Here is a 72,089-nt window from a genome sequence, read left to right as displayed (position 1 = left end):
CGAATCTAGTTTTCGGTTATAAGCTAATAATTTCATTTAGCTTCTCATCTCTATTTAATCAAAATTTTGTTTTATAGGGCAGTTATCTTAGTAGAACATTTCTAACATTGTTTTGACATTCCAGAAAAGACAATCAAATTCAAAGAGCCGGAGTGAGAAGTTTAATCCTCATCCCGAAGAAGTTGCCTCAGGCTTTCCTATAGACCCGCCTAGACCATCACAAGCGATAGAATCAAATGCGGATTCACAGGGAAATCATCCCAAGAGAGCCTCACATTCGGGGCCACTGGCTCACCGTGCTGCTTGGGCGAAGTCTGGGAAAAACCTGGATGATGCTCCGAAAATTTCTACCGGGGCTGACTTGTCAATGATGTCTGGTTTAGTGGCACCAAGGACTAGTCTTGCATCTGATGATTGTACAGAAAAATCTGGTTTTCCACAATCAAAAGCTCCAAAAATGATTGCAAGATTTCCAGGGTCCTTTAAAGAGTCCTCAGAATCTGGCATCCAACAGGATCCGAAAAACAATGAGCAGGAGAAAGAAGATGGAAGAAATAACAACAAAGATCCAGCTCTGGTTAGTAGCTAACCCTTTTTTTTTTTTGCAACTATGTGCAAGCCTCATTTAATTTGTCATATAATTCATAGATTCTTTTTAGGTTTTTTGTCCATTTCAAGTGTCTGATACGTGCTTCTCAATGATGTTTGTTTCCAGCTTGGTTATGGTTCAAAGGGACACAAAATTCACTATTCTGGTCCTTTATTAGTCCCATCAGGCAACATGGATCAGATGCTCAAGGATCATGATCGCCAAATCCAAGAAGCTGTTCGGCGAGCACGTGTTGACAAGGCAAAGATGAGAAAAAATCTGTTAGAAGGGAACCAAATATCAACCAAATCATTATTTGTCTCCGGTCGTTGAGGTAAACTCTGTAAGCAGCAAATCAGTATGAACATTGTCAAGATGATCCCACAAGCAAATCAGTAGAGTGGATTTTCTTGTATAGGTTGATGCTTTTAGGAAAATGGCTAGTGGGGGCATATTTAGCTAAGCTTATGGTTTTATTGAGAAATCATTCTATGATTTAATCATTGTGTATTTCTTTCCACCCGGCAACTGTAATGTGCTTAAGCTAAGTCCCTATTCTTGTAGAGCTTTTTATTGTTATTATTAGCCATAAAATGCAAAGATATGAGATTAAATGTAATGAAAGAATCAAAATCCAGCTTGTTTATCATTGCCTCATGTCAAGTAAATTGCTACTCTTTGTTGGTAAACTGTAATTTTGGACATGATAATACTATGATGGGTAAATGAGGGTTAGAAGTACCATGGAAGTTCTTGTACTAGGAGTAAGAATGTATTTTGCCTTTTTTTATTAAAAATGGGTAAATTAATTTATGCATGTTAGATTGAAGAACAATTTGGTCCTTCTACTAAACATTTCATTTATTTTTATTTCATTTATTTTTATTGTTAAAAATTGGTCTACTTATGTCAACATAAGATATACATGCGCATCATGTGTAATTATTAAGTTATTTCGTTAACTACACTAGTTTTTAAGAGTAAAAATAGATGGAATTTTGAAAAAAAAATCAGTTTATTTTTCGATTTAAGGTATAAAATAATTTATTCAAATTTTAAATAAAAAAAGCAAAATATAATTTTACATAGTTTCATAAGATTTTCACCATAGGTTTATCTCTTCACTGCAAATCATCTATGGCTATGGTTCATTACTTCTATCTAAGCAACATTACAAAGAAGAATCACTAAACCCTAAGTTTTAACTCTTATCTATATGTATGTGATATTTAATACGACATATTTGGCAGCACCCTTCAATTATTATGGTATAAGAAGGATGCTTATCATTCAACAATTTATCCTTTTTTAGTAATAGAATTTAATGCTAAATTATCCATAAAAATGGTTATCAAATTTCAACCTTGTTTAATCTTTAATAGGGATTTACCACAAATATTTTTTTATACTTTTTAATATTTATTTCATGAAAAATAATTTGATCAAACAGAAAATAAGATTTTTTTAGAAAACAATTTCAGCTTTTGAAAAGCACAAAATTTTTTTTTTGGAAAAGAAGCATTTATTAACAATTTGATTTTTATATAAAAATTAACTTAAACAAATTCAAATATTAATATTTTATAGTATAAAATATGAATATTTTATACTATAAAATAAGTATTTGTTTATATCATGTTTAGTTTCATTTATCCCTTTCAACTTCAAAATCCTACTATCCATTTTCATTATGTAGCTTCAAATTAAATTGACATTGATTATTTTTAAGACTATAAGATATTATTTATCATAAAAATCATCTTATTATAAAATAAATTTCGATTGTAAAAATAACTTATAGTGTATTTATTTTACTAGAAATATTTTCATTTTTTTTCAAATAATGAAAAATATTTTATATAAAATTATTTAAAAAAATTACCAATATTTTAAAAAAATCAATTCATTTTTAAAATTCATTTCATTGAAAGAAGGAAAAACTAATTACCGCTTGACCACATCATTCATGCATGTAGTGAATAGAACTTTTGGGGTAAAATAATAGTTGGGATTGGAAATTAATTAATAATGAAGAAGATCAATTTGTTAGGGTTGGTCAAGAAATTTATTGAAAAATGGGTCAATCTTCAATTAACTCTTATTGTAACATTTAAAACCTATAGAATAGCTTTCTAGGGTAATAATTATTACAACTAAAAAAAGTCTAAAAAGTAAGTAAAATGCATTCACCTATGTTTAAAATATACTTTGATATCGACTTTAAATGAGATTTGTATGTTTTTGTATTTTATTTTAATTACAATAGTTAATTATTTCACAATATTCCAAGAATGTACAACAACCAAATTAAATGTACACTGCATGTAACCAATAAATCAAGAAAAATGTACATTTTCTTACTTAATGATTTTGTAAAGACAAAAGCTTTTCTCAATTTGGAGAAATTTTAGTGGTTGAAGTTTCATAATAGTTTACAAAATGAAACCCCAAAGGGAAAATTTTCATATAACCCCTCAAAATTTGTGGCCCAAGTTTTAAAATTTATAAATAAAATTAATCAAAATAAAATAAATGTGTGGTAGAGCCCTAACCTTGAAAAAAAAATTATACTTGTTTTGGTTAAAGGTTAGATCGATGCATTAAATGTTAGGACCATCTACATGACAAATTGACAATATGTTATCCACAAATGTTTTTTTCTGAAAATCAAAATTAGTGTACTATATTTTCCTTTTCATATAGGTGGATGGGGGAATCTCATTTATTGCAAAAGTGTATATTTCTTGTATTTATTGGGGGAGGTATTTATAATTGAAAAATCTCATGGGGTGTCACATGAACTTAACATAGTAATATTTTGTCTTAAAGTAGTAGTATAAGAAATTGAATTTAAATTTTATTTGAACAATTTGGGTTCAACTTGTAAACTGTGATGAATTATTATTTAGCCATTTTTTTATATGTTGTTGCTTGTTTGTGTAGGGACGTTAATGTTAAAATTTAAAATTGAAATGATTAAAATGATTAATCATGAAAAATGTAAGGGTTAAAAAGGTAATTTATGTTTACCTTTAGAATCAAACTGTTCTAAATTTGACTCAACACCAAGTCATATTTATAGTTGAGAAGGCAATCTTTTTTTGGGATTTGCTTTATCAAAACATGATTTTTGAATAAAATGGCCGAAAAGGTATCTTCAAGTTCATCCTTTTTTCAAAAACTAGCAAATTTCCCTTTTTTATTTTTTTAATCTTTTTGTCTAAGGTCTTCAGGTTTGTTTTCAAGCTTTCAACTCATTTTATTCTTTGTTTTTTTCCCCTTTTCTGTTATGGATTTTAATCAAATTGTTAGAATCAAAGCTTAATTCTTGAACATATAAAGCTACATCATTTAGGGTTCTTTTTAAGATTAAAAAAAAAAAATTGGAACTTTGGTTAATTTGTCTAGTTTCAATGATCTAAAAAGTTTTCCTCTTTGGGAAACTGAAGTAACCAAGATTCTCTTTTTCAACACCAAGATAGTGATTTTTTAATAATAAAAAGTAATTCAGACTCCCAAGTATTTTTCCTTTGTAAAATTTTTAATTGCAAAATGGACCCACAAGATATTCAAATTTTACTTTTTTGTCCTGTTGTCTTGGTGTTACAAAAAGGCTTTGAGGTCAAGGTGACGCCACGTAGTCCAATTGGAATAAAGCTAGAAGATAATGAAGTGCTCAAAAGAGTGGCCTATGTTTAAAAAAGAAGAAGAAAGAAACATTAAATAGAGTTACAAATTTTTTTTCTTTAATGTTGATATCCAAATACCCTGTGTTTTTTTTTGGGAAGATTGTATTTATTTCTGAAAAAACTTGTGGGAATTTTGTGAGGTTGAGAATGTTTAGTGTCAACTAAAAAAAGAACCTTTTTTCCGTGAGGTTCATTCTACAGGTTGGTCTAGCAAGAACAGTAGATCCTTTCATGGTGTTAGCTGGTACCTTCTCTCTCTCTCTTTCTCTATGAAATCAAATATACACTAAATATATATACATATCGGTTGTTTTTATTTGTTTTTTTGATGTGATATGTGTAGTTGATCATATGTTTAGTAGTGGGTATTGTTTGTTTTTGGCTATTGGCGGTGTTAGTGGTGGTGAGGGTTTCTAATAGTTTGTAAATGATAAATTTGGTGTATAAAGGTTATTAATTCTGATTCCTTTTGTTTACAGTGAATTGAGGTAAAAAAATGAGTTTATGATTCAATATGATAATGGTAGAAGTGAGAGATTGGGGAATTTTTTCGATTATTGGATGTTTATGTGGTGGTCTTCATGCAATTCTTGGAGGATAACAATGGAGGGTTCATCTGAATCTGCTTGGCAGCAGGAGTGTGATAGTTCTAGGGCATTGGATACTTCTGGTGTCTCAGATAGGGGTCCAAGTTCGTTTCGTGCAGAAAGGACCGGCATTTCAGGTGATTTTGGGTTTACGGAAGAGGATGGTAGGGACGTGTTGACTCATAATGATAACCTTAGAAGCCAAATTGGTGTTTCCGGGGTTTGCGAGACGGCAGTAAACCCTTTTGTTCGTTCTATTGAATGGGGTGATGTTAGCTTGAGGCAATGGTTGGATAAACCGGAAAGATCGGTTGATGTCTTTGAATGTTTGCACATTTTTAGACAAATAGTTGAGATTGTAAATATAGCACATTCACAAGGGATCGTTGTTCATAATGTTCGACCTTCGTGCTTTGTTATGTCCTCGTTTAATCACATTTCCTTCATTGAATCTGCATCTTCTTCGGATTCGGGATCGGATTCTGTCGAGGATGCATTAAATAGCCAAAATATGGAAGAAGTTAAGGGTTTGTCCTCTACTTTGCCCCTTGACATGCATCAACAACGTAGGCTGATAAAAGATTATGTACAAACTCCAACAAATGCTTTATCTGAAGCTAGTTGCATGCAGTCGGGCTCAGTTTGTCCAAGGAATGCTCAATTAGAGGAGAGTGAAGAAAATAAAATCATCGACTATCGAAATTCTGAGCAAGTAGAAGAGAAAAAGCAACCATTCCCCATGAAACAGATGTTGCTCATGGAGACCAGTTGGTACACCAGTCCTGAAGAGGTTGCTGGCTCTCCCAGTACGTGTGCTTCCGACATCTATAGGTTGGGAGTTCTCCTTTTCGAGGTTAGTTTCAAGAATGCTGGATACTATCTTCTTTTTTCAAACTTTTAACGAGTTTGGTATTGTTAGTTTACCCCTTTTGTTATTAGTTAATGCTGGATTAAACTCCAAGATGTCTATTTTTTATTAAATACTTTCCGTCACTTTATACAAGTATTTTTTCGTGTCCGCAGTTATTCTGCCCTTTCAGTTCAAGAGAAGAGAAGACTAGAACTATGTCTAGTTTAAGACATCGAGTTCTTCCTCCACAGTTGCTACTAAGGTGGCCGAAGGAAGCTTCGTTTTGTTTGTGGTTGTTGCTTCCTGAGCCAAATAGTCGTCCAAAAATGGGGTAATCTCTCAGTTTTTAATTCACCATTATTTACATAATTTCTGTTCTTGGTTCTCACTACCCTTGCTGTTTGAATATGTTTTTCTTTTCATTAACATTATGGAGCATTTTCTTTATTAATATGATTGAAGTACGTAATTGGATTAATGTTTTAATATGCTGGAAAGTAAAAAAAAAGGAAAGAATTGCCCTTTTTCGGATCTTATGGTCTGGCTTCACGGAATTAGGTTTTAAGTTTTGTGACTAAAGTGTAAGCCATGGTGTGCATATTAAAGCAGTCTTATCATAATATTGATAATAATTTTGTATTAATGTGTGAATTTATGCCTTCAACAATGTATTTATTAGGCAAGTTGAATCTAGGTAAGTTGAATCGAGGTATACTTATGAAAGAATAAGACACTTTGAAGATTTAGTCCATCACATGGAAAATTTTGCCTGGGCTTTTCTCGATGAATTTCATTTAATACTGGAATGAAGAATGTGGTGTAATCCCTTGATTAGAGACACGATATTCAAAACACACGTCTAATAGGTGTAACCGTGTAATCCCTTGATCACATGGAAAATGTTAGAACCCTATCGTATTTTCTTGTTGTGTTTCTTATGGATAATGGTGTGTCTCGTTTTTTGTCTCTCTGAAATAAATCTCATTCGCACTACCTTTAATTACTTTTGTCATCATTGCCGTTTTGGAAGTACTAATATTGTTTCATTGTGTAACAGTGAGTTGTTACAGAGTGAGTTTCTTAATGAACCAAGGGATAATCTGGAAGAACGTGAAGCTGCAATTGAGCTCCGGGAGAGAATAGAGGAGGAGGAGTTACTGGTGGAATTCCTTTTGCTTGTACAACGAAGGAAACAGGAAGTTGCTGATAGGTTGCAAGATACTATTTCTTTTCTATGTTCCGACATTGCAGAAGTTATGAAGCAGCAAGCAATCTTGAAGGAAAAGGGAAACTCATGCATGGAACCAGGGAGAGATGACAATTCTACATCGAATCTTCCCTCAATAAATATTGTCGATATTGATGATTCTTCTAGCTTGGGATCTAGAAAACGATTTAGACCAGGACTTAGGGTTCCAAATGTTGAAGAATGTGGTGATAATCTAGAAACTCGTCAAAAGTTTGATACACAGACTGAAAATCGAGAAAGTTTTCTCCAGAAAAGTTCTCGGTTGATGAAAAACTTTAAGAAACTCGAGTCAGCATATTTTTTAACAAGGTGCAGACCAGTGAAGCAATCCGGGAAGCCATCGGGTAGACAAACACCATTGAGTAGTGATGGCCGAGGATCGATTGTTATGACCGAAAGAAGTTCTGTCAATAATTTAACATCGAAAGAGAGCTGTAGCGAGAGCTCGGAAAGCGGATGGATAAACCCATTCCTTGAGGGCTTGTGCAAGTATCTATCTTACAGCAAGTTAAAAGTTAAGGCAAATTTGAAACAAGGAGATTTATTAAATTCTTCCAATCTGGTATGCTCTCTCGGGTTTGATCGCGACGCAGAATTTTTTGCTACAGCTGGTGTAAATAAGAAGATTAAAGTATTTGAATGTGATGCGGTCATAAATCAAAATCGTGACATCCACTATCCTGTGGTTGAAATGGCTAGTCGTTCAAAGCTAAGCAGTATATGTTGGAATAGTTATATAAAAAGTCAGATTGCATCGAGTAACTTTGAAGGAGTGGTGCAGGTACGTAAAGCATTCAATTACCATTCATTGTTCGGTTGTCTTTTTGCTGTATGTAAATCCGTATCTTGACCATTTTTCAGGTGTGGGATGTCACAAGAAGTCAAGTACTCACTGAAATGAGAGAACATGAGAAACGCGTATGGTCCATCGACTTTTCATCAGCAGATCCAACAGTTTTGGCTAGTGGGAGCGATGACGGCTCTGTAAAGCTATGGAGTATCAATCAGGCAATTCTACTTTTGCACTTGATGGATGTCAGCTTTGAAAATAAACGTACTACAGTCATCTAATTTCTTGTCGTGTATAGTTTATTCTCGATGTATGATAAGTTTTTCTCTTACCTGGGCTGCTACTGCAGGGAGCAAGTATTTGTACCATCAGGACAAGGGCCAATGTTTGCTGCGTCCAGTTTCCTTCCGAATCTGGTCGTTCTCTTGCATTCGGATCAGCTGATCATAAAATTTATTACTATGATCTTCGAAACTCTAGGATTCCTCTATGCACGCTAGTTGGACACAATAAAACCGTGAGTGACGTCAAGTTTGTTGATGCAAATACTCTCGTGTCTTCTTCCACGGATAATACTTTGAAGCTTTGGGATTTGTCAGTGAGCAATTCTCAGGTTATTGATACTCCCCTTCAGTCCTTTACTGGCCACATGAATGTAAAGGTATATTAACTCATGCAATGTCAAAATTTGTTTTGACTTGATTATTATGCTAAGTACATTTTGTTCTTGTTATAGTTTACTTGGTTTGCTTGAGTTTGTTTTTATTCTCATGATTGTTGCAGAACTTTGTGGGCTTGTCGGTATCCGATGGTTACATTGCTACTGGCTCTGAGACTAATGAGGTGATTCATATCTTCTCACATTTGTTTTAATAGTCTTAAAAGCTTTTTTTGAATCTTACATGGAATCTCTACCTTGTCCGACGAGGCATTCATTCCGTCGGATAGGGATTTATGTTTTAGCACTCACTGGCAACTCTATTTTATAGGTATTCATATACCATAAAGCTTTCCCGATGCCAGCGTTGACATTCAAGTTCAACAACATGGATCCACTTTCCGGACAAGAAATGGATGATGCCGCGCAGTTTATCTCGTCTGTTTGTTGGCGCGGCCGGTCTTCTACCCTAGTAGCTGCAAATTCAACCGGGAATATCAAAATTCTGGAGATGGTTTAGTTTGGCCTACTTCTCTTGGATTCATCATCCATGGTTGAAGCAAGAACACAAACAAAATCCATGCCGGCACAAAAACTTTGATCAAATAAATACAGGTATCAGACATTGGAGAGTATTAAAAAGAGTATAGCATTTGAGCAAAAAACAAAAACATTTTTGGCTGTAGATGATAACAGATGCAATTAACATGAAGATTGAGAATGACTTAATCAAATATGTGTAGATAAAACTCAAAAAGGAAAACAAAAAGACAGCAATTGAATCCTCTTGTATATTTGTAATGCTTATATAGTTCATAGTCATTTTTTAGCAATTATATTTAATTTATGAAGCTATTCATAAATATTTTGATGTTGATCAAGTTCATGGGGAAGCAGAGCAGGCAAAGATGATGACCCGGATTTGAGAATCCACCCAAAACTATCCAAACTGTAAATCTGAACCCGAACTTGAACAGGATCTAATGATAATCAAGATTAGGTCAAATAAGCAGTGTTATTATTGAAGTTTTTCTATTAGATACAATTTTTTTTACTGATGTTTGTATTCCTCGTTGATTCAATTTCTCCATATAATTAAATCTATCTACACTGATCTTGACCATTATTAGCTTTCATAGCTAACCTAGCTATGAGTTGGCAAAGCCTTTGAGCTCCTGGACCTGGCTTGATCTTGTTCGAGTCCCCAACTTCTGAACATGTTGGTTTGCCGGAACACCAAGCGCCAGGAGTGAAACTCCCCTTTGCCCTGCCAAGCAAATCTGCATCAATCTTGTCCAAGACGGGATCATCGTGTTTAAATTTCCGGGCAAATGCTGCGTTGCTCTGTATCATCTTATCTGTGTCATTAATGTTAAGGATGTGTGGGTGTTGTTTCGGGGGATTATCCCACGAAATATAGTGCAAATCATGGTTGACAACCGTCTTGGCAAATTCGGGAACGTTGCATACGACTGTCTGGAAGTAGCCTTCAGGGGAGGAGACGAAGTTTGTGTAATACATGAGAAGTGTTCTTGGTAGATTATCCCAACCCCAAACACAGAACTCTACAAACGGACGAGATAAAACTGTCCATGCCGAACCTGCAATCAAAGGTGTTCCGAAACAGTTAACAGCAAATCTTGTAAGCTGAAACAAATGTACCGTTTTTGTTCTGAACACGAGTATTAACCAGTAAATAGTTTAAATGCTGTAGGCAATGTTCTCCTTGGGGTGGCCAAATATATATCAGACTTGGTTGACTTGTAAAGTCCAGGATCTACAATCAAAGGCTTAGCTCTTTCATTCCTGCAGAAACAACAGGCAAAACATTTTGGCCTTTTAGGCATACGTAAAGATCTTCTGATTGAGAACGAACAAGGGAGACAACTTACGCTTTCCAACCAAGATTGCTTGTGTGCTCTATAAAGTTAAGGTTCCGATTTAAAGCCGAAAATGTATAAACAAGATCTGCAGATCACAAACTAATAGATCAACAGGTGCCAATGTAGAATCGAAAAACTCAAAACTTAAGCATATGATTAGAGACTAACCATCTTGAGTCACTAGAGGATAATCTGATGCACTGAGATTTATAAACCAATCCCAATCTTTATTTCTCTTAAGAAGAACAGCACAAGCATGGAGTGTATTAGCAACCATTGTAGGCCCTCTATAAGTAACCATATTAGCCTTACTGATCATATAAACATTCCCAACTTTGTTGAAAACTGTATGGTTATCGATCCGGGACGCAAGTGCCAATCTTTCCTCAGGTGGTGCCTCGAGGTCCAAATGAACTACGTATTCGTTCCGAGGATGGTACAACGCATGAAGCGTCCTCCAAAGCTTTTCCAAATCACCTTTTGATCCCGAAACCAAATAAGCAAAACGAGGTAACGTCGGACCAGCAGGTGGCGGTGTACCTAACTCAATCTTCGATTCAGCATATTCCGACGTCCTTTGATGAGCCGAAAAAATGGGGAAAATCGAGTTGAATTTGTGAACCGAAGATACAAGCCCCATATTTAAGGAAGTAACAAAAACAAACGCACATACAAGTGAACTAAGCACCACAGGGCACACACATTTCTTCTCCATTTCCGAGGGCGCCATTGTTAGTCCTTAAATCTTCAGCTTATCATCAACATAAAATATAGAATTCAATTGCAAATGGTACCCAAAAGTACCATAAATCTTCAAATCAAGACATTTCCTCTTATATACATATTCCAAAATATACCTCCGTATAGCTGTTTAAATGCACAAACAAGAATCATATTAGTTTATAATAAAATAGAACATAGCTTGTAATGCTAATTCCCTTATCATAAAGAAACTGAAAACTTTTCAAAGAATTATAAAAGAGTATGAAGTATAGAACAAACAAAGAAAAAGGTGGACGATATAATATGAACAATTAGTTAAACATGCAGTGTCATTAAGCTACTCTATGGTATCTGGTTTCTGAAGAAAAGTTATTATAAAGCAAATGATTTTATTCAACTTTTATATTGCAAAAAAAAATATGAATTAAAAATTGTATACATTAAGAAAAACCCAGAAAATCAACTCTTTGACAAAATAAACAAAACCCAAATCTTTAAAAAAAAAATATATATATATATATCAGAATCATAAAGCTATAAAGCTATCAGTGCAAGCAAAGTAAAAGTAAATATTTAATGGATAAAAAATCACAAAGTTAAATGAATATAGGACTGATTACATAGCATTTGTAGCAGAATCAGAATTATTTTTTTTAAAAGTTCAATGAATATAAACTGAAATCTAAAATCAAGAAAACTTTAAAAGAACATGAAAATTTAAGGAACAAACCTGATATTTTGTAGTGGTAAACAGAAAAAAAAGAGTACAAGTTGGAAGAAAAAGAAGTCCCAAAGTTCTATTTTTTATGAATTGATGTGATAAAGAACAGAGTTTTTAAGTTAGTAAAAAATTTCTTCTTTTTTTTATTTTTTCCTTTAATCTGTATCTAAGGCTTTGGAGTTTCCGGTAATCCACAAGAGTTCTTTGGATTGACCATGGACTGCAAAAATTTGCAAAAAAAAAAAAAAAAAAAATTGAAGCAGACTTTGAACACGACAAGTTGCACAGACTCTTTATTTTATTTGCCTAACGTAGGAGCCGTATATTCATATTTATTGGCAAGTCAGATTTGTTTGAACGTTTATTATTAGGTTAAAATATGGTTCAAGTCCATGTACTCTTTTATATTTGAAATTTAATCTTTTTATTTTTCAAGTTTTAAAATTTAAGTTCAATTGTTAAACCTATTAATTTTTTTTATAAAGTCATGGGTGAGACATTTTGAAATTAAAAAAGAAGAAGAAAATACTCCATTGATAGGCATATAATGAAAAATCAACGTTGTAATGAACATAAATTTAACAAGATTAACAATTAAACTTACATATTTAAATCTGAAATGTACATATTTTGTTATTTTGTTGAAGATAATGTAATGCTTGTAAATTATTTATATATATATATATGTTAATGTAAAAAGTCATGGGCCAAAATAATAAAAAAAAGAATTAAGATTAAAACGATAAAAAAATAAATATTCGAAATTAAATTTGTCATTATCTTAATTTTTTTTATCTAATTAAACTCGAGTTTGAGTGGTTTGGCAAGAAAAGAAATATAATTATAATGGATTATTGTCGTAGATTTAAAAATAAATTCCAAACTGAAAACATTATTTATTTTTGAGGTTGTTAATCTTTATTATGAGTTTAAAAAAAGTTTATTTTAGTCTTTCTATCGTTAAAAAGGAAAATTTTACTTTATGTACATTTGAAAAACTGACATTTTAGTCTTACATGTGAATTTTACCATTAATGGAATAATATCATTTAACGGTGATTAATGTGGCATTAAAATATTACATCAAATTAAAAGTTTATTTGTCTTGAAAATAAATGGAATTATGTGGCTTAACGGTAACTGAGGTAGACCAAACTACAATAATTTAAACATAACAATTATGTAAAAAAAAAAAAGAATTGAAAACAATTTGGGGTAAAAGAAAAATCAATTTCTTAACCTTTAATTTGATTTAATTTTATTTAATGCTAAGTTAGCCACTATTAAGTTATATCATTCCATTAACGATAATGTTAACATGTAAGAACTAAAATATTAACTTTTGAAATGTACAAAAATTAAAATGTTTTTTTTAATAATATAAGGACTAAAATAAACTTTATGATACAAATTAGACTAAAATCGAAAATAAAAAAAATTAAATCTACATATAATAGTTTAAAAGTCATGTATTAATATCCAACAAAAAACGCATTAATCAATTTATAAAAATGCTTTCATTAAATAATAAAAAGAAAACTCCCCTATTTTGCTATTAAATTTAATTAAATCATTATAATCAAAGCCAACAGATTATGATGGAAATTTATATGTTTTATTCATTCTTCTATCATTTTCATCGCCAAACAAATATAAAGAACAAAAATAATATAAATTTTAATCACTGAATTATGTCTAATTTTATCATTATAAATTTGCTATATTTAATTATTATATTAAATAAATTATTGTTTTTAATTTATTAGAAATCCATCAAATTAAGTTATTAATTACTATATTTAATTGCAAAAATCTTTTCCTTTTTTCTTTTTTCACGTAGCATAGTTTTATCTAAAAGTTAGTATCTTATTAAACTTTAAATTTTACTTGTTACTTGTAAAAGATGGTTTTTGGATTCTGATGAAATTTGGTATATATGAATTAAACATATTTAATATACATGTCATATTCAAATGTAAATATTTTTCCTTAAAATTTGTAAAATAATTAATAATTGATATTACATTTATATTAAAAAATTAGAATGTGAGATCAAAATTCTACTTAAGATATATGATTTATCCAACCATTAAATTAAACACTTTCAATCTAATACGCCACTTAGGTATAATGTGACACATGTTACCTCCAAACTATTGATAATTTATTAAAAAATCCCTGAATTTATGTACCTTAATGAGAAACTTAAACATGCTTAAATTAAGGCTTGTAATGCTGGTATATTTTTGCTTCTGAGTATTTCACACTACTCCCCACGTTTCAACTTTCTTTTTTCTGTTAAAGAAATACAATAAAGATGCGGAAATCCATGATGATGATGATGGGATCTGTTTCCCAATCATTACGCCACGTATCATCGTTGTTTGGCAGGCGTCTGATTCTGATTTGGAGTCGGAGAAAAGGGAATTTCATGTTGACTGGTAACCGGCTTCCACTGCCAGTCCACCCAGATTTAATGCGGATTGATCCAACATTTGTTGACTTCTTAACCTTTAAGTTCGTGGGCTTATCTTCATTCCTAATCATGTTTATCAACCTTTTCCTACATGATAATTTGAGTCCTGTGTAAAATTTGTCAAAGTCGTTAAAAAATATGGATTAAACTTAAATCTTTTTAAATTTAAACTTGAGTCCGATCTGTTTTTATATTTTTAATATATTATATAATTTATAATATATACACAAATTTAATTTATAGTAATATATAGTATTACAATATTATATAAAAATTTTAACTACTGCTCCATATAACTCAAGACTTATATATTATGATAATAATTTATATAATATGATAATTAAATATATTATATTATAATTAAAAGTTTGTTAAATTGTTTATATTTATAAGAGATAAATCTCAAAATTATATAAGAAATTTAATTTTATGTAATTTTATAAATGAAAATTTGATTTGATCAAATTCTCATAAATTATTAATATAACATTATTTTATGTTTATATATTGTATATACAAATAATTATATTTATATAATAAAAAAATAAATTGATGTATTTATTTCTTTAAATGTGTATGATTGAATAAAAATTAAATTTTCTTGTATATATTTAAACCACAATTAAAATTTAATGTATCTAAATGCACCAAATCAAAATTTATATATAATTTTGAGATTTATTCTTTACTATAAAAATAGATATACTCAGCTCCAAACAAATATATAAGATCGACATCACACATAAATCCAATCCGGTCGATAAACATGGCTTATTAGATATATTATATTAATATAATTATAACTATAGAAGAAAACATACAACCCACGAATAAACCTACTTTTTTTTTATTTCGTTTCTTATTGTCAAGGAAAAAACTTCATTTTCTATAAAATTTATAGGGTAATATGTGCATTAAATCTTAATTTAAAATTTTCTTATTATTTACAGTTATTTTTATGGAATATCGGTGTAGAAGAGAGATTAACTCTTTTTAGAAAAATCTTTGAAGTATTAATTGTTTGGAGTTTGAACAAATTTTCAATAAAAAAATTTTATCCTTAAATCAAGTTGAAATTTTGTGTGATACATAATTTAATCTAATGAGATATTCTCATTCTATTTTATAGAATAACTTTTTCAAACATTCAAAACTTTTTGTAAAATCAAAATACAAAGTCAACATACTTTTTCAAGTTATATCCCTTAAAATCAATTGCATCTCTCAATCTAATATTATTTTAAACTTCTCACACGTTTACCAAATATTATATGAAATCATAAATGCATCACCAAAAGTAAAATCAAACCTCTAACACACAAATATGAAAGATCAACTCACAAACTAACTCTAAGTTGAAATGTAAGATCAACCAACAATGTTAGAATAAGTGTAATCAACAAAGCGAAGTTTTTCAGTAGCGGAATCTTGAAAACCTCTAGAAGTGCAAAGCAAAGAACAACACAACCTCCTCCTCCTCCATCTTCTTCTTCCATTGTATGCATGTATCAATGAAAAATGAAATAAAAAGAAAGAAAAAGGAAAAAAACTAGCTAGATTTGCAATTGTATGATAAAAGACTTACCTACATTATTATGGTTTTAAACAGACACCTTATTCCGTATTCTGTCATTCCAGATCTTGACCAAGGGTCGAAGAACATTCTTAACATCGAAAATAGGGTGATCCCACTCCATTGATTTCCACCATTCTTTTGAATCCACACGGATTTCTTCGAGAGGATTAGACGGAGATGGTTTTCCTTCTTCATCAATCTCAAGCTGTGGAAGATATAGAGGAATCTGCTTTACTTTTGGACAATGTTCTATTTCAATTAATTCGAGGGAATCACAATCTATAACCCCATTTTTACTGCAATACCCCTCAATGTTTGGGAAAAGCAAATTTGATGGTACTTGTTCCTTGCCACCCGATGAATTTTCGACACCAGATCTAACTATGACATTCAGATTTATTAAAGGTCCGAGTCTCAAGGACTCGAGTGTTTGAAGCAGATGGCATTTGGATGAAAATATATTCATTCAAATCAGTTGCATCCCTCAATCCAATATCGTTTAAACTTCTCACACCCTTGCAATGCTTTGGAAGTACAACTGTATCTCCAGGATTAATTTCAATACTATCAAATTTTGTTGAAGTTGGCCTATATGCAGCATATGAAGCAGCCAAGGAGCAGACCATGCAGAGCAAGTCATGCGGATGAAGTGCATGCAACTCGTAAAAGGTCAAGCTGCTGTATGTTACCCAAATAAAATACAGAAGCTACAAATGTACGTATGTTGTCCGGATGAAGTATGCTTTTGTAACAAGCAACCTGTATATGATTTGACAAAAACTTTTTGACTGGATAAAGTTAGTCAAGTACTTACCAGTTCTAGACAGGTCTCAGGTTATCATTATAATGTTTTTAAAGTTTGTTTACTTGCACAAGTTAAATTTATTGCTCTTTTAATGTAATAGTATTATATATGTACATTTTTCTTTAACAAAAATGTAAGAGAGAAGTCAGTTTTTTGTTTCTCCTTCAACATCTGAGTTTTGCTTCTGTTTTCGTCTTTCAACACAAATTTTAGTTCTTTTGTTCTTGTTTTGTAATCTTAAAAACTCAACAAATGGTATCAAGAGCCTAAGTATTTGAGGACCTTGGTTGTGTGTTGTTTGTGAGTGACTTGTATTTGAGAGTAAAGAAGCAGAAGCTATTTTTGTTGGTTAGTTTTGTTGCTGGAAAGATGAGTTTTACACCACCACCACCACCTGTATTTGCTAGAGAGAACTACCACATTTGGGTAGTTAAGATGAAGACATACTCCAAGCGCATGATTTGTGGAATGTGGTCGAGAATGATGCTGAACCACCTCCATTGAGGGCCAGTCCAACAATTGCACAGATGAGGCAACACAGTAAAGAGTGTGCCAAAAAGCATAAAGTAATGAACTGCTTGCAAAATGGAGTATCTGATGTGATTTTCACTTCGATAATGGCATGTGACTCACCAAAGTAAGCATGGGAGAAGCTAAAGGAGGAGTTTATATATTGGGTCAGACAAAACAAGACAGCAGCAACTGATCAATCTTAGAAGAGACTTTGAGAAATTGAAGATGAAAGAGTCAGAGACCATCAAGCAGTACTATGATAGGATAATGACCATAATCAACAACATTAGGCTCCTTGGAGATGATTTCAGTGAGAGCAGAGTTATTGAAAAGGTCATTACAACTCCCCCTGAAAAATTTGAGTAAAAAATCTCATCACTTGAGGATTCAAGGGACTTATCGACCATCTCATTGTCTGAGTTGGTAAACTCCTTGTATGCACTTGAGCAAAGGAGGGCCAACAGGCAGGAAGAGCATAAAGAATGTGCCTTCCAAGCCAAAAGCAGACTAGCCTCGAGCTCCTCTGCATACAAAGGAAAGGAATCCTGGTCAAGCAAGCCTAGATCAGATGGTAAAAAAATATATCCACCCTGTCCATACTGCAGAAGGGTAAGTCATCTGTGTGAAGTATGTTGGCATAGGCCAGATGTCCAGTGCAGAAGCTGCAAATAGTTTGGTCATATTGAAAAGGTGTGTAAGAGCAAAGGAAAGGCACAAGCTCAGCAGCAAATGTAAGCTCAGGCTGCTGAGGACTTTTAAGCTCAAGAGGAGCATATCTTTACTGTCTCATGCTTTGCAGCCTCAAGCAAAGTAAAAAAGGACTGGCTAGTGGATAGTGGCTGCACACACCATATGGCAGCTGATGAAAAGCTGTTCAAGGACCTCGATAGAATCCTTGCCTCAAAGATCAGGATTGGTAATGGAAACCTGATTGAAGCCAAAGGCAGGGGAATTGTGGTGATCAACACACAGTCAGGTAACAAAGTAATTTCTGATGTACTTTTTGTGCTTGACATAGACCAAAACCTGCTTAGTGTTGGCCAGTTAATTGAAAAAGGGTTATTCACTTGTTTTTAAGAATAACTCTTGCATTATTAAAGATCCACTGGTCAAGAATTAGTCACAGTGGCTATGACTGAAAGATGCTTTGTGTTGAACATGAATCAGTTGGAAAAGAAAGCCGATACTAGTGCTACTGACACAATTAATTTATGGCACAAGGAGTTAGGATCCATTGTGGAAGGTCATGATGTAAAGAAACAAAAGATTAATGATGGAGTGGATGGTATAGCTGAAAAGCTTTCCACATCGACCACCGAGGGGATAAGTTCCAATTCCTGTCTGTTGAATAAAAGAAAAGATGTGTATGAAATCAATAAGTTTGTTGAGGCTGAAGCTAAGGGGTTCTTGGTATTTTTTTGAGAAGCTCTTCAAGATACGACTCTCATGATCCTTGTTGTGTGCGCTTTAGTGTCATTGATAGTTGGGATAATAATGGAAGGATGGCCAAAGGGAACACATGATGGACTTGGGATTGTCGCAAGTATCATGTTAGTCGTGATTGTCACAGCGATTAGTGATTATCGCCATTCATTACAGTTTAAGAATTTGGACAAGAATGAGCCAAAGGCTGCTATTGAAGATCTTGTAAAAGATCAAGTTGAAGCTAATCAAAATGGTCCTGAAATGGACATTGATGATGAACCAGTCAGAGGCACTAGACCATTGGTTGAGATTTATGAAAAAGCTCAAATGGTTGTAGTTGAACCAAGCTTCTTTGAAAAGGTTGAAGCTCAACAAGGCTGGAAACAGGCTACGGTTGATGAAATCAGTATGATTAAGAAGAATCAAACCTGGCAGCTAGTTGAGAGACCAACAAACATGTAGGTTATTGGAGTGAAGAGGGTGTTTCGAGCCAAGCAAAATGCTGATGGTAGCTCGAACAAACTCAAAGCAAGGCTGGTTGTAAAGGGTTCAGTCTAAACTATGCAGCATGCAAGCCAAGAAGGAGTGTTGAAGTTGGCCTATATGCAGCATATGAAGCAGCCAAGGAGCAGACCATGCAGCGCAAGTCATGTGGATGAAGTGCATGCAACTCGTAAAAGGTCAAGCTGCTGTATGTTACCCGGATAAAATACAGAAGCTACAAATGTACGTATGTTGTCCGGATGAAGTATGCTTTTGTAACAAGCAACCTGTATATGATTTGACAAAATTTTTTTAACTGGATAAAGTTAGTCAAGTACTTACCAGTTCTAGACAGGTCCTAGGTTATCATTATAATGTTTTTAAAGTTTGTTTACTTGCATAAGTTAAATTTATTGCTCTTTCAATGTAATAGTATTATATATGTACATTTTTCTTTAACAAAAATGTAAGAGAGAAGTCAGTTTTTTGTTTCTCCTTCAACATCTGAGTTTTGCTTCTGTTTTCATCTTTCAACTTCCTAAAATTTGAGCGGCCATACCATAGGACCGTTCTGGATTGAAGGAATTGAAACCTTTTAGCTTAACAATATGCAATAGTACTGTTCTTCGTCAACCTTTTTCTTTTTTGAGTCAATACTCAGCAGTCCAATAGTTGTAGAAGTGGTGGGGGAAGGGGGGATTGATGGGTCGATGTCAATTCTAATGTTATGTTGATTGACGTTATTTCCTTAAAATTTATTGGAAGACAAATAATATTGATGCATTTAAATATATTTTTATAAATAATACGTTTATGACTAATTTTTAAACTAAAATGCTTTTGTTTAATGTTTAGGGTAATTATTATCAAATAAAAAAATTTAACTCATAAATTGGTACTTAAACTATACTTTTTTCTTATTTTGATGCTTAATTTTTTTATCATAAATATTACCTAAATTAATTATCATTTTCCAAATTGGTACCACCGTTAATAAAATCATTAAGTTTATTTTAAAAAAAAGCCTTAACTCACAAATTGATATTTAAATTATTTAGAACTTTAATTTTTTTTTGTCATAAATGATATAAACTATATTTTTTCCCAATAGATATCCTTGATAGTTTCATCATTAGTCAAGTTATTAAATTTATTTAAAAAATAGATAATCAATTAAAAAAGTCATGTAGTGGAAAAAAATTACTATTTTCTTTATATATATGATAATTAATTAAAATTTTTATAAAAATTAAAAAATAGAGAAAACCGATTCAATTAGTTCAATCATATCGATTTATAAATCAATCAACTCAACATCTATTTTTGGACTGATACCACTTGTGATAAAAAAATTAAAAATTAAGATGAAAAAAAACATATAATTTAAATATTAATTTATGAGTTAAACCAATAAAAAGATACATATATAAATTGCTAAGTTTTTATAAAGAAAATTCAGTTTTAAACATTTAAATCGAATTTTAAATCTCATGCACGTAAACTTATTATTGAGTCACAGACATGTTTGGCTTATGAACGTCAACTTGCTGCTATGAAAACGGTTGGAAATATGGTCAAGACAAAATAGTTACTTGAAAATTTAAGCAGATTCTTGATATATATTGCAGAGGAGGCAACGATGGGTTTATTTGGTTTTTGGCGAGTGTTTGTAAAATATAAATTTTTTTTTTAGACTTTTGAGTTCAAGTGAGAGTAATATTAAAGTTTTATTTGTTAAAGTAAGTGTTAAATAATAAGTATTAAAGAATTTCATGTGATGATTTGATGGTTAAGAGTGTTCACTATTTTAGGTGTGGTTTGGGTTTAAGACGCATTAGTCGCATTTGTTGTTTGGGTTTTATCCTGTTATTATAATTTAAAAAAATATTAAAAAATTTAAATGTTAAATTTAAGTTATAAAAATAATTGAATGTGCCACCAGATGAATCTCCGACTCTAGCTCCAACTACGACATTCAGATTAGTATCGTCGTTCTGTGGGCACACGAAAATGGAATATTTATAAAGCATTTTTCTCTGAGCTGCATACGTGCTCAAGTCACCCACGTTACAGAACCGGCCTTCAAAAACCTCCAACTTGTTCAATTCTCTCATCTCTTCTGAGTTTTTTAATATTGAATGTATTACAAAATATTGAAGCCGACATAATTTTGACAACAATCCAGTAGGGATCTTTTTTAATAGCTGGTACCTCCAAGATTAAGATATCTAAGATTCACCAACATTTCCAAACCTTGAGGTCTTTCTTTGAGTCCAGTTCTTTCAAGATTCAGTTTCTTCAAAGCTTGAAGCTTCAATACAGGAGAAAAACTCTCTAATTCCCTACATGCATTAAGCAACAGTAGTACCTCGAATTTCTCCAAACTAGAAATAGAGTTAGGCAAACTCTTTAGAGGATAATCAGAAAGATCAAGAATCTTAAGTTAGGGAAGTGATCAAAGAAAGATTCTGTGATTTCTTTCAATGAATTATGTGAGAGCAACAATGTTGTGAGTTTTGGAAATTTCGGAAAATTCATAGTTTGAGGAATTATTGAGATGAAATTGTACATTAAAGAAACCTTCTCTAAATATTCACTCCATTCTTCCCCGTTTGGTAACTCTTTCAATTGCATACGAGCTGTATAAGCCCAATTTAGCTCGGGGCCCATAAATAGAAATAAACTAAACCAACAAGCCCAAAACCAAAGCTCAAATTTTAGACCCAACTAAACCTAATTACCTTAGCCCAATACTGCCCAAACCTTAATAAAAAAATAAACACTAGTCCCCCCAACACAAGTGGCACCGCAACCTACCCTAGCCACTGTCTCTGCCATGCCGCTGATGTCAGCACACCACCGCACTTGTCACCGTCCAACTTGCACCTGCAAAACATCAATGAGAAAAGACAGCAAACACAAGAAGTAAAAGAAAAATCATGTAAAAATGGCTATATAAAAGCCAAGCAAAAACAATGTAATCTCCCCGGACACTTTCGAATACAAAAAAACGGATTCAAATACATCAAATAACAAAAAACAGCAAGCAGTGGAAGAAAAAACGTGCTAAGGTCTTTATTTTCTTTTTATTTTCCTCCTTTGAATATACATAAGTACATATTTTCTTTATTTTTTTAAAAAAAACAGCATATATATATAGATATATATATAAAAATATAAAAGAAAATAAAAAATACCTTTTTTATTTTCCGGCCACCGCGGCCGAATTCTTCGCCGGATTCTGGGTTCGTCCAGAGAGAAAAATGAAGGAACCCCCCTTTTTTTTGTGAAAAAAGCACAGCAAATGGCCTTTTTTCCCAAAATTTTGCCTTGAATAGCCCCCCAAGACGACGTCGTTTTGGGCAGGCCCTTTAGGAACCAAAATGACGTCGTTTTACCCTCGGTCCGAACCGATCCGACCCGACCCACCTCAGGATCGGCGTGTTTTTTAGCGGAAGGGCTAATTGCACTTTTAACCCTTCCGCTTTTTCATTACTTTGCAATTAAGTTTTTTTTGGTTTTAAATTTGCCCCGAACTTGTGCTTGGGTTTCAATTGGGTCCTACCTGATGCTGCGTGTTTTAGAGGGAGGGGTTTATTGCCCAATTTGGTCCCTCCTTGTTGTTTGCGCATTCGATTCGGTCTTTTTCTTCTTTATTTATTTTCAAATTTTCCCCGAACTTCCATTTTAGGTTCAATTTAGTCCTTTTTCCGCTTATTTTTCCTTTTTTTTTCAAATTATTTTGTCTAACATTATTATTATTATTATTCTTTTTTTATATTATTGTTATTATTTCTATTTATTATTACCATTATTATTACTATTATTTTTATTTTTATTGCTATTACTATTACTATATTATTATTATTTATTTTCTATTACTATTATCATTATTATTACTATTATTATTTTTATTATTTACTACTATTATTTATTATCGTTATTACCATTATTATTGCTACTATTCTTATTATCTTTTTTACTATTATTATTATTTTATATATTATCATTATTATCCTACTTTTATTATTTGTTGTCGTTATCATTATTATGACTATCATTATTATTATTTTTTTACTGCTAATATTTATTATCATTATTATTACTACTGTCGAAACTATTTTTAAATCGAGTTTTGAAAAATGAGAATCGACTTTAAGAAAAATGAAAACGGGAGTCGCCACCAATTTTTTTAGGTGTGATTGGATCACCTTATAAAATGTTTTGTTTTAAAACATTAATTTTGGTCTACGAGAGTCGAGAAAACGGATTCGGGAGTCGGTTACGTACGAGAAAGGGTTAGCACCCTTGTAACGCCCAAAGATTTGTACCTAATTGATTATCAAGTGTCTTTAATGTCGGAAATTTGAAAGTTTTAAGATGCAAACATCTTTTAATTAGAATGTCTCAATTTTGAAAAATTAAGGCTCACTTATTTCAAACGAGTCAAAACATCACATCCAGTAAGTTAGGACGCAACATTTTAAAACCTTCGAAACTAAGCTCGTCTTTCGAAAATTTCTATCTCGAAACAACAAAATGCCATATCCAGTAAGTTAGGACACTATGTTTTGAAATCTCGAAATAATTGTTTAAGTTTTGAAAACTCAAAATCACTTAGAAGGGTGCTGGACTATTCGAATTCAACGAGAAAAGTCGCAACCAGTAAGTTTGGGCACTACCTTTCTCGAAGTTTCCAAACATCAAGCATTGCCTTTTATTTTTTTTTAAAAAACCTTGGAATATTATTTTAAATGACGTTTTAGGATGACATATTAATGCATCATGAAGCATATATGTACAAAATATTCTAACATTTCCATACAAACATAAATAATATCATTAAGACAAAACTAAATAACATGAACATACGTTTAATGAAAAAAAATCATACTAGGGTAAATATAAGATAATAAACAAATAAAAACATGGGTAAACTAAAAGAAAAACATAATACATGCAAAAATTATACAACAATATATATCATAAACTAGCACACAAAAGAAATAATTAAACATAGCATATAAAAAAATGAAACTATGCACAAATAAGATAAATGACGTACACTAAAAAAATGAATAAATAGAACATTTACAAATTATAAAAATATAATGCAATAGTTCAAAATACATGAAATGATAATATAATATATATATACATGCATAGAAAATATATATTTGAAAATAAACTATATAAAAAGGTTAAATATTATAATATATAAAATACATAATCAAATGTATAAAAGATAGGAATAAATATACATATTTGAAAAATGAAGAAATTAAAATAAAAACAAAGGTTGAAAAACTAAGATAGACGAAGAATAAAATAAGAACAAACCACAGAGAGTAAGAACGCAAGAGGAAGAGAAATTTGAGTGAATGCTCTCAAGAATTCTTATTGCTTCCCCAAAACTCAAGTTATTTACAATGAAGGGAGAGACCTCTACTTATAGTTGAGCCTCCCCAAATCCAACGGTACAGATCAATTACATCAACGGTTAAGATTAAAGGATATCTACAAATTAAATCTCCAAGATTACAAGATCATATCTTCAAGATTGCATATCATATCTAAGATTGTATCATATCTAAGATTGCATATCATATCTAAGATTGTATATCCTTAAAGATTATATTTCCATATGAGTCAAGCTTATAGATGGACCTTAAATCTTTTCAAGTAATGGGCCATTCCTATTGGGCCAAATTATATGTTTGTAATTTTGTACTGAACTTGGACTTTGTTTTATTTTTATTTTTTTGGAGGTTTATTATTTTAAATATTGAAATGGGCTGGGTAAAAATGGGCTATTACAGCTATTATATTTTTATTACTACTACTACTGTTATTATTATTATTATTATTATTGTCTTATTTTATTACTATTATCATTTTTGTAATTACTATTACTATTGTATTATGACTATTATTATATTTTCATCTATATTTATTTTCTTATTACTCATCTTTTTATACATTCATTATTATTATATTTTAGGTATTATATCTATATTTATATTTAGGTATTAATATCATTATTTTACTATTGTTATATTTTTCATACTATTATTATTATCACTACTATTACTATCATTTTTTAAATAGTTTTACATAATGTTTATTTATTTACAACTAGTTTTTTTATTTTCAAATACTTTTAGCTTATTTATTATTTCTATATTATTTTAGCTTATCCGTTTTATTTATTTATTTTATTTTTTGCTTTCATCGTTATCGTTCACATTCGCGTTTATGTTCATTCTGCTATGTCTGTTAATACCGAAATTTGTATTTGTTTATGCATTCTTTATTATCTCATTTTATTACGAACTTATGTTATACTAACTTTTACCCAACCCAAAATTAATTCTTTTATAAAAGTAATGTTCCGTATTTGGAAATTCGAGAAAATCATGCCCTAACTTATAGGATTTCGATTTTTCTCATTTAACCTAAATAACGAAATATTCTTTTAAATCTTAATACGGGTTTTGAATAAATGCTTACGCTCGGAGATACGAGGCGTTGTGTCCTAACTTACTGGATATGACATCTTGTTACCTTGAAATAGATTTTTTTGCAAATAAAGGCAATATTCGGTATTTGGAAGTTCGAGAGACCGTGCCCTAACTTACTGGGTTTCAATCTTCCTCGTTTACCCTAAATAATCGAATATCCTTTTGAAGAGGTTAAAATACACGAATTTTAAATAAAAGGCAAGCTCATTCTCAAAAGTTCGAGATGTCGTGTCCTAACTTACTGGATGTGACATTTTATTACTTCGAGACGAGAAGATTTTTAACATTCGAGTGTTTTTTACAAAAAGAGGGATCATATTTTAAAGTCTTTCAAGTTTTTAATTTTCGACACTAAGACACTAATTAATCAACTAGGTACCAATTTTTGGGCGTTACAAGGGTGCTAATCCTTCCTCGTATGTAACCGAATCCTTTTTTTGAATTTTACGGACCAAAATCATTGTTTAAATAAATCAAATCATTTATTATAAACAACCACTTTTACGAGGTGATCCGATCACACCTCAACAAAAAGGATTGGTGGCGACTCCCCTTTTTTCGTTTTCGTTTCCAAAATCGAGTCGACCCTGTTCTTCTAAAAAAATGGTTTCGACATTTACCATAAATCTTTTCCATTTTACATGCAATGCCATATCCCTAACAACATCATGCATATGCACACTATTCTTATCAATAAAAGGGGATCCATTATAATCCCTCTAAACCTTTTCTAGCAAACAATTTTCTTTAAGATTCTGCAAGATGGAATAACCACTACTCTCTATTGATTTTCTACTTCCCATTTCATCTATAAGCCCTTCTTCCATCCAGTGTTCAATTAACTCAACTTTAATGATTTCATAATCTTCAGGATATAATGCACAATACAAAAAACATTCTTGGTCCCTTTGTTTAAGACGAACATAGCTAAATTTCAAGCATCCGTACACCTTATCTTCTATATCGTGGATGTTTCTGACGTATCCTCTCAATTTATCTACAACATTTTCCCACACACGAGGATCGATGCCTCCCCTCATACAACCAGCTTGTGTGACAATTGCAAGAGGAAGTCCATCACATTCCCTTACAACAAGTTTCATAAGCGATTCTAAAGTTGAATTAGGCAACATGTCATGTCCAACTTTGCTAAAAATTAACTTTATGGCCTCTTCTATAGAAAGATAAGGCATTTGAACTTTCTTAAACCCCATTGATCGAACAATCATTTCCAAACATGTTGTCATCAATAATTTGCATCCATTAGCTGATGTTGGCTTAAGGATTCCAACTTCCTCAAGAGAAAAGCTTCTCCATACATCATCCAGTATTAGCACATGTCTCCCTTGTCCACTCAACATTTCTGATACCTTCCCTGCACGGATGATTGTATCTTCATCATCTGAGAAGTTTCTTTCCAATTAAGATGCAATGTTCTTCTGTAGCCTTCGAATATCCAAGTCTTGGGATACAGTTACCCAAACTAGATTTCTAATTTTTCTTTCTTTCAACAACCTGTTATGGACATCTTTCATAATGGTTGTTTTCCCGATTCCGCCTATGCCACACAGTACAATCAATCCAACATCATCTCCCATTAAATACTGATAAATTTCTTCTCTAACATTAGCTGCACCTACTAACTCTGTTGTTGGTAGGGTAGCCACTATGGTAGAAGGATCATTAACTATCAAGCTCTCAAGAAATGACCTTCAGCGTGCACTTCCTTCATTGCCTGAGTGGATTCATCAACAAGTTTCACCAAGCAAGAACAAAAGAGATATTTTCCTTTACCAACCTTGTCTTTGACATGTTGAGCATGAGCGAGCTTTTCCTCTACCTTCTTGATCCATCTTTCGACTTTTTGCTTTGACATTTTCCCAAAGTGATGCTCATCTTTCAATTACTGTTGAATATCCGCCTCCTCAGCATGCAAGTCAGCTTGTTCTTGTTTGAAATCCCTAACATATTGAGTGAATTTCATTTGGTATTTCAGATAATTACTAGCTTTACTGCCAACGAGCTTAAAAACATCAAGAGCTCGCCCAACAAGTTCAGCCATTAAAAAGCTCTAGTTTTCCCTACATCAAATTTAACATATTGATGATCAAGTTCAAGAATTTTAAAAAATAATAATCAAACTATAGTTATAATAATAAAAAGATAGCTAGTTAAGCTTGTTTGAGTGGTTAAATCCAGTAGCGATATCTAGTAGCTAGAATGATAGATTTTTATGTATTAATTATATGTTTATTTTGAGTATAATCCTACTAATTTGAGCTATTTATGTTTTTTATCTTATAGGGACTAAATTGAAGGTAAAAGGAAATTTGAGGGCTAAAAGCGTGAATTTAAAGTTAAATTGGGCCAGCATGCGAAGTAGGAGAGAAGTGGTGCCGAAAATGCTAAGTGTGGAAGATTTTGGGAGCAAAAATACAAAAGAAGAGATTTTATAGCACAAGACTCTATTTTAATTTCAATTATATTGGATAATTACTAAGGATTATTATTTAGATTTAATTTTAGCTTTTATCTTCATTTATTTTTAATTAGCTTTAATTATTTATATTTATCTTTTAGAATTTAATTAGGAATAGACTAGGTTTTCTAGTACTATAAATAGGGGATTGAGTGACGTAAATTTGACTTATTTTTCTGTAAACACTCTCTCCCAAAAAAATTTAGCCTTTTATTCTTTTCATAGGTTGTCAAAGTTTCCAAAAAGGGTTAATGAGGCTTAGAATCTGTACTTAGCCTTCTTAATGAATATTCATCGTTTCTCCGCATTACGGGGTTGACACTTCCGTCCATGTCTCTTAAAAGGTGATCTTTTCAATGTGTGCAAGGAACGGCCGCTTTGTATATTTTGGGAAGGTTGTACAGTTGGTTCGTTAGTTTACTGCATCAGAGGTTGGTGAGCCTACGAGACAAAATGGCGTGGCATTTGCCATTGAGAAATGATGATCTAGCATAAGATAGTCCCACAGAAGCGATTATTGGCTAAAGTCAGGTTTCTCTAAATTGTAAATCTAAATTCTTGGAGTTGGTGGTCTTTGGCGTCCTTTTTCACTATAACTGGCTTATTCTGTTTGATAAGGGTTACCTAAAAACCGAGGATTGAACTTAAGGCGGATTGAGGCAACTGGAGGTTGGAATCTCTTTATAAAAAACTTTTTCTCAACTCTATTTATTTCTATTATTTTAATTTTAATTTTCACACTTCCAATTAATTCAAAACTTTTAATCCTATTTTTTTTAAATTTTTCCAGGTTTGTAGTTTTTTTGGGCACGATTCTGTCCAGGATTTCGAGGAACAAACAATTGTGCAAATCCGGTCCCTAAGGATTTGACCCTACTTCCCTTATACTATTATTTTTTTTATTATTTTTATTATTTTATAGGGATAAGATATTTTTTGTGCTCTCAACGACCGCATCAATCTTAACATATTGATGATCAAGTTCAAGAATTAAAAAAAAAATAAAATCAAACTATAGTTGTAATAATACAAAGATAGCTAGTTAAGCTTGTTTGAGTGGTTAAATCCAGTAGCTATATCCAAAATTTGTAAATCCTCCAAATAAAATTCAACATGAGGGCAGGAACCCACCACAGTTCTGGTTATTGACACCATAGGCCCCAGGCATTAGATCTAGTCATCAACTGCTAGATCTTTCTTTACACACACATTAGCGCAGCACTTACTAACATAATATGAGATCCACATAAAATGATATATATAAAACATATTTCAAGATCACATAAGGTCTGGGTGTATATATGTGCATCAATTCAACTTGCTTTTAACATGTTTTGTAGATGTAAAGAACAAAGACAGCACAAGAAGCAGAGAGGGTGTGTGTTAGGGCAGTCTCTTGAAGCTTACCTGAAACTGACGGCTTGGAATAAAGCTGTAAATGGTAGAGCCTAGCTCTTTTTTTTTTCCCACTTCAAGAGATCCAACAAAACAAGGAATGAAAACCCTTTGCTCAACAATAGTTGAAAATCAGCAATGGCAACAACAATCTTCAGTGCTGTTATTCGTAAACTTTTTTTTTTTTTTGGTCAGTAGTCCAATAATGGGGTCCAATCTTAGGTAAAATAGTGCGCGTTGTAGCTGGATGAAGACCCAATTTTAGTGGTAGGTTTAGATGATAGTACGTTTACTGATAACGGTAGTGATGAGATTAAATATTATAACGTAAGATAAAAAATAAATTAAATGTACCATACCGCAACTAAATTATATGAGTGATACATAAAAATAGCATAGGAAAATGACATTCCAGTCACATTTAACCTTCTAGTTATGCAGCTGAATTATATGAAGGTTTACCCTAAAGAATAAAAACCATAAAGCAAAGACACAGGAGCGAAGTCAGAAAATTTTTTTAGGGGGGTCGGATGAAATTTTAATTTTTTTATAATTTATATTTTTATAATTTTTAAATTGATTAAATCAAATTTTTATAATTTTAATAGAGGCCAAAATACAATTTTACCTTTACTAATTTAAAATTTTTAAAAAATTTTAAAGGCTTAAGATATAATTTTATATTTTAGGAGGACCGGGGCCCATGCCAGCCCTCTGGCTTCGCCCTTGCTAAGACACTTCAAATTGAAGTTGAGAGAATCATTATTTGTACCCATTCCTCCTCCTTCGGGTTCCCAACCAGCTGCATTTCATTAAAATTTATTGGAAGATAAATGTATTTAAATATATATATTTATAAATACAACTTTTATGATTATTATTATTAGTTATAAGTGGTATTTAAATTATTATTTTTTTCAAATTATTACATTTGTTGGTAAAATTATTAAGCCTATTTAAAAAAAAAATCTTAACTCACAAGTTGTTACCAAAGTTATGTCTTTTTTTTTTAATACTTAAATATTCTTTTTTTCCTAAGTGGCACTTAAATTCTATTTTTTCTCAAGGAGATATCCCTACTAGTTCAATTGTTACTCAAGCTATTTAGTTTATTTAAAAAAATATATAATCAATTAAAAATAGTTATGTAGTGAAAATTTTTTTTCCTTATATTTATAGTAATTAAAAAATATAAAAAATAATAGAGAATAACTGATCAGTTGGTTCAACCGATTTTTTAAAATTGGTTTAATTAATTTGTATTAGTTTATGAATCAATCGGTTCAATTCCTATCTCTGAACTGGTACCTTGACCAATTCCTGGTTCAACTTTTTAAATCTCATCAGGTTGAGCAAGTACACGGTGAAGTTAAAAAACAAATTAATTGTTAACTTCTCGACCTTGGGAGAGCTAATTTCAAGCATTATTGGTATTGCCAGGCATTGTTAAGGAAGAAAAAAGAAAGAGAAAAGAGGGAAAAAAAGCAAAAAAAGGAAAAATAATGTTAAAATAAAATAATTAAAAATTATTTTTAAAATTTTATAGGCTTAAGGGTGCAAAAAGCTCTCAAACTTTTTCAAAAAAAAAAAACAATTAAGTCCTTTTTTTTGCACTCATTTGGGTATTTGAATTTTCAAAATGCATCAAAATGGCCCTCATATGTTAAAAAAAGAAGAAGCAATTAAGCACTTTTTTTTGGCACTCAATTGGGCACTTAAACTTTCAAAATGCATCAAAAAGATCCTCAAATTTTTTCAGAAAAATTCAAATATTAAAAATTAGAAAAACACAAAAATCATAAAAAAGATAAAAATTGTAAAATTTTATAAAAATCATAAAAAATATAAAACTTTATAAAGTCGTAACAAAATTATACAAAATGTAAAGAAATATAAATTCGTAAAAATTATTTATAAAAATTATCGTACCAAAATAAATATTTTATAATTTTTCTATAACTTTTTATTGATTTTTATTTTTTTATCATTTTTCGCCACATGTCACGTTGTGTTGCGATACATGGTGACTTTAATTGAAAAAAAAACTAGGGATCGTTAAATTTTTTATTATTTTTATAAAATTTTACAAATTTTTATTTTTTATTATTTTTATAAAAAATTTTAATAAATTTTATCTTTTATATTTTTATTAAAATTTAATAATTTTTTTCCTAATTTTTAATAAGAGCAGGGGCTTAATTGCTTTTTTCAAAAATTTTGAGAGTCTTTTTGATGCATTTTGAAAGTTCAAGTACCCAATTGAGTGAAAAAAAAGAGCAGGGGCTTAATTTTTTTTGAAGAAGTTTGAGGGCCTTTTTGATGCACTTTGAAAGTTCAAGTGCTCAATTGAGTGTAAAAAAAAAGAGCAGGGGCTTAATTTTTTTTGAAGAAGTTTGAGGGCCTTTTTGATGCACTTTGAAAGTTCAAGTGCTCAATTGAGTGTAAAAAAAAAGAGCAGGGGCTTAATTTTTTTTGAAGAAGTTTGAGAGCTTTTTATACCTTTTAAGCTAATTTTATATGATGTGACAATCTATTATTAGCTATTAGTTTTTTAACGGGTATGGTATTTCAATGTAAAATGATTAATGGAATAGTTTAGGTATAAACTTGAAAAAATTGGTGTAATTTAAGTATTAATTTATGGGTTAAAATTTTTTCTTCTAAAAAAAATACTTAACGAATTGATAGTGATGTTATCAATATGGTAAAAGAAAAGTAACTATCACTTGTAATAAAAGTAATTTAACTATACTCAACCAAAGAGAAGCAAATAGGGTGAAATGTTGATGGGGAAAATCAGCAATTATCTTGAAATTTCACATCTGTTAAAGCAACATTCAGGATTTGGAGAAAGAAAGGCTCAATTCCTTCTAGTTATCCAACTGAATTATATGAACGTTTTTCTATAAAGCAAAGACACTTCCCTAGACCGATTTCTTCTTCTTCCATTATATGTATGCATGTAGCAAAATAGATAAACCACAAGCAATACTAGTCTTAATTAAATTTATAATGTCAAATTACATAATTTCGCAACCTGCTTGATCTAACTGGTTTGCACTCCAATACTGGTTTCCACTCCAATACGTAGCTGTTTGAATTGAATTGAGTAATCCGAATTCTTGTTAACAGCTGGCCTCCACTCCAACTTGTAGCGATTGCAGAACTTGAGCAAAGGTTGAACAACATTCTTAACATTGAGATTAGGGTGCTCCCACTCCACTGATTCCCACCAATCTGTTGTCCGCACGTGGATTTCCTAGAGAATATTAAAAGGAGATAGTTGTCCCTCATCATCAACCTCAAGCTGTGGAAGATAGAGAGGAATCCGCTTTACCTTGGGACAATTACTTATTTCAATTACTTGGAGAGATTTACAAACCATCACTGCATTTTCACTACAAATACCCTTCAATTTTCGGAGATTGGACAAAATTAAAGTCTTCAGTTTGGGAAAATTGAACTTGATGGAATCATTACTTGTATCCATTCCTTCTCCTTCGGTTTCTGTTATTATTTCTTCCAATTGCAAACAATAGTTAACCTCGATCTTTTCCAAGTTATGTAGAGCCCAATCAGCTGCAAACAATTTCTTTATTTTAGGACAACTACATAGAATAATCTCTTTGAGGGAGGAAAATGTGTCCAATGATGATTCTCCAACTCCAACTAGAACTTTCAAATCTGCTAAATTTCGTAGTGTCAGAGACTTGAGTTTTTTGAGCTGATCATACTTGGATGAAAATATGGACTCCAAATCAAAACAATCCTCCACTGTACATTCCTTCAAATCAATTGCATCCCTCAATCTAATATCATTTAAACTTCTTGCACCATAACTGTAATCTGCCCAGGCCTTAAAACCAAAAAGTAATAATAATAAATGAATGTTTATTTTTAAAACAGTCCATTTACAACAGCCCGTAGTCCCAAAATTAACTTGTTTAAACCTTATAACCGATTACAACCCAATACTATAGCCCACTAACCCATTAACCCTTAACCCAGCTAAACTACTCAAAGACCCGATTACATCTTAGCCCAACTGAATACTTAAAACTACCCAAAACCCGTTTACACCCAAACCCAATAAGCAGTAGCCCAACAAAGCCCAAACTTGAAACATCAGGAGACTTAGGGTTTCCTGGGAAACCCTCGCGCCGCAACATTGCAATCAGCCCAAGAGTCACGCCTCTTCAGTTCCCATCGTTCCAGCAACCCTCCATCAGCGCTGGATGCCAGTGCGCAGTCAGTGCCTGGTTCGTTACCACAATCGTCAAGCCTCCATCACCGCCGGATTTTTCGACATTACCTGCAAAAGAAGGTGTTAGGATCGTCCCGAATAAGCAACGAACAAGTAAAAATAATAGAAGAAATTGAGAAGATGAACACACAAATTTAACGTGGAAAAACCCCTCAAAAGAGGATAAAAAACCACGGGCAAAGATAAATTTACTATAATGGCAAAAGAATGAAGAGTACAAAAGATGGAGATAAAAATTAAACCCCGAAAACCCGAAAACAAAGAACCCTCAAACGTAAACACAAAATTCTCTGAATGTGTTATGAGTTCTAATCTAATGGGTGTCTCTTGATTCTAAGATTGTAAAGGAGCCTATTTATAGGCTAAATTAGTAAGTCAAATAAATATACTAATAAATGCTAAATATATTATACTAATAAATACTAAATCTTCTAGAAAGAAAATATATTTTTGTTTAACTTGACTTGCAAGCAATCTCTTAGAATTTGGGTCACACAATTCTAACAATCTCCACCTTGACACGAATTTTTTCAATGCCATCTTTGCCAAAACTCGCCACGGGCCTATCTTGAACTATGCAGGGAATTAAATGAGTCGAATCTATGCTTAGAAGCTGGAAGACTTCTAGCCTTCGACTTGTGCACTGCCAAATCAAAACTAACCCGGGTCTGATTTTCACGAATACAGTGCCCTAACTTTTCAAAACCTGCATCCAAAAGAGAACCTCTCTTCAACGAAACGGTCATACCTTTTTCCCTCCTATGACCAAGTTGCCTCCGCTTCAAATGAGTTGACTTTGACTCCGTAACGGACGAGGGACGTCCGATTTCACCGGTCACTGTAGAACCTTCCAGAATATAAAGACTGCCGTTTCTTTTACCTTTTAACAAAACGAGAGCTCCACGAGATACTTTAATGTCGCTCGACTCGATGTTGATTCTGCATCCTTTCAAGTCTAAAATACTCAAGGAGATGAGATTCTTTCGTAAATCAGGTACATACCTGACATCTGAGAGTGTCCTAATCGTCCTATCATGTATCCTAATATTAACAGTACCAATACCGATTATTTTACGAGATGAATCGTTTCCCATGTGCACAACTCTACCTTCAACTGAACTGTATGTGGAGAACCATTCTCTATTGGGACACATGTGGAAAGAATATCCTGAATCTAGGATCCACTCAGACGTAAGCTTGGAGTTATCTCTCGTTGACACTAACAAGAAATCATCACCGCCTTCATCGACCAAATTAGCACCAGCTACATCTTCCTCGTTACTCTCAGCAGCTCTTTTATTTCGCAGTTTATAACAATCTGCTTTGACGTGACCTAACTTTTTGCAATAGCGACACCTTTTGTCTCGTTTCTTTGATGCTACCAAAACGGAAGCTTGTCTATCTGCTTTGCTATTCAAATCAAACTCATTGTCGAGTTTGTCTCTACTCAACAAATGACCCTTCACATCTTCGAACGAGAGTTTGTCTCTGCCATAAATCAGGGTCTCCCTGAAAGACTTGTATGAAGAGGGTAAAGAGCACAATAATAGCATAGCTTGATCTTCATCGTCAATATGAACCTCAACGTTCTTTAAATCATTTAAAAGAGTAATGAATTGACTGATGTGATCTTTAAGAAGCTCACCTTCGTTCATGCGAAACGTAAATAGACGTTGTTTCAACACTAAACGGTTAGCCAGAGACTTAGTCGCATAAAGAGTTTCTAACCTTTTCCACAAGGCGAATGAGGTCTTCTCCATCAATACCTCCTGCAATACTGTATTCGCGAGGCACAACTGGATTGCAGACAAGGCCTTTTCATCAAGCTCTTCCCATTCTATTTGATTTAGATTTTCAGGCTTTTTCCCTGTAACAACCTTTTTCAAGCCATTTTGAACTAGAATTGCCATCATCCGAACTTGCCACAGATTGAAATTTGTCTCACCATCGAACTTCTCAATTTCAAACCTTGTTGCTGCCATATCTGATCGGGCTGATCTATGAAAGTTAAACTAGCTCTGATACCACTTGTTAGGATCGTCCCGAATAAGCAACGAACAAGTAAAAATAGTAGAAGAAATTGAGAAGATGAACACACAAATTTAACGTGGAAAAACCCCTCAAAAGAGGATAAAAAACCACGGGCAAAGATAAATTTACTATAATGGCAAAAGAATGAAGAGTACAAAAGATGGAGATAAAAACTAAACCCCAAAAACCCGAAAACAAAGAACCCTCAAATGTAAACACAAAATTCTCTGAATGTGTTATGAGTTCTAATCTAATGGGTGTCTCTTGATTCTAAGATTGTAAAGGAGCCTATTTATAGGCTAAATTAGTAAGTCAAATAAACTATACTAATAAATGCTAAATATATTATACTAATAAATACTAAATCTTCTAGAAAGAAAATATATTTTTGTTTAACTTGACTTGCAAGCAATCTCTTAGAATTTGGGTCACACAATTCTAACAGAAGGAAAGAAACAGCAGCAAATAAACAAAACAAATATGGAAAGAAACAGGAGATTTCTTCCCAAAATATGTAATAGAAATAGTGGCTATAAAAGCCTCCTTTGTAACCTGTAAAAAAGGGGGGATTTTTTGGAGTGAGGAATACAAAAGCCAAATACATACAGTTTCTTTTAGGTGAATAATCAATCTTCTATTATTTCCATTTTTTTTTTGTATTCGAAGCATATACATACATATATAAATAGTTGGTAAACAGTTTTAAAAAAGAAAAAAGGAGTCTTACCTTTCAGTATAAACGAAAAACAAAACTTTTTAGTTCTCGGCCGCCGTAGATGGTAAAGCCGACGGTGGTGCGTGGGCGCGTACGGAGGTCCGACGATCGGAGCCATGATGGTCAATGGTCAGAGCTCTGAGGGCTTCAGAGCATTTCTGAATTTTTTTTAGAAACGTTTTGAAATGTTTTTTTTAGGGTTTAATTGGTATATATACTTTTTTTAAAACGGTGCCGTTTTGGCTTAAGTCAATAAGCCTAAAACGACATCGTTTTAAGGCCTGAGGATCCGCGCGTTGACCCGTAACCCAGGGAGGATCCGCGTGTTTTTGGAAAATGAGATAATTTCCCAATTAGTCCTTCCGAATTTTTTAATCTTTATAATTTCGTTTATTTTATTTTTAATTCAATCCAAATTTTTTATAATGGTTTCAATTTAGTCCTGAAGGTCATTAAAATCAGTTCTAGAGAACGACATCGTTTTGGGATTAGGATCGAATTACCCAATGAGTCCCTCGACTTTTAATACGCATTTCAATCAGGCCCAGAATTTTTATTATTTTGCAAATTAACCCCCAAATTTCTTAATTGAATCCAATTTTAGTCCTTTTTATATTATATTTAAAAAAAACGTTAGTTATATTTAATAATATATGGTTTTATTTGTAACATTATACATTCATAAATTTCATTATATGTTGTATTTTTTATTTTATTATTTATTTGTTACATTATTACTATTATTGTATGTATACCATATTATATTTCATTATAATTATTTATATTTTATTACATACTATATTATATTATATAATATTCCTTATAATATTTATTTTTCTTATATATTCTTTTACATATATTTTATTATGTATGTATCCTTTTTTAATTGTGCTACCATACTTTTATTTATTATATTATTATTATTATTTTATATTTCCTTATTTTATTCATATTATATTATTATACATAACTTATTTTAAGCATTTTTTATTTATATTTTAGGTATATTTTATCAATAATTACTTACCTTATATTGCATTTTAATACACATTAATTCTTTCACACATATATTGAACATATCATTTATATATTAAATACTGTTTTATGATTATTTAAGGTTGTATTTTAGAATTGATGTGTATGTTGATATGTTTATGTTAAATTGTATGCCATGTATCATCCTTTGTCTGTTAATTTATTAAAATGTATATAGAATTATACCTTATATTTATATGCTCACTTATTCATTTTTAATGTATGTTAAATATCTTTTGTATGTATGTTTTACATGTTTTAAATGTGTCATGTTTGTTGTTTTAAATATGTTTAAATTCATACTGTTACTAACCTATTATGATAATATGCAAACTTGTATGATTTCCATAATGTTAATATGATCCCTCATGCATTAATCAAAAACAAGATTCCAAAGCTTTCAAAAATAAAAGGCAATGTTTGGTGTTTGGAAGCTTCAAGAAAAGTAGTGCCCTAACTTACTGGGTTGCAACTTTTCTCGTTGAGTTCGAATAGTCAAGCCCCCTTCTAAGTTTTAAGGTTTTCAAAATACGAGTAATTTTCTTGGAATTTCAAAGCGTTGTGTCCTAAGTTACTGGATATGGCATTTTGTCGTTTTGAGATAGGGATTTTCAAAAAGGGCTAGTTTAGCTTCGAATGTCTTAAAAATATTGCTTCTTAACTTATTGGATGTAATATTTTATTCATTTGATACAAGTGAACGCTAATTTTCAAAATTAAAATATTCTAAAGAGGATTGCATCTTAAAAATTTTAAATTTCTGACATTAAAGACACTTGATATTCTCTCAATTCTAACATGCTTTCTCATCAAAGACAACATCGCTGCTCACAAACACTTTGTTTGCTAAAGGATCGAAGATCCTATAGCCTTTCTTGACTGTGCTGTAACCCACTAAAATAAGAGGTTGAGCCTTCTTGGCCAACTTGTCCCTCTTCATTGCTGGAACATGAGCATATCATATGTTATGAAAGACCCTCAGATAAGCCAGTAAAGTCTTTAACCCGAATCAAGTCTCAAATGGAGTCTTCTTTGCTAAAACCTTGGTTGGGAGCCTATTTTGAATGTACATAGCTGTGTTAACTGCTTTAGCCCACAAAGTTTTAGGCAAATTCTTCTTAAACAATAGGCATCTGACCATATCCATCAAGCTCCTGTTCTTTCTTTCACTTACACCATTTTGTTGAGGTGTGTAAGTGTTAGTAAGCTGATGTTTAATACCAGCTTCAGCACAAAAGGCTTGAAACTGAGCTGAGGTATACTCAGTTCCATTATCAGACCTTAGGGTCTTGAGCTTGCAGCCTGTTTTAGTTTCTGCAGCAGCTTTAAACTTCCAAAATACTGAGGCCACCTCTGATTTGTGTTTCAAGAAATAAATCCAGCAAAATCTTAAGTAATCATCAATAAACAGAATGAAGTACCTGCTTCCATTCAGTGACTCAGTCTTCATGGGGCCACACATATCAGTGTACACAAGCTGCAGTCTTTCTGAGGCTCTCCAAGCCTTGTTTGAAGAAAATGGTAGCCTGTTCTGTTTTCCTAGTTGACATACCTCACAAACATCCTCCTTCTCAACTGAGTTGATAAAGTTCTTAACCAGATCTTCCTTGGTTAGCTGATCCATTGATCTGTAATTGGCATGACCAAGCCTTTGGTGCCAAAGCTTGGACTCAGCTAGTGAGGCTATGTAGGCAGAGTGTAGATCCTTGTTACAGTTCACAACAAAGCTTTTGTCAGTCATTGCTACTGACATGAGCTTGGATCCACTTGGATCACTGATTTGGCACTCCTTACCCTTGAACACAACAGAATAGCCTTTCAATAGCCTTTCTCTAATAGTTGAGCTATGCTAAGAAGATTTCTGTCAATCTCATGCACTAGCAGCACATTTGAAATGACCTTGTTACCTGTAAGAGTGCATATCAACATATCTCATTTACTTTCTGCCTTGATGAAGTGGCCATTACCAATCTTTACCTTGGTTTTGTAGCTTCTGTCTAATGAATTGAAGATGGCAACATCTGGTGTCATATGGTTACTGCAACCACTATCTAAGAGTCATCCATTTGTGACCTTCTCCTAAGCAGCTGAGCATGACACAGTAAAAACTTGCTCCTCATGGTCACTGTCTTCTTTTGGTACTCGAGCCTCAACCTTTGACAGCTGGGGTTGGTTTTGTCTTGGTTTGCCCTTGTTTTTGCAAACTCTTTTAACATGCCCCATCTTTTTACAGTATTGGCACTGCACATCTGGCCTGAACCAGCAACTTGTCTCAGGATGACCAGACCTTTTGCAATGCCTGCAGTGTTGGTCCCTTCTTTTTGTAGTTTCTGACTTAGACTTGTCCCTCCAAGTCTTTTTGCCTTTGTAGGCAGAGGTGCTCGAGGCTGGCTTAGTTTTAGCTTGGAAAGCACCTTCTTGGTGCTCCTCCAGTCTACTAGCCCTTCTTTGATCTTGTGCATATAGAGCATGAATTAGTTCAGTTAAGGAAATGGTTGTCAGATCCCTTGAGTCTTCGAGAGAAGAAATTTTAGCCTCATACCTCTCATGTAAGGTAGAGATCACTTTCTCCACTATCATTGCTTCATTAAACTGCTCTCCCAAAAAACTTATGCTATTTACTACAGCCATGATCCTATCTAGATATTGCTTAACAGTTTCCTCCTTCTTCATCTTTAGATTCTCAAAGTCTCTCCTCAAGTTCAATAACTGTTGCTACCTTGTCCTCTATGTTCCTTAGAACTCCTCTTTCAATCTGTCCCAAGCCTGCTTTTGTGTCTTACAGGCCATAATCCTAGTGAAAATGACATCTGATACACAGTTTTGAATGCAGGACATGGCTTTGTGCCTCTTAGTTCTTTCATCAGCATGCTGCCTTATTTGAGACACAATTGGATTGGCTCTTAATGGTGCTGGTTCAGCATCCGAGTTTACAAACCTCCCACAAATGAAATGCCTGTACGTAGGTCTTCATCTTGACCACCCATATGTGATAGCCCTCTCCATTGAAGACTGGTGGTGCAGCTGGTGAGAAGCCTGATGGAGCCATCGATTTGAAAGTTAAAGTGTAACAGGTCCACTGAGACAATAGCTCTAGATACCAATTGTTGGTATTATGAAAACAAGCAAGCTAGTTCAGCTCAGGCTTGTGTAGCAAGACTCGTAACTTGGAGAATAAATAAAACAAAAATTTGCTTAAGAACAGAACCGAATTGAATGCAAGGAAAAATGGAGCGCATATGGATGAAAACTAATTAATTTTCATTCAAAAAGAAACAAATGCATTAAACCATCACATATACCAGACAAGCCGGTCAATACAAACAAGTTTTCACCTAAACAACTACCTAATACCACTAAATTACATTGAAACTTGCTATTAACTTGTACATGTTGCTTTGCTGAATTTTCAGTCAATCAACACCTAATTACATCAAGAAAGAGTTACCAACTAAGTTCAATTCTAACTTGATTACAAAAGATATGACTTGAAGTAACAAAACAAGTTCAAAATGGACAACAACATTGAACCTAAGCTACTGCATGCATGGCTTAAGTGCATGTGCTGCATGGAGACCAATTTCAACAAAATGCCCTTCAATTTTGGTAGATTGGACAAAATTAAACTCGTCAGTTTGGGAAATTTGAACTCGATGGAATCATTATTTGTACCCATTCCTTCTCCTTCTGGTTCTGTTATTATTTCTTCCAATTCTAGACAACCTTTAACCTCGATCTTTTCCAAGTTGTGAAGAACCCAATCAGCTGTAAACAATTTCTTTATTTTAGGAGAACGACATAGAGTAATCTCTTTGAGGGAGGAAAATGTGCTTAAAGATGATTCTCTGACTCCAGCTCCAACTAGGACTTCCAAATTTGCTAAATTTCGTAGTGTCAGAGACTCGAGTTCTTTGAGCTAATCACACTTGGATGAAAATATGGACACCAAATCAAAACAATCCTCCACTGTACATCCCTTCAAATCAATTGCATCCCCCAATCTAATATCATTTAAACTCCTTGCACCAAAGCAATGCTTCAGATGTAATTGTTGAATATCATAGGGAAGCATAACTGCATCTCCAGAATTAATTTCAATCCTCTCAAATAGAACCAATTTACTAGAAGCCCAAGGAATATCTATACTTGGGTCCAGGGGACACACGAAGATAGAGTATTTAGAAAGCTCTTTTCTCTGGCCCACATACATGTTCCAGTCACCTATGTTACAGAACCAGCCTTCAAAAACTTCCAACTTGTTAAATTCACTCATTTGTTTTGGATTTCCTATTATTGGATTTGCTAAAAGATCAAGGTATCTAAGATTTACCAATATTTCCAAACCTTGAGGGATTTCCTTGATTCCACTTCCTCCAAGACGTAATTTGTTTAAAGCTTTTAGCTTCAATACAGAAGGCAAACTCTCCAAATTATTACATTCATTAAGCAACAATACCTTGAGTTCTTCCAAAGCAGAAATAGAGCTAGGCAAACTCTCAAAAGGATTATGAGAAAGTTCAAGAATCTTAAGGTTAGGAAAGTGCTCGAAGAAAGATTCTGGAATTTCTTTCAAAGAAGTATGTGGGAGCAACAATGTTGTGTGTTTTGGAAATTTCCGACACTTCATATGTTGAGGAATTGCTGAGAAGGAATTGTACATCAAAGAAACCTTCTCCAAATCTTCATCCCATTCTTTCTTATTTGGCAGCTCTTTCAACTGCTTACCAGCTTTTACCATAAATATTTTTGTAGTGATATTCAACGCCATCTTTCTGACAACATCATGCATTTTTACACATGCACCGTTCTCAACCCTTTCAAGCAAATAGTTTTGTTCAAACTTCTCTAAAATGGAGTGACCGTTATCCTCCATTGCTTTTCGACTTCCCATTTCGCCTATAAGTCCTTCTTCCATCCAATATTGAATTATCTCCTCTTTTTCGAATTGATGACCCTAAGGATATAATGAACAATAAAAGAAGCAATCTTGGTCTACTTTTTCTAGATGATCACAACTGTATTTTAAAGACCTAAACACATTATCTTTCACACCCTGAATGTTTCTAATGTGAATGTCACTTCTCAGTTCATTTACAGCATTTTCCCACACACGAGGATGTGATATTCCCTTTATAGAAGCAGCTAGTGTCACAAGTGCAAGAGGAAGTCTATCACATTCCCTCTCAAGAAGTTTAATAGATGATTTTAAAGTTGGATTTGCCGACACGTCTTGTCCAACCTTGCTTAAGAATAAGTTCGTCGCCTCATGCTTAGAAAGACAAGCCACTTGAACTTTCTTACATCCCATTGACCGAATAACCTCTTCTGAACGTGTTGTCAACACCACTTTGCATCCATTGTCTTTTGTCGGCTCATCGATTCCAATCTCCCCAAGATCAAAACTGCTCCACACATCATCCAATATTAGTGGATATCTCCCTCCTTTCCTTAACATTTCACTTAACATTGCTAATAATTTTCCTCCCCTGACAGTTGTGTTCTCATGACCCGGCAATGCCCTTTTTAGTTGGCTTACAATGTCCTGCTGTATCTTTCGAATGTCGAAGTTTCCAGATACTGTTATCCATATCAATTTTTTAAACTTAGCTTTCTTGGATTAACCTATTATGCGCATCCCTCATTATCGTCGTTTTGCCTATTCCTCCCATCCCGCACACTCCAATCATTCCAACTTCATCTCCCATTAAATACCCATAAATTTCGTCTCTAACACGGACCTGATGACCTATTAATGTCTGTGTATATAGTTTAACCGCTACAAGAGAAGGATCATTAACAGCTAATCTACCAGAGAAATGGCCTTCAGCATGTACTTCTTTCAATGCTTGAGTCGTTTCATCAACAAGCTTTCCCAAGGAAGAACGAAAGAGAAATTTTCCTTTACTGACTTTGTCTTCAACATGCTGAGCATGAGCAAGCTTTATAGGTTAAGTATGAATAATATAAATATGGTACCAATTTAGTAAAAAAGGTAGTTTAAGTAATAAAAAAATTTAAATGGTAAGATGAAAAAAAAGACATAACCTAAATATTAATTTATAGGTTAAGCCAATAAAACACAAATTTTATAATAAAAGGAATTCAGCTTTAAACTTTGAAAAGGTTATGGTGGTATGAATTATTGTATGATAGGGCCGTACATAAAGTTGCTCATGCGCCGGCATAAAGTTAAACTGGTGTAGGGCTCAGTTTCATAAAGCTGAAGAAAATAATTGTGCTGGCTTGAATCTCTTTAACAAATAAAAAAAAGACAGATGGAACCCACCTCTTCTTTTATGGAGTTTATTTTTTTTATATAATAAGGGAAAGGGAAAGAATTCATAAAGACGAGGCTTGTGTCCTGTACCTCATTTCAATTGATATATACTGTAGAGGAGAGAATGACGGGTTTATTTAGTTTTTGGTTAAGTCTGAATGTTGGTAAAATAATTTTTTTTTAATTTTTGAGTTTAAGTGAGTATTTAAATGTTAGAAAAATAAGTGTTTGAAAAAAAATTAAGTGTTAATTTAAGTTATAAAATTTATTTGATAAATTATTTAAATTTAAATAATTATTTAATGAATGATAATATAATTTAAAATGAAATAAAATAAAATAAACAATTAAGTTGATCGTAATAGGTCAATATTACTTATTAGTGTCTATAATTATTTTATGAAAATATTTATTTGATAATTTTAAGGAGCCTTAATCTAAATAAAAGTAAATAAATGTAACGGAAATTCGTAAGAGTTGAACGGAAGCTCATAAAAGCTGAATGGAAACCCTTAAGGGTTAAACTGAAGCTCAAAATAGCTAAATGGAAACCCATTAGGGTTAAACTGAAACTTATATAAGTTAACTGAAACTCATGAAAGCTAAACGGAAAGTAAACATGAAAGTTCGCAACAAATGTTGAACCTCAGTTTATTTGGGTATTTTTTTCGTCAATTCCTTCTTTGCACTGAATGACTGTACTCAATCCCGCGTTCCGTTCGCTTCGAACATTCAATTTAATTTCATGACTTTAACAATAATTTTATTTTTTTCAACAAACGATATGAATAAATACATAATACCATTTATTAATTTAACATATAACATTAAAGTTTAACCATACAAACTTACCTGGGTTAAATTGTGAAATTTGTAGTAATTTAGGGACTATTCTGCTAATTTTCTTTTCTCACAATTATCTACGGGCTCTTGATATAATATATAAAATTATTTATTCATTAGCATATATTTCAATTCTAATTCACTTCACAATTGATACCTTTCAATTTTTGAAATTATACAATTACCCCAACTTTTACCATTTTTGCAATTTAGTCCATCACCAATTAGTTCATCAAATGAATTAATTTTCCTCAATTGACAATTTATCTAAATATTCAAAGCTATCACACAGCCTTTGATAAATATAATTTAATACCAAACCCTAATATTTAATCTTTTTCACAATTTAGTCTTAAAATCAATTTCTATAGAAATCACTTCATAAAATCATCATATAACAAAATTAAAGATTCAAATCCATGTTAAATCATCATAAACATCCAGCACTCATCAATGGTAACTTTTAAAATTACCCATAAAATCAAAAACTAATGAAATAGATAGTTGGACTTAATTGTAAAAGTCTTAAAAACACAAAAATTATAAGAAAAAAGGCAAGAATTAAACTTACATGAAGCTAAAATATGAAAACCAACCTTGAGAGCTTTGGTTCAATCGACAAATATGAAATGTAATTACATTGTTTGATAAATGATAAGATAATCTTAAATGAAATAAATAAAAAATAATAATTGAATTTATTATCTATTAAGTAATAAGTAGGTCTCTATTTACTTATTAATTTCTACATTTTTTTGTAAAACAAATTTATGTAGTAGTTTTCATTGTCAATTATTAAACATATTTAAAAAATTAAATTACTGAAATTTTAATTTTCAATTAATTAATTTTTTCAATATTTTATCAAACAAATCCCTAATTTAAATAAAAGTAAATGAATTGAAGTTAGAACTAAATTTCAAAAATTAAATATTGAATAGTAGTTGAGAATCTTATTCCTATTTTAAACTGATGTTAAGAAAATAAGACACCTCTAGAATTGCACAGCAAACAACACCACAACCTCCTTTTTCCATTATATAAATGCAGCTAGATAAACCACAAGCAGTACTTGTATTAATTAACATTAACACACTCACACAAAAAAAATGAAACTACATAATTTCGCAACCTGCTTCGTCGTGCGGCCATTCACCCCACTGCATAACGAGAGCGGAACTTGGGACTGGATCTTTATAACAGCAAATCGGATGTGCATAATACTCATAACTCGGATATCCATAATAATATTCCGACGCCCGAATTAAGCTGAGCAACGGTTGAACAACATTCTTAACATTGAGAATAGGGTGCTCCCACGCCACTGATTCCCACCAATCTCCTGTTCCCACGCGGATTTCTTGGAGAGTATTAGGAGATAGTTTTCCCTCATCATCAACCTCAAGCTGTGGAAGATAGAGAGGAATCCGCTTTACCTTGGGACAATCACTTATTTCAATGACTTGGAGAGAATCACAAACCAACACTGCATTTTCACTACAAATGCCCTTCAGTGTTGGTAGATTGGACAAAATTAAAGTCGTCAGTTTTGGAAAATTTAAGTTCAGGGAATCATTAGTTGTACCCATTCCTTCTCCTTCGGGTTCTGTTATTATTTCTTCCAATTGCGAACAAGAGCTAACCTCGATCTTTTTCAAGTTGTGTAGAACCCAATCAGCTGAAAACATTTTCTTTATTTTATCACACTTCTGTAGAGTAATCACTTTAAGGGAGGAAAATATGCCTACTGATGATTCTTCGACACCAGCTCCAACTCCAACTAGGACTTTCGAATCTGCTAAATTTCGTAGTGTCAGATACTCAAGTTGTTTGAGCTGATCACACTTGGATGAAAATATGGACTCCAAACCAGAACAATCCTCCACTGTACATCCCTTCAAATCAATTGCATCCCTCAGTCTAATATCATTTACACTCTTCGCACCATAGCAATGCTTCAGATGTAATTGTTGAATATCATAGGGAAGCATAACTGCATCTCCAGAATTAATTTCAATCCTCTCAAACAGAACCAGTTTACTAGAAGCCCAGGGAATATCTCTACTTGGGTCCAGGGGACACACCAAGATAGAGTATTTATAAAGATTTTTTCTCTGGCCCACATACTTGTTCCAGTCACTCATGTTACAGAACCAGCCTCCAAAAACTTCCAACTTGTTAAATTCCCTCATTGGTTCTGGATTTCTTAATATTGGATGCATTGCTAAAAGATCAAGATATCTAAGGTTTACCAACATTTCCAAACCTTGAGGGATTTCCTTGATTCCACTTCCTCCAAGGCGCAATTTCTTTAAAGCTTGAAGCTTCAATACTGAAGGCAAACTCTCTAAATTATAACATCCACGAAGCAACAATACCTTGAGTTTCTCCAAAGCAGAAATAGAGCTAGGCAAACTCTTAAAAGGATTATGAGAAAGATCAAGAATCTCAATGCTAGGAAAGTGCTCAAAGAAAGATTCTGGAATTTCTTTCAAAGAATTATATGAGAGCAACAATGTTGTGAGTTTTGGAAAATTCGGACACCTCATATGTTGAGGAATTGCTGAGATGGAATTGTACATCAAAGAAACCTTCTCCAAATCTTCACCCCATTCTTCCTCATTTGGTAGCTCTTTCAACTGCTTACCAGCTTTTATCATAAATCTTTTTCTTGTGATATGCAACGCCATATCTCTGACAACATCATGCATCTTTACATACGCACCGTTCCCAACCCTTTCAAGCAAACAGTTTTGTTGAAACTTCTGTAAAATGGAGTGACCGTTATCCTCCATTGCTTTTCGACTTCCCCTTTCGCCTATAAGTCCTTCTTCCATCCAATATTGAATTATCTCCTCTTTTTCGATTTGATAATCCTCAGGATATAATGCACAATAAGAGAAGCAATCTTGGTCTACTTTTTCTAGACGATCATAGCTGAATTTCAAGGACCCAAACACCTTACTTTCCATATCCGGAAAGTTCCTAATCTCACCTCTCAATTCATTTACAGCATTATCCCACTCACGAGAATTTGATATTCCCTTCATAGAAGCAGCTAGTGTCACAAGTGCAAGAGGAAGTCCATCGCATTCCTCCACAACAAGCTGCATAACTGATTCTAAAGTTGATTTTGCCGATACGTCTTGTCCAACTTTGCTCAAGAATAAGTTCATCGCCTCATGCATAGAAAGACAAGCCACTTCAACTTTCTTACATCCCATTGAGCGAATAACTGCTTCTGAACGTGTTGTCAACACTACTTTGAACCCATTGTCTTTTGTTGGCTCATCGATTCCAATGTCCTCAAGAGGAACACTGCTCCACACATCATCAAATATCAGCGCATATCTCCCTTCTTTCAACATTTCCCTGAACATTGCTGATAATTTTCCTGCCCTGACATCTGTGTTCTCGTGATCCGATAATGCCCATTCTAGTTGTCTTCCAATGTCCATCTGTATGTTTCGAATGTCGAAGTTTCCAGATACTGTTATCCATATCACTTTTTTGAACTTGGGTTCTCGTGATAACCTATTATACACATCCTTCATTATGGTCGTTTTGCCTATCCCCCCCATCCCGTATACTCCAATCATTCCAACTTCATCTCCCATCAGATACCCATAAATTTCATCTCTAACACTGACCTGATGACCTATTAAATTCTGTGTAGGTAGTTTAACCTGTACAATAGAAGGATCATTAACAACCAATCCACCAGAGAAATCGCCTTGCGCATATACTTTGTTCAATGCTTGAGTCGTTTCATCAACAAGCTTTCCAAAGCAAGAACGAAAGAGACATTTTCCTTCACTGATTTTGTCTTCAACATGCTGAGCTTGAGCAAGTTTTTCCTTAACCTTCTCGAACCATCTTTCAACTTCTGGCTTTGGCGTTTTCCCATAGTGACACTCGTTCTCCAATTGCTTTTGAATACCTTTCTCCCTTGCAAGCAAATCAAGTTTTGCTTCCTTGAAATTATCAACGTATTCACTGAATTTCCATTGGTATTTTAGATATTTCCTAGCTGAAAGGCCGATGAACTTAATAACTTCAAGGATTATTGGCCCCACGTTTTCAGCCATTAAAAAGTCTTCTTTCCCTGATTAAATTCAAGAATCAGAAAATCAAACTACAATTATAATCATTCAAATACAGCTAGTTGAAATATTTTAAGTGGCTGAATCATTTTTTCCGAACTTGTAAATCCTCTAAATAAAATTCACTAAAAAGGACAAGACACACCACAAATCTGCTCGTTGACACTAGATCTAGCTCATCAACTGCTAAATCTTTCTTTACAGACACAATAGTGCAACACTTAGTAACATATATATAAGATCCACATAAAATGACGAAATTAAATGATATGATATAGACATATAGCATACTTAAGATCAAAAATAAGATTTGGGTGCATATATGTGTGTCAATATGACATGTTTTTCACATTTTGTTGTGAGTTTAGATGTAAGAGAAGAACATAGCCAGCACAAGTAGTAGAGTATAAGATGTATGCTGTAGGGGCAGTCTCTTGAAGCTTACCTGAATCTGACGGTTTGGATTAAAGTTGTAAATGCTAATACTTAGCTCTTTCAGCCACTTCGACAGATCCAATTGAAGAAGGTTTTGCTTAACAATATGCAGTACTGTTCTTCGTCAACCTTTTTCTTTTTTGAGTCAAAACTCAGTAGTTCAATAGTTGTAGAAGTGGTTTTTTTTGGGGGGGGGGGGTTGATGGTTTAATTCAAACGTTATTAATATTTAAATTTTTTTATTACAAATTCTACATAAATTATGTTTTTCTCAAATCTAAATCTATTATTAAAAAATAATAATCTTAATTCACAAATTAAGACGTAAACTATTTTTAGTACTGAAGCATTTTCTATCATAAATGGTAGCTAAATTACAATTTTTTTCCTAGTAAATATCGGTGTTAGTTTAATCGCTAGTTGTTAAGTTTATTTAAAAAATAGATAGTCAAATAAAACTATCCATGTAGAAAAAAAAATTATTTTCTTTATATATATAATGATTAAAAAATTATAAAAATTAATAAATAAAAAATAGAGAAAATTAATTCAATTGATTCGACCGATTTTTTAAATATGGTTCAACTGATCTATATCAGTTTACGGGTCAATTGGTTTAACCCCATCTTCGAACAGGTACCTTGACCAATTCTTGGTCCAACTTTTTAGATCTCATCAGGTCGAGCAAGTACACGGTGAAATTGAAAACAAATTAATTGCTAATGTCTCAACCTTGGGTGAGTTAATTTCAAGCATTGTTGGTATTGTCACATTGTAAATAAATGGCTAGTTTAGCAATGCTTTTGAAAAGTGCTGTGAAAAAAGTGTTTTTGAAAAGTTCTTTTGAAAAGTTTGGTTTAAAATTTGAGTGTTGAGCATTGCTATCAAAAAATACTTTTAAGGAATAAAATGTCCATTTTAATCATGTTATTATTCAGTAGCAGATATGCATTTAAATAATATTTAAATTATTTAATATTATTATATTTTAGTAAAAATATAAAAAATTTATTATAACTTGTTGTTAATATTTTAATATATGAAATATAAATTTTAAATATTTTTAAGCAATAAATATTAATTATTTATAAAATTTAATTAAAATATATAAACTACATAAATATAACCATTAAATATTTGTAATTAGTATTTCAAAAAATATTTTTTATTTTTAATTAGTGATTTTAATACATTTGTAATTAAGCACTAAGAAAAAAATACTAAGTTATTGGAGGGGTGAAAAAGTAATTAAGCACTAAATATGCTTTTAGGAGAGGAAAAATTAAAAATTTTAGCTTCTCCTTTTCAGAAGTGTATTTCCTAAAAAGCTAAAAATTTCAGTAAAAAATAACTTGTTTAACATAGTTTTTTTGTAAAAATACTTTTAGAGCTAGAAGTATTTTTTTAAGCACTACAGAACAGGCCCGAAGAAGAAAAAAAAAGGAGAAATAGAAAAAAAGCTAAAAAAAGAGAGAAAAATATAAAAAATATAAAATAAAAATTTTTAATTGTTTTATATAAAGTGGCAATCTATTATTAGCTAGAATTTTTTAACGAATGTGACATTTCAGTGTAAAGTGGATAAAGAAATAATTTAGATAACAACTTAGAAAAAATGATGTAATTTAAGTATTAATAATATAAATATGATACCAATTTAGTAAAAAAGGTAATTTAAGTAATAAAAAAATTTAAATGGTAAGATGAAAAAAAAGACATAACCTAAATATTAATTTATAGTTTACTTTGAAAAGGTTATGGTGGTATGAATTATTGTATAATGAAGGGCCGTACATACAGCTGCTCATGCGCCGGTATAAAGTTAAAACTGGTGTAGGGCTCAGTTTCATAAAGCTGAAGAAAATAATTGTGTTGGCTTGAATCTCTTTAACACGGATGGAACCCACCTCTTCTTTTATGGAGTTTATTTTTTTTTTATATATATAATAAGGGAAAGGGAAAGAATTCATAAAGATAAGACTTGTATCCTGTACCTCATTTCAATTGATTTTTATTATACAGGAGAGGATGATGGGTTTATTTAGTTTTTGGTTAAGTCTGAATGTTGGTAAAATATATATTTTTTTAAACTTTTGAGTTTAAGTGAGTATTTAAATGTTAGAAAAATAACACTATATTTGGTTGGGGAATGAAATAGCATCCCCTTATTCATTGAATGGTAAATTATTTTTTTATTTAGTTGAACGTAATATGAATGATCATTATTTCTCTATTGTTTGTCTACCCTTAATAATTATTCTTTGATATCACCAAAGAATGACTATTACATGTAATATTGAATAACAAAAAAAATTAATTTTCAAATTAGTCCTTTAAAACTTGGACTTAGAAAATAAAAAATAAAAAATTTGAAATATTTTAATATGATTTAATATAAAATATTTAATTTCAATATAAAATTAAATTATATATTATTTTTATTAAATTATATTCAATAATAATTATGATTAAATTATTTATTATTTATTATTAAATCATTTTTAATAATAATCCTATTAAAATTTAATAACAATAACAATAATTATCTACCTAAAAGAAATTCTACTAAAGGTACTTTAGTCATTTCGATTTTTTCCTTATGCTATTACAACATTTATTTCATTCAACCAAACACAAGAATACTATTATAGTTATATTTCATTCCATTCCACAAATAATTGAATAACTCTATTTAATTATAGCTCTATTTATTTTTTGATAAATTATATAAAATTAAATAATTATTTAATGAATGATAATATAATTTAAAATGAAATAAAACAAAATAAACAATTAAATTCATCGTAATAGGTGAATATTACTTAACAGTGTCTATATTCTTTTTATAAAAAAAAAAGTTTATTTGATAATTTCAAGGAGCCTTAATCCAAATAAAAGTAAATGAATGTAACTGATGTTGAACACTTAACCTGTAGTTTTCTCAAATTAAATAATTATTAACAAAACTTTGCTTCTGAAGATAATAAAATCAAATTTTATTTTAAAACTAAGTTAAATATTTAAAACCTGTAGTGTCTATATTTTGTTGTGGTAAACAGAAAAAATAAACTTATAAGCTAGAAGAAAAAGAATTCCCAAATTTTGCCTTTTGAATTGATGTGATAAAGTGCAGAGTTTTGTTTGTTGATTGAGTTTTAGTTTAATTGACATAGACATTGTTGTCAATGCAGAGAAATGTGAGTTCTAGTATGTTAAAACGAAAATCTTATTTTATTAATTTTGTAAAAACAATCCCGAATGTTTAACCAATTGAGTTATAAAAAGTCTTAACTAATTTCAAAACCTTGCAACGGAAAAATATTTTTAAAATTCTTATATCATAAAATCATAATATCCATTAATTATGCTGTCTTTGGTGTGTTTACGAGTTTTAAATAAAACGTCCACAAAAATAAATACCAAAACCAAGAATTTAACGTTCTAAAACAAATTAAAATCCAAAAGTCCATAAAATTCAAAATTAAAAACCAAATCAACTTATACCAAATTGTGTGTATTGAACTCTGGAGTTGTCATCAAGTCCTAAGTCAAAAGTACACCTGAAACGAATTAAACAAATGAGTGAGCTGGAAGTCCAATGTGTGACCTGACCCACAAACATATGTACATAAATAACAGACAAGTTAGCAGTTACAGATTTGACATATACTCACATAAAGAACTAGATATATATAATTTTATAATCAAATACAAGTGCAAACACTAGTATTGAAATAGATTCTTACTAATAACATACACATATTCAAATAACATATCAAAATGGCATAACAAACCCAGAAGCATATATCATTTCGGACAGTCATAATTTTCAGAAATTTTTATATACATTGGATCATAATGTCATATCAGAATAGAATAAATCCTACCCCCATCTGCTACACACTAACTCCGTCCAACCAATCACACCAAATAGGACTACAATAGCCCATCCATCAATCACACCAAGTCGTGGTGGTATGCCACTCATAATGATGCAATTGAGCTGCCAGACAAATATTGCGGTTTAACAGCCAAAATTGCAGTAATATTGCTAGAAAATACTTCCTCCATCATATCAAAACCCACTCCAATGCAAATGCAAAATCATATTAACTTATGTACATAACACATAGGTGGTATGCCATGCATACCTAAACACATATTTTACAGGGCATAACACAAAACATAATTTATACAGATCATATCATTTCTTATACTAACAGTTATTCCACATAAAGATGCCATGCATAATCAAACACATAATTACGTTTTCAAAGTTACCAGAACACATATCGTACTTACATTTTTCACATACCTTAACCGCATCACGTACTAACACATTGACAACTATCACATTTCGGGTCTTATTTAAGTTAAATGGACCCCACGAAATGTAACACCTCCTATCCGTATCCTTTTTCAGAATAGGGTACGAGGCATTACCGGAGTTTACTGAACATTTTCAGATAATTCCGAATCATTTATTATTCATATTTTGAAAATAATCATAATGTCCCTCTATTAGCCCTCGAAGCCCAAAACATACATTAAACATTCAATTCACATTCATGTTGTCGAAACCATTTTTTTGAAAACAGGAATCGACTTTGTTTGAAAACGAAAATTAAAATGGGATTCGCCACCGATCTTTATTAGGTGTGATCGGATCACCTTTGTTTTAATAAAACAATTTAGCTTACTAAAACGGCATTTTGGCTTACGAAATTCTAGAGAACAAGTTCGGGAGTCGGTTACGTGCGAGGAAGGATTAGTACCCTCGACACGCCCGAAAAATTGGTACCGAATTGTTTAATTAGTGTCTTAATGTCGAAAATTGAAAATTGGGAATGGATTTAAAATACGATCCTTTTTATTAAGGTTAATTTTAAAAAGTTCGAATTAAATCAAAGTGATTGCTAAAGATTTCCTCGTCTCGATATATCGAAGTATCACATCCCGTAAGTTAGGACACGATACCATGAACTCCCGAGCACAAGTTTGTCTTTCATTTTAATTGGAAATACGCGTGTTTTAAAACTCGAAAAGGGTATTTGCTATTTAGAAACAACGAGAAAATCGAAACCCCGTAAGTTAGGGCACAATTCCTCGATGTTCCAAAATGCAAAACATTGCCTTATTTGGAAAATTTCGTTTTTGGATAGTAACGAGTATGATATTTAAACGACGTGTATTTGTTTAGGTTAAAATAAAATGATTTATTGGATAAATGTATTGGGGTTTAATGTATGATATGATTTAAACTAGATAAAACAAAATATAACATAGAGTACGGAATAACAACACAAATACAATATTATACAAGCAAATGGCAATAACGAAAATACGAATAAACGAATTATACCACACACAATGACAATAATCACATAACATATGTCACTTAAATACTAATCATCAATAATCAAAGACAAATGAATTAAAAAATATTATAACGCAAACTAAAATGACTAAAACGTAAAACAAATTTTAAAATGATAGGAAATGAATTTAAAATAAATAATGTCAAAAAAAGAAATTTTGTAATGACCCGAATTTTACCGTTACTGAAAAAGTATATTTTCGGGTCTCCGTTTCTGAAAAATGGATTAGTAAATATTTATTAAAAATATTTACGAAGTTAATCGAGTGGTTAATTAGAGTTTAATTAAGTGAACTAGCTTAAATTAAGGATAATTGGATAAAATGATTAAATTGAATGAAGTGTGAAAGTTTAATTATAGAATAAAGAAAATTGAAAGGACTAAATAAGTAAATAAGCCAAAAAGAGTGCTAAGTATATGGTAAAAATAAAATACAAGTGTAATAAATATAATACACACATTTGTAATACATGTATGTATTTGCTTATTATTTAAGTAAATATTAGTGTATTTATTATTATTAAATTAATATTATATGATAAATAAATAAAAGTAAGACAAATGTGTGGTCATGATTGGGTACAAATGTATTAATAAAAAAAATACATACACTTGTAATGCTTGTATTTAAGTATTAAAAGATATTTATTAATTATAAAAGATATTTATTAATGAAATAATTATATTATAAGATTTTATATGATAAATATATTAGATAATGACAAATGTATGGTTATAAATGAATACAAATGTATTAATAATATACACATGAATAAATAAATAATACTTATTATTTAAATAATAAATACATTTGTGTATATATATAAAAGGAAATAAAGAAAAAAAGAGAGAATAGAAATAGAAACAGAATAGGCAAAACGAAAAGCAGGGAAAGAAAGAAAGAAAGGATAAAAGAAAGGAGAAAGGGAAAATTAAGGTTTGAAGCTTGAGGTTTAAATAGGTATGTCAATTTAGCTCTTTTTACTTAATTTTGATGTTTTAGAAACTTTAGAACAAGGTTTTGATGAAGTTAAGTTGATTTATTGTAAGATATTTGATTATAAGACATTGTTCTTATTGAACAAAAAGATGAATTAAGGGCTAAATTGATAGAAATTCAAGTTAGAAATGAAATAAGGATTGAATTGTAAAGTGATTCATAAGTTTTATGCTTTAAGGACTAAATTGAAAGAATTTCGAAATTATGGTTTTATGATGAAAATAGATAATTATGTCTAAGTTTGGTTAAAAATTGAGTAGAAGTAAAGTATGAATTAAAATAGAAAAGTAAGTGAATTTAGTTAGGATTAAATTGAAATTAAAAGTAGAAAATCAACATTTTGTACTAAGACTATTTTAGACAGAAACAGTAGTCTAAGTTTGAAAATTCACAAAAAATTGTATAAATTTAATTAGAGGATGAATAAAATATATAATTAAATATTATTGAGTCTAGTTTCTTATAGAAGAAACGGTATAAGCAATTGAATTGTAAATTATGAGATATAATGAATTTTGTGAGACAAGGTCAGAATAAATTCAGGTTTCCCTGTTCTGACTTTTGAAAATCACCAAAAATTTGAGAAAAATAATTAGAGTCCTAAAGTTATATGTTTAGAATCCCTAATGAGTCTATTTTCATGAGAAATCAACGGGAATATTATCCGAGTTTTGTACTGTGAAATAATTAATTTTTAGTGAAGAAGGGTCGAAACTGTCAAACAACAGAACAGGGATAACTTTAAAGAATAAACTGTACTTATTGACTATACCAAAAATTCTGAAAATTTTATGGTAAGAAGATATATGAGTCTAGTTTCATAGAAAATTAGCAGATCTTAATTTTGAGTTTTATAGCTCCAGATATAAATAATTTAGTGACTATGACACAGATAGACAGCTTGAATATATATAAAAGTAAATAATAAAAATTAAGATAATGTTACTTATAAGTGTGTTATATACATTAAGGATGTGGAATGGAGAGAAGGAGGAGGAAAAATATATATGAATATTCAGTTAGCATGGCTAATTTGCATGTTTTAAGCTCATGGACTAAATTGAATAAAAGTAAAATTTTAGGGGGCAATTTTGTAAAAATGTCAAAAATGACTAAATTGAAGGGAATGAATTGTTTTATTATCTAAATTAATAAATTGAATGAAATTATCAATTTAAGATTGGGTGAAATTTGGGAATATGGTAAATTACCAATATGTCCCTAAATCTTGGTATTTCTGCAATTTTGTCAGGTAGGTTCGTATATCCTAAATGAGCATGTAAATATGAAAATTTAAGTATTGTATCGTATTTTATATGATATTTTGAATTGAATATATGAAAAGGATGTCACATGAAACATGAAAATGAATACTAAATAATATAAATTAATTGAAATTATTCTGAAAATCTCGGTAATGCCTTGTATCCTATCCCGGTCTCAGGTACGGGTATGGGGTATTACAAATTTAATATCAATAATACACAAAACAAAAAAGAAAAATATATATACATATATATATAATTTTTAAAATAGATCATATATATACATAAAAGTGTAAAATAAATAACACATAAACAAATCTAAAATAAATAATAATAAAATTATTTTAAATCAATAAAAAGGGTTTAAAATAGATAATAAATAAAACGAATTAAGGTAACTAATGTAAAAATAATTCCAAATGAATAATGTATAAAAAAGAAAAAAATTAAATCACATAATAAATAAACAGCTCTAAATAAGTAATAAAAAAATGAATAACCTACAACATAGTTTGAATTAGATACTATACATAAAAATTTAAAATATATAATAGTTTAAAATAAATAAGTTGTACAAAGATATCTAAAGTAAATAATGTGTAAAACGTTAATAAACAATACAAGAAAGCATTAAAACATAAATAAAATAAGTTAAAAGAACTTGTAAAGCAATTTTAAAGAATTAATAAAAACCTAAAATATCATTATAAAACTGTTTAAAATAAATAAATAAAAGGGTATATATAATAAGTAAAATATAAAAACAGTTTAATGTTGTAAGATTAAGGGTCGAATTAAAAAAGATTAAAATTAAGGGCCCTATCTAAAAAAACAAAAAAAGGAAGCAATGCCTAAAATAAGACACGCCTGAAAGAACAAGGGCTAAGCATGAAATTATTCCCCAACTTCAAAGATGTATGCCCGTTTTCGAAGCATCAGAGAGCCAAGGACTTAATCAAAAAACCAAAAGAATTAAACAGTTGAATTTATAAAAAATAATAATAAAAGGGGCCTAAAATAACAAGCCCAAAATCGAAGGGACTACGGGCGCAAATAGCCCTTAACTCAAAAACGCGCGGATCCCCTTAGTAGCGGGTCGGGTCGCGCACGGGTGGTCCAAAACGGTGTCATTTTGGCGCCTGGACACACCCAAAAGCGCTGTTGTTTCTTAACTGTATAAAGGCCCAAAATTTTTTTATCATTTCATTTTAGCCCTAGTATTTTTTAAAAAAAATTGCAGCTCTTTCTTGCTCTCTCTCTCTTTCTTGCGGCTAGGGTTTTGAGACCCTCATTGCCACCGTCGTCGTGGCTCCTTGAGGCCACCGTGGTCCTCATCGTAGACGGTGATTGGGGGGCCACGTGAAGTTGGGTTTTTAACCTCTTTTTAAAGTGAACTCAACGGCGAAGGCTTCCTCGACCGAAGAAGATCCAAAGAAAGAACCCCCTACGACCTCTTCGGGTCGAATCTGACAATGGAGAAGCTGTCTCTGATGACGGTCGCTTAGATTCGGGTAAGTCCCCTTCTTTTTTGATTTTATGCCCCTTTTGTTTAATAGATTTGTAGTATAAATAAAAAGAAATTTAAAGAGATTAAAAAACGAAATGAAAACAAAGAAAAAAATCAGAAATCAACCTTTAATTTTTGTTCTGTTCTTTGATTCAAATGCGCGTGTAAAAAAATTACAAAGCTTTGATTTTTGATTTTATAGCAGGATCCGAGATCTATTTTTGTTTGTATTCATTTTTTTCTGTCATTTTTGTTATTTTCTTCATTGTTTGTATCGCTTGCGTGTGGATCTCTCTTTGCAGGTGTGTCAGAGGCGTGTGAGGCCGGTGGTTGGTGCCCCGAGCGGTGGTGGCGCGAGTGGCAGAGGCTGGTGGTTGAAGGCATGCGGCTAGGTTGCTGCTTGCTGGAAAAAAATTTTAGGATAGTGGGCCATTTTGGGCCACTAGGGTTTTTTGGTTATTGGGTTTGGGTAGTTTTGGGCTAAAATCTGGGTAATGGGTTTGGGTTAATTGATGTGTAATGGGTCTGGTTTTAATTTTGGGCTACATATGTTGTAAAAGGACTTGAAGTTTGGACTTTTCAATTATTTGGTGGGTTTATTTTGGGTTTTTTGGTTTGGGCCAAAATTGGCTATTACAGCTGCCCCTCTTTGCTTATTATCGTGTAACGAGAATAGAGCAAAGACCTTAAAAGAGCCAATTTTGCCTAGTCTTGCCGAATCTTGACTTCTTCTATTCATCGAATAGCCTCGTTCCAATCTTCTACATCTTCAGAGGTATAGGAATTGTTGCTACGATTTGTTCCAATGCAATTTTAGGGAGAAGAGATTTGTAGCTTCAATCTACTCCGCTGGAACTTCAAAGAGATAAGACTTGGTAATTTCAACCTGCTCCACTGCATCTTCAGGGAGATGGGGTTTGTGATTTCAATCTGCTCCACTGCAACTTCATGGAGATAAGATTCACCATGGTAACTTGATCCGACCTACTACAACTTCGGAGGTATGGGATTTATAGCCTTAATCTGCTTTATGCAACTTCAGAGAGATAATGTTAATGACTTTAATCTGCTCTACTGCAACTTCAGAGAGATAAGATTTGCCATGGTGGATTTGATCCGACCCACTGCAACTTCAGAGGTATAGGACTTGTAACTCGTAGCTTTAACCTGTTCCACTGCAACTTCAGGGAAATAAGATTTGCTATTTTCAGTCTGCCCCACTGCAATTTCAAGGAGATAAGACTTGTAACTTTAACCTGCTCCACTGCAACTTCAGGGGGATAAGGTTTGCTATTCTTCGATCTATTCCACTGCAACTTCAGGGAGATAAGATCTGTAACTTCAATCTACTCCTCTGTAACTTTAAGGAGATGAGATGTGTGACTTCAATCTGCTCCACTACAATTTCAGGGAGACAAGATTCACCATGGTGATTTCAATCCGTCCCACTGCATCCTCAAGGGTGTAGGATTTTGATTTCTTTGGTCTGTTACACCATTCTTTGGAGAACATGACCTGTTGAATCTATTTCCTGGGCCTATTTATGCCAAATTATTAGGATGTCATGATCAGAATGAATCATACATTAAACATTCAATTCACATTCATGACACATAAATATACAATTCAAACATTCAATAATTCAATTCAAGTTGCATGAACTTACTTCGTTTCTTATTCGTGTTTATAATTTCACTAATTCGAAAACTTTTCTTTTCCACGTTGAAGTCTCATATTTGAGCTACCTGGATCTTTATAAATAAATTTGATAATCATTTTTATTTATTTCATATTCTGATACGTTCAATTAATGCTCTAGGAAAAATTACCATTTTACCCATGAACTTTTGATTAATGATGATTTCATCCTTAGGCTTAGAAAAATAAAGTTTTTGTAATTTAATCCTTATTTTGAGCCTAATTATTCTTATATATATTGATAACAGCCCATGAATTCTATAAAATAACAAAATTTTCCATAATTTCAACACTTTTAAATTTAATCCCTAAAACATGTTTTCACCCGATCTTGATCTAAATTAATAATTTCATTCAATTTTGTAATTTAAATAATAATATAATCCATTTCATGCAATTTGATCACTTCTGACATTTTTACAAAATTACCCATAAAGTTTTACTTTTATTCAATTTAGTCCCAGAGCCTAAAACATGCAAATTAGCCATGCTAGCTGAATATTCATATATATTTTCCTCCTCATCCTCTCCATTCCACATCCTTGATGTATATATCATGCTTATAAGTAACATTATCTATAATTTCACTATTGACTTATATATATATTCAAAGTTATCCATTCGTGTCATAGTCACTAAATTATTTTTATCTTAAGATAAAGAACTCCAAATTAATATCTGCTAATTTTTCCTGAAACTAGACTCACATATATTCTTACCATAAAATTTTCAGAATTTTTGGTTTAACCAATAAGTACAGTTTATTCTTTAAAGTTACCCCTGTTCTGCTGTCTGATAGTTCCGACCCTTCTTCACTAAGAATTAATTATCTCATCGTACGAGATTTGGATGATATTCCCACTTATTTATCTTGAAAATAGACTCATTATGGATTTTAAAAATATAAATTTAAGCCTTAATTATTTTTCTCAAATTTTTAATGATTTTCCAAAGTTAGAATAGGGGAACCCGAAATCATTCTGACCTTTTCCCACTAAATTTATCATATCTCACAATTTAGAATTCCATTTCTTACATTGTTTCTTCTATAAGAAACTAAACTCAATAAGATTTAATTTTATATTTTTTTCATCCTCTAATTCAATTTCCAAAATTTATGGTGATTTTTCAAAGTTAGCATACTGCTGCTGTCCAAAACTGTTTTAGTGCAAGATGTTTATTTACCATGTTTATAGCACCCTTATTTTCTTTCTCTACACTATTTCTTATTACTTTCTCTTATTTTCTCTTCACTAACATATCAAGAACATAAGAACATATATAAGAAAACTCTACATTAACATCAGTCCCATGCTTTTTCAATAATATTAATCTTAAAAATATATTGAAATCTTGATGTTCTTACATTGTTCCATTGATTTCAATCTTTAACTTGATTTTCTCTCTCCTTCAGCTTCTATTTCTTGAATCTAACTCAAAATTCTAGCTCTCCACAGTCTCCTTGTGATCTTTCTCTCTTGATGACTATGGAAATTCTTTTGATTTCTAGGTGAAAATGGTAGATTTTTTGTGAAAGGACCAAATTGTAAAGAAATCAAAACTTTCTTTCTTTCTCTCTTCTTCTTACGTTGGTTTGCATGGGAAAGATGATGAAAATTCTCCATCTTTCCTTCCTTTTATACTTAATAAATAATAATAAAATAATAAAATATCTTATTAAAATATATTATTAAAATAATATTTATCTAATTAATAATTATAAAATATCATCAACATCATCATTACTTTCTAGATTTCTCTCTCTTCCAATTGAACATTTTGCCATTTGTGATCTTTTAAAATTCCATCATTGAATCATCACATAATTTGGTAAAATTACGATTTAGTCCCTCATAATTCTTTTCCTATTCAATTTAGTCCTAATTCATCCATTTTCCTTAGTTTCTAGATCATTCCACCCTTAAAATATTTTCACTATTAGTCTTTTAACTTTTCATATTTACACTTTAGCCCCTCAAATTTTGAGCATTTACTCTTGTGCAACAAAACTTTTCTCACTTTTATAATTTAGTCCTTTCTTGAATTAATATATCATAATATACTTCCCAATGTTGACATAACTCAGAATTTTCCCTTTTTGTCACTTTGTTTCCTTATTTTACTATATCAAGGATAATATCTTACTGTAAAAATTTTCGGGATATTACATGAAATATCTAAATACACATTTCAGTCAAATGGGCCTAAGTGAAAAAATTTCAAAAACTGGGCCTACACAACTCGTGTGGCCCTCATGGCGTACCTAACCAGCCCGTGTGATCATACACACCTGTGTGCTCTACACGGCTTGGCACTTGGCCGACCACACACCCGTGTGGTGCACACGACCAGGCACACAGTCATGTGACGAACAAAAGTCTCAAAAAAACATTAGTTTTCTCAAGTTTTTCGAGTTCTAAATGACTTTTCGAGTTAGAATCACACACCTGAGGATAATTTTGATAAACCACACAAATATCGCATTTTGAATCTTCTTTGAAAAACGTCGAAACCGTATCTACTCCGTTAGAGGGTTCTTGTTTTCATACCTTTTACACTACACTTTGAACTATGATCGAAGAGCGAATCTTACACACATATACAGAAAAAATTGAAACAGCAGCAAGCAAAACCAATGGAAACAGAGAAAATAAAATAAAGAAGAAAAATGGAGAAGAAGGGAATGTAAGAGTGGGAGGGACAAATTGGGATAATTTCTTAACCACCCACATCCCATTAAGTCCATAATTAACTACCCACGTCCCACTAAGTCCCATAATTAACCACATTCGTAATAGTTCAAAACAAAAATTCGATAAGTCCAACATTGATCTCTTCAGACGGTCAATCCTTTGAAGACCAAATAACTCAATTTTATCCCGTGCACTATTTGTGTCAATGGATTTGTTCGATCCAAAACTTGAGACAATGCGTTAATTCGAAAAAGGATTCATAAGTGGTTGTTAATGGAGTCAAAGTTACTGAATTCTGAGGAGATGGTATTGCTCCGCATGTAGTTCCTCTAACTACATTTTCTAAACGGACCAAAGCCAATTTGAATTGATCTTGTAAGAGATCTGCTACAGAACGAATACGCTTATTTTTCAAATGATTCATATCGTCAACTGTACCCATTCCAAATTTCATTCCAATCAAACGATCAGTAGGTACCAATATATCTTGCGGTAATAAAAATGTATTATTTTGAGGTATATTAAGATTCAATCTCTAGTTCATATTTCGTCGACTAATCCTTCCCAATTCACATATTTGCTGAAAGAATTTCTTTTGTAATTCATTACACAAGGATTCAGAAAATATTGGATCCCCACCTACACAAGAAAATTGTTAATAAAACTCCAAAATGGCATTTTCTTTTGACCCAATTTTTTCCCTTATCGGTCAAGAAAGACAAGAAAATCTCAGGGTATCAAACATTCTCTAGAATTTCTCTTAGATTCGAACCCATAGCTGATGATAGAACTAGAATAGATCTTTTCTGTTTCCTACTTACACGAGCCCATATCCTTACTTTTCTATTAGTCTCTAATTCTAACCTCCCCCCCAATATGATATTATGGTACTAGTATAGACTGAAATTCTGTTATGATCCAATTCTGATCGATAATAGATATCAGGGCTTTGCAATATTTGATTGATCACAATTCTGTATATTCCATTTACTATAGATGTTCCAAGGGAGTTCGTTAAAGGAATGTTTCCAATAAAATTTGTTTGTTCTTGTATATCCTTATTGGATTTTCAAATTAATCCTACGGATACATATAATTCAGATGAACATGTGAGTGATTCATATACATCATCCCTTTCTTTTATCAACGGTTCCATCAATTGATATGTTTCCACAAATATTTGAAATTCAATTTCTTGCTTTGTATCTTCAGTTTTTGAAAACTTATAAATTTTTTTTTAAGCCTCAATCCATGTATCTTGTAGAGGAGAGAATGATGGGTTTATTTAGTTTTTTATTATGTTTTTGGATTCAATTGCAATAATAATGAGTTGAATGACAGTGAGAAGGTAAAATGATCATAATGAACATTGTTTTAAAATTATAATACAAAATTTAATTTATTTAATATTTATGAAATTAACAAATAACCAGAATTTATTAAAATAACATTTCATTAATTCATATAACAATTTCAATACTAAATAATTAAAAATTAATTAAGATGATGATAATGCTATTATATTTATTTTATTATTTATATAATTATTTATTTTTTAATTATGTAACAATAATACAATTTATTGTATATTTATTTTAATTAAAAAATAACTCAAAAAGGTTATTTTTTATAAAATAATTCTCTGCATGCCGGAGTAAATTTACTCCCAGGGAAACATAAAGCACTAGACAAAATTAAGGGGTGTAGTGCAATTCAACCACCCCACTGCACTTCACCACATTTATAAAAAGAGAGTTGCTTGGCGGTTTAAAAGGCATATACCCAATTGATTCCATCACCATGGGTGAAATAGTAATCAAAGGAAAAGCATAATTTTAAGTGTTTGTAAAATAAATATATATATTTTTTGTTTTAGACGTTTGAGTTTAATTGAGAGAAATACTTAAGGTTATTTATTAAATTGAAAAATAAGTACTAAAAAAATTAAGTGTTAAATTTAAGTTTTAAAATTTATTTGATAAATTATTTAAAATTAAATAGGAATATAATTAATTGTTTGATAAATAATAATATAATCTTAAATGAAATAGAATAGAATAAAATAAAATAAATTTATTTTCTATTAAGTAATAAGTAGGTTCTTATTTATTTTAAAAAATTATCTAGTAGAATTTTTTGTAAGTTATCAAACATGTATAAAAAAATTAAGTTGCTAAAAACTTTAAAATAAAAGGAAATGAATTGAAGTTGAAGACTTGAACTGTGGTCTCTAACTTTATAAAATTAAATATTGAATGCTAGTTGAGAATCTTATTCTTATTTTAAAATTTTCATCTCCTCTTTTTCCTTTTAAACTCACTTTAAAGCTTGCTACACCTCAGCTTAGGCATTATTTAATAAAATATTTAAAAATTTAATTAACAAATTTTTAAACATATTATATGAGAAATCATTAAATATGAAAAATTATTGAGATTAAAATGTTAAAACTTGAGAAAATTTACATTGATCATAATGATGTTAATTATCAAGGAGAAACTTTGAAGACAAGGTATAGCGCTGAAGGCTGAGGTTCATGCTATCATGTTAACATTGGAGTTGGTGGTGGAGGAAGGTTGGCATAATGTGTTAGTTGAATCAAATTCTCTTTTAACTATTAAGAAAGTCATTGGTGCTCTTAATATACGTGATGTTACTATTATCTTAATGTAATGTCGTCCATATTTTTCCAAAGGCAAACTAGTATACTAATTTTCTTACTGCTTTGGCATTAATATATATATATATATATATATGTCTATAATGAAAAACATTGGGATCTCGCCTCGTACTTTTATGAGTGTCCAAATCCTTTTTTTTTTTAAATCGAATTCTATTTTGAAAATGAAAATAGAGTCGCCTTCAATCTTTTTTAATTAAGTGTTATTGGATCACCTCAAAATGTTAGATTTACTAAAATTATTTTCGGTCTTATAAAATCTGAGAAATAAATTCAGGATTCGGTTATGTATAAGGAAGGATTAACACCCTCATGATGTCTAAAATTGGTACCTAATTGATTACTTGATATCTTAGTATCGAGAACTGAAAATTTGAAAAGAATTTAAAACATGATCCCTCTTTGTATAATGTTATTTGATTAAAATATTACTTAACTAAATTAAGTTTAATGGAAAATGCCTTATTTCGAGTTAATTGAGGAGAAGGACCATGCCCCGTGAGTTAAGACACAATGCCTCTAATTCTCGAAAACTAGAATAATCGCCATTTGATCGTTACCTAAATCTTACTTTTCGTTTTTATTTTTAAAAAGGATATTCAATTACTTCGGTTTTAGAAAGAGGACATACTCCGTAAATTAGGAGCATGACTCTCCAAATTCCAAAAATAATGAACATTACCTTGGTTTTAATTATTTCTTAGGCGTTATGTAAAACAAACGTAATTTTTAAAACGATATGCATTTAGTAAAAACGGATAAATATGTTGTAATATGACACATGGAATGGTGATAGCAAAATAAAATAAAATAACCATATAGGTAAAAATGAAAGGATGATATTAGGGTAATGAGTAAAAAATAAAATAAATAAATAAATAAAAATACCATGTTAATAAATAATGATAATAATGCAACTATAATAGTAATACGAATATCGGCTTATAATAAAAATAACAATAATCATATCATAATTATTATCATAATAATAATATGAATAAATAAAATAATGATATCAATGATAACAAGGGTAAAATAAAAATAAAATGTATAATAAAAGGAAATGTAAATGACAAATTTTAAGTGTTAAAATAAATAACTTAGTAAATAAAGAGGCAAAATTAATCAAATGAGGGATTAAATTGAAATTTAAGCTGAAATTAAATTATAAGTCGCAAAATAATAAAAAATGGGGAATAAAGGACTAAACTGAAAGTCTAATAAAACTCTAGTGTATAAATTTAAAAAAAATGATATAAAGGACTAAATTAAAATGCGATGTGAAAGTTCAGGGACTCTGAAGACAATTAATCCAAAACAGTACAAGTTCGAATTCCTGAGGGGTCAGCTGTCTAAGGACCAAATTGAAAGTGAATCCAAATTGAATGGCATAATTTATAAAAAGAAAGAATAGTGAAATTAGGACCAGATTAAAATAACTCAAAAGGCGGAAGAACCAGGGCCATAAATAGACCCTTTCAACTAAAACACGCGGATTCGGATCGGGTTGGCGGGTCAGGTTTGAAATGATGCCGTTTTGGGACCTCTGAAACCTAGCAAAAGGACGTCGTTTGGTAATGCCTATATAGGTCAATTGTAACACCCCAAACCCAGCCTAGACATTATGGTCGAATCTGATGATGTCACAAGAAATGGGTTTTGAAAACCGTGTTAACTTGGTAGACCATCAATATTTAAAAGTTACTAAAACCATAAATTAGTCAATTTCTTTACCAAAACTTATTACAGCGGAAGCCTTAATCATTATAGTTCGAAAACGCAGTCGTGTTATTAGGAAAACCTTTGTTTGCATAAAAACCGTCGATTTAATAAAACAAAATTTCCAAAGCAATCAAATTGACAAACAATCCAAAAATAAACAGTTAAAAACAACAGTCCAGAGAGTCCCAAAAATTACAAACTCTCAAATAAATCTCCAAAAATTAAAATAAACCATAAATGTGAGTTTACGTAAACTCAATGTGTAACCCAACAAAACTAGACACGTAGTACAAATAGAATCATATGCACAGTCATATACAAATACAGATTTGGACTCAGGCTCATTTCAGATACCGAAAAACAGAATCAGATAATCAGAATCCTGCCCCCATCCTCTACACACTATCTCTGACCACCCCAACACACCATGTAGGGTTAAAAAAAACCCACCCATCCCTACACACCATATTGTGTCGTTACAACACGTATAAGATATAGTGCAGCCAAGTTGCCAAATAATAGGCGATGATCGTCGTACAGAACACTTCCTCTGCAGATAAATTCCAACCTAAAATAGATGCAGATAACAGATACAGAATTACAGAAAAAACATGCTTAACATACTTATGTACAGATAATAGACATGCTTACACAGTACAGTCAGACATACATTTAGTATCCTACTCAGATCAGTCTATCAGAATTCTACCGCATACAGAATATGGTTTATTTAGCCCTTACCGGCCCTACAGTAGGCCCATAGTCGATCGATGTGACCTGTACGACCCTAGGAAAAATTATAGAAATATAAGCCCACATGCCCATGTGACTTGCCCTTGTGGGCCTACACATCCAGATTGGCCTTGTTCGTATGGCCCACACGGCCTGACCCAAGAATCCACACACCTGTGTGTCATGCCCTGTAGGCTCACACACTCGTGTGGCCCACATGCCCAACTTGACCATGCCTATGTGGCCTACACGGCCACACTTGAGCCACCACACGGCCGTGTACTGTGCACGGCCATACCTTCGTCGACCACACGGCCGTGTCTCGCACACGGCCTTCCACACGGGCAACCATACGCCCGTGTGGCGTCGACATTGAAATTTTTTGGTTTTTGCCAAAACCTCATTTTTTGCATTTTTGGTACAGACTTGATATCATTTTGATGCAAAACCACTCCTGAGCCTTCCAAATCCTAAAAGCAGAGTAACCAACAGCCTAAATTCAGAACATATTTACGAAACTCAAAACCGAAAATATTCCACAACTCAGTCTTACAACATCCACAAATGAACTGAACACTTACCGCCAACGAATCGAAACCCCTAATGCTCAAATCTCTGCAGAACCACTAACAGATTCTTGACCTTCGCCTAATTCAAGAGAACCAAAAACAAACCCCTTTTAGAAAACTAACCACGAAACAAGAAGATAGAGGGAAAACAGTTACTTACCGAACGAGCGCAAACAACTGTTGAACAAAAATGAGACAATTTGAAACACAGAAAAGGAGAGGGAGAGGCAAGGAAAATTTGACAAAGGAGAGGGGAAAATAGTACGTCAAAAAGAAGGAAGAATTTTAGGAAAATTAAAAATAAAAAAATAAAATAAAATAACAATTATCCCTAAATCCCTCAAATTACTCCCCACTAACCCACTAACAACCAACCTCTCAGAATCCAACTCTACCAAGACTTTAACAGGAAATTGAGCAAAAAATTATACCCATACTCGTGCAGAGATTCGAACACAGGACCTTCAACACACCAACACCCTTACCACTCGAACCAGCAAGCTCAATTTGATATGGATTTACGGACAATTTAAAATAAGCCCTTTGAACAAAGTTAAGGCTTAGATCCAAAAAAAACCAAAATTTGCTAAAAGTATGGTTTGAACCCAAGACCCCTCACACACATCCAGAACACTTAACCACTGAAACAGATACTTAATTATGTTAGATATTTGCAGTGACAAAAAAAATTACTCAGGGCATTTTTTTTACTCTCTTAGCCTTTCCCCAGTCCGGCCATTGAGTCTTCGCGAGCCACTGTGGCCACTAGTCATCGGTGACTGTCACCTTCAGTGGCTGGAGTCTAAAAAAAATACCCTTTTTAACCCTTTTAAACCATTTTTACCCTAATTTGAAGTAAAAATAATGAAACCTTAAGAAATTTTTAAGAAACCTTTCGGTTTCTTTCATCCGAAGACGATACTATTTTTCATTGGAGACAGTGGCCTTGGCCACACATGATGAAGAACAAACGACGTATGTCAGAAGATATTATTTTATTTCTATTTTTGGAAAAATAAAATAGCTAAAAATGAACTCCCTCCTTTTTAAAACTTATTGTTTTTTTTTCTTCCCTGTTTGAATCTTACAATAGTTCAGCCTTTATAGCCATTTTAATTACAATATTTCTTTTTTCTTTTTCCTTTTTTTATTTTTGCTCTGCTATGTTATTTCTGCTCTCTTGTTTTTTCTGTTTTGCAGGCAGTGGTGCAACGTTAATGGTGGGGAGAGAGTCGTGCCTTTGCCATTTTGGTGCAATGGTGGCAGAGAAAGCGTCAGGTCTCGGGCAGTGCATCCGTTGACGTGGCCAGGAGCAGCAATGCATAGGGGATCTAGGGTTTTTGGTTTTTTGAAAAAAATTTTAGGTTGTGGACTATTGGACTTTGGGTTATTGGGTATTAGGTTTAGTAGATAAATTGGGTTATTAGGCTCTTTTTTATTTGGGCCAATCCATTTTGTAAATGGACTTAGAGCTTTTTATTTTTGGCTTTATTTTTTCTGTTTGTCTAAGCCGGACAGAATTTGATAATACTCTAGAACGACATATTTTATGTGCTAATTACATGTTTATTTTGAGTATGATCCTACTAATTTGGGTTATTTTATGGTATTTTATCTTTTAGGGACTAAATTGGAGGCAAAAGGAAATTTAAAGGCAAAAAGTGAAAATTTGAAGATATAATGGGCCAACATGCAAAGAAAGAGAGAAGTGGTGCCAAAAATACAAACATGGAAGACCAAAGGACTAAAATACAAAAGAAGAGATTTTATAGCACAAGACTCTATTTTAATTTCAATTATATTAGTATAATTATTAAGGATTTTTATTTAGATTTAATTTTAGGATTTAATTTCATTTATCTTTATTTATCTTTAATTATCTTTAATTATTTATTATTTATCTTTTAGAATTTCATTAGGAATAGACTAGGTTTTCTAGTACTATAAATAGGGGACGGAGTGGCACATAATTGATATCTCTTTTTCTGTAATCACTCTCTCTCCCAAAAACTCTGTCTTTTTCTCTCTCCATCTTTTCTTCAATAAAAATCTCATATCTATTTTATTTATTTCTTTCCCAAAAATCATAAGCCACTAAACCAATCTAGCCGAAGGTTGTCAAAATTCCCCAAAAAAGGTCCATGAGGCTTAGAACCCACACTTAGCCTTCTTAACAAAGTATTCATCACTTCTCCGCATTATGGGGCTTACGCTTCCGTCCATGTCTCTTAATAGGTGATATTTTCAACTTGTGCAAGGAACGGCCGCTTTGTACGTTTTGGGAAGGTTGCACAGTCGGTTCGTTGGCTTTCTGCGTCAGAGGTTAGAGAATCTAATAGACAAAACGGAGTGGTATTCGCCGTTGGGAAGTGATGATCTAGCAGAAGATAGTGCCACAAAAGCGATTATTGGCTAAAGTCAGGCTCTGCCAAATTTTAAGTCTAAATCCTTGGAACTGGTGGTCGTAGGCATCATTTTCCACTATAACTGGCTTATCCTGCTCGAGAAGGGTTACTTAAAAGCCAATGATTGAACCCAAGGTGGAACGAGATAACCGGAGGTTGGAATCTCGCCACATAAGAAACTTTCTCTTCCCCAAACTCTGTTTTTTATTTTTATTTTTTAGGAACGCGAGTTTTCTTGGCCAAGAAATTATTTAGGATTTCAAGAAACGAGCATTCGTACAATCCGGTTCCTGAGGATTCGACCCTACTTCCCCTTTACTGTTATTTTTATTATTTTATAGGGAATATGATATTTTTGGTGCTCTCAACGACGCATCAGAATTGGATCGTTACAGCTACCCCTCTTTGCTTGTTTTCGTGTAACATAAATGGAGTAAAGCCTTTAAGAAGGGCTAATTTTGTCTGGTCCTGTCGAATCTCGACTTATTTGGTACTTCTCTTTTTCAAGTAGATCATTCTGTCCATCCATTTGTTAGTCTACTTGCATAAGCTTTACTATAATTTCAGGAAGGTAAGATTTAGTATCGTGGCTTCATCTTGCTCCATTGTAACTTCAAGGAGAAGATTTGTTGTTGTAGCTTCATTCTAACCCACTGCAACTTCAAGGATATAGGAATTGGAGCTTCAATCTGCTCTACTACAGCTTCAGGGAGATAAGATTTATAGCTTCAATACACTCCACTGCAACTTCAAAGAGATAAGATTCACTATAGTAGATTCAATCCATCCCACTACAACTTCAGAGGGTGGGATCTATAGCTTTATTTTGCTCTACTGCAAATTCAGGGAGATAAGATTCGTTATCGTAGTTCCATTCAAACCCACTGCAACTTCAGGGGTTGGATTTGTAGCTTCAATCTTCTCCACTACAACTTCAGGGAGATAAGATTTACTATGGTAGATTCAATCCAATTCACTGCAATTTTAAGGGTGCATGATTTGTAGCTTCAATCTACTCCACTGCAACTTCAGGAAGATAAAATTCTCTATAACAAATTCAATCTAACCCATTGCAACTTCAAGGGTATAGGATTTGTAGTTGTAGCTTCATTCCAACTCACTGTAACTTTAGGGATATATGAATTGTAGCTTCATCCTGCTCTACTGTAACTTCAAGGAGATAAGATTTGTAGCTTCAATCTGCTCCACTACAACTTCAGGGAGATAAGATTCGCTATAGTAAAATTTAATCCAACCCACTGAAGCTTTAGGGGTATAGAAATTGTGGCTTCACTGATCTGTTACACCATTATCTGGAGAACATG

The 72,089-nt window shown here is 31.9% G+C and overlaps 5 protein-coding genes, 1 long non-coding RNA gene and 1 pseudogene across 10 annotated transcripts in view; 3 read left to right on the top strand and 4 right to left on the bottom strand.

Annotated features, from left to right (window-relative positions):
* Window positions 1-1,238, top strand: part of LOC107902629 (probable serine/threonine-protein kinase At1g54610) — a 5,845-nt gene extending 4,607 nt beyond the window's left edge. The window contains exons 7-8 of the mRNA XM_016828778.2: window positions 125-577; window positions 716-1,238. Of these exons, the coding sequence (XP_016684267.1) occupies window positions 125-577; window positions 716-922 (660 nt within the window). The 3' untranslated portion in view covers window positions 923-1,238. The remainder of the gene's footprint in view (window positions 1-124; window positions 578-715) is intronic.
* A 2,466-nt stretch (window positions 1,239-3,704) lies between these two features.
* LOC107902594 (protein SPA1-RELATED 3) lies at window positions 3,705-10,152 on the top strand. 4 transcript variants are annotated; one of them, XR_005904578.1, is made up of 10 exons: window positions 4,230-4,522; window positions 4,758-5,718; window positions 5,889-6,046; window positions 6,773-7,745; window positions 7,826-7,972; window positions 8,104-8,415; window positions 8,538-8,597; window positions 8,744-9,027; window positions 9,543-10,025; window positions 10,127-10,152. XR_005904578.1 is itself a non-coding variant. In XM_016828748.2 (8 exons), the coding sequence occupies exons 2-8, from the start codon at window positions 4,783-4,785 to the stop codon at window positions 8,930-8,932; spliced, it is 2,775 nt and encodes a 924-aa protein (XP_016684237.2). In that variant the 5' UTR covers window positions 3,705-4,522; window positions 4,758-4,782; the 3' UTR covers window positions 8,933-9,245. The 4 variants fall into 4 exon arrangements, 2 of the variants coding, with proteins under 2 accessions (XP_016684237.2, XP_040936013.1); XR_001685613.2 differs by having other exon boundaries at window positions 9,543-10,152; XM_016828748.2 differs by lacking the exons at window positions 9,543-10,025; window positions 10,127-10,152 and having other exon boundaries at window positions 3,705-4,522; window positions 8,744-9,245.
* LOC107902613 (beta-glucuronosyltransferase GlcAT14A) lies at window positions 9,409-12,006 on the bottom strand. 2 transcript variants are annotated; one of them, XM_016828764.2, is made up of 5 exons: window positions 11,749-12,006; window positions 10,464-11,162; window positions 10,305-10,380; window positions 10,103-10,218; window positions 9,409-10,013 (listed from the first exon to the last, which is right to left on the bottom strand). In XM_016828764.2, the coding sequence occupies exons 2-5, from the start codon at window positions 11,023-11,025 to the stop codon at window positions 9,514-9,516; spliced, it is 1,254 nt and encodes a 417-aa protein (XP_016684253.1). In that variant the 5' UTR covers window positions 11,026-11,162; window positions 11,749-12,006; the 3' UTR covers window positions 9,409-9,513. The 2 variants fall into 2 exon arrangements, with proteins under 2 accessions (XP_016684253.1, XP_016684260.1); XM_016828771.2 differs by lacking the exon at window positions 11,749-12,006 and having other exon boundaries at window positions 10,464-11,386.
* Window positions 12,007-26,096: 14,090 nt separating this feature from the next.
* Window positions 26,097-27,608, bottom strand: LOC107960517 (disease resistance protein At4g27190). The gene is given in 2 exon segments (XM_041080078.1): window positions 26,097-27,240; window positions 27,243-27,608. Coding segments are annotated over 2 exon segments (1,341 nt in total). The 5' UTR covers window positions 27,601-27,608; the 3' UTR covers window positions 26,097-26,257.
* Window positions 27,609-32,458: 4,850 nt separating this feature from the next.
* Window positions 32,459-43,642, bottom strand: LOC107960510 (probable disease resistance protein At4g27220; annotated as a pseudogene).
* Window positions 43,643-45,577: 1,935 nt separating this feature from the next.
* Window positions 45,578-49,296, bottom strand: LOC107902585 (probable disease resistance protein At4g27220). Its single transcript, XM_016828741.1, has 2 exons — window positions 49,126-49,296; window positions 45,578-48,682 (listed from the first exon to the last, which is right to left on the bottom strand). Exon 2 carries the CDS (start codon window positions 48,663-48,665, stop codon window positions 45,693-45,695), a length of 2,973 nt encoding a protein of 990 aa, XP_016684230.1. The 5' UTR covers window positions 48,666-48,682; window positions 49,126-49,296; the 3' UTR covers window positions 45,578-45,692.
* Window positions 49,297-55,356: 6,060 nt separating this feature from the next.
* Window positions 55,357-59,891, top strand: LOC121209434 (uncharacterized). The gene is made up of 4 exons (XR_005904577.1): window positions 55,357-55,454; window positions 57,999-58,269; window positions 58,568-59,266; window positions 59,352-59,891. It is a non-coding gene; the product is annotated as an uncharacterized lncRNA (long non-coding RNA).
* The last annotated feature ends 12,198 nt before the right edge of the window (window positions 59,892-72,089 follow it).

Source organism: Gossypium hirsutum, chromosome A11 (genome assembly GCF_007990345.1).
Source record: "Gossypium hirsutum isolate 1008001.06 chromosome A11, Gossypium_hirsutum_v2.1, whole genome shotgun sequence".
NCBI lineage: Eukaryota > Viridiplantae > Streptophyta > Magnoliopsida > Malvales > Malvaceae > Gossypium > Gossypium hirsutum.
This window is presented reverse-complemented; position numbering and strand designations above follow the sequence as displayed.

What these genes read in the sequence shown, in the direction of transcription:
- LOC107902613 (XM_016828764.2), bottom strand. Translation starts at nt 11,025, where the DNA reads ATGGCGCCCTCGGAAATGGAGAAGAAATGTGTGTGCCCTGTGGTGCTT. An exon ending in AGCAATCTTGGTTGGAAAGC is followed by an intron (nt 10,219 to 10,304) that starts GTAAGTTGTCTC and finishes TTGTTTCTGCAG; the next exon opens with GAATGAAAGAGCTAAGCCTT. An exon ending in AGCATTTAAACTATTTACTG is followed by an intron (nt 10,014 to 10,102) that starts GTTAATACTCGT and finishes CTTTGATTGCAG; the next exon opens with GTTCGGCATGGACAGTTTTA.
- LOC107902585 (XM_016828741.1), bottom strand. Translation starts at nt 48,665, where the DNA reads ATGGCTGAAAACGTGGGGCCAATAATCCTTGAAGTTATTAAGTTCATC.
- LOC107902594 (XM_016828748.2), top strand. Translation starts at nt 4,783, where the DNA reads ATGATTCAATATGATAATGGTAGAAGTGAGAGATTGGGGAATTTTTTC. An exon ending in AATAGTCGTCCAAAAATGGG is followed by an intron (nt 6,047 to 6,772) that starts GTAATCTCTCAG and finishes ATTGTGTAACAG; the next exon opens with TGAGTTGTTACAGAGTGAGT. An exon ending in ACTTTGAAGGAGTGGTGCAG is followed by an intron (nt 7,746 to 7,825) that starts GTACGTAAAGCA and finishes ACCATTTTTCAG; the next exon opens with GTGTGGGATGTCACAAGAAG.